Source organism: Pinus tabuliformis, chromosome 9, assembly GCF_031772625.1.
Source record: "Pinus tabuliformis cultivar Carrire ecotype Pingquan chromosome 9, CPIR1, whole genome shotgun sequence".
NCBI classification, from domain to species: domain Eukaryota; kingdom Viridiplantae; phylum Streptophyta; class Pinopsida; order Pinales; family Pinaceae; genus Pinus; species Pinus tabuliformis.
Genome location: NC_142307.1, coordinates 846,184,917 through 846,257,005, shown reverse-complemented (window position 1 = coordinate 846,257,005; position 72,089 = coordinate 846,184,917).

Genomic DNA, 72,089 nt, shown 5'->3' with positions numbered 1-72,089 from the left:
TGGACCCCAATAATTTTTCTTCCATTGAAGATTTTTTGTCCAAGTTCAAGACCCTTAGACTTCTCTTGGAAGATGTTAAGGTTAAGAAAGAAGATGGTAGCCTTATCTATTCCATTCTTACTAAGTTGGGACTAGCCTACTTTGTGTTTGTTTCCACCTTCCATTCTACTAGAGAAGCCTTTATTTCTCAAGGACAAGACTACAAGTCCCCCTGTTTTGATGCCTTTTATGATTCTTTAATAAGAGAACAAGAAAAACTCTTACATCTTGGTCTCGTTAATCTTGGAAACTTTTCTAAGAAAGCCTTAACCACCCAGCAACAACCAAATTCAAAGAATCCTAAGAAGCAATATCCTAAAAGGAATGGTCCTAAACCAAACAAGGGTCCTAAGCAATTTTAGTCTCAAAATGAAAAATCAATTCAACAAAATGATAAGGCAAATAAAAAAAGGGAAGAAGATTGATAGACATAGCAACTTTTGTAATCGAGATGGCCACTTAGAATCCAAATGCTTTAAGAATATGGAAGCCTTGGAAGTAGCAATGAAGAAGCATAACATCCATTTGGAGCACTCTTCAACTTCAACTTCATCTCAAGGAATTGCACTTTCTGCATGTGGTTGTCAAGCATATCGATCTGGTTATGCACTAAATGTATCTTCTTCTTCTCATTCTCGTGAGTGGCTCATTGAATCTAGAGCTTCTTATCACATGGCCAAAAACAAAGCCATGTTTTCTTCTTTAAATGATTGTAACACCAAAAATATATATGTTGGTGATGATAGATCTCTTAGTGTTGTAGGGAGTGGAACTATTCATCTAGACAATGGTAAATTTAATGATGTATTATGTGTTCCAACCTTATCCTACAACCTTATATCTGTATATCAGATAACTCATTCAGGGGAAGGTAAAATAGTTGAATTCTCACCTCATGATGTTGTAATTAAGGACCTAAGAGATCCTAGACAGATTTTAGCTACTAGCAATGTTGATGATTCTACAAGGTTGTATAAGTTTAACAACCTTCGGGCATCAAATCTTCCCTCCGTATTTGTTGCTCATAATGATGAAGTGAGCAAAATTTGGCATGAGCGATTTGGTCACTTAAACTATCGCTCCCTTCAGAATCTATGTAAAGAAAATGTGGTGACAGGTCTTCCAATGGTATCTTGCAGAGATGGCGTTTGTTCCAGATGTGTACTCGGAAAACATCATCAGGATAGTTTTGAAAAACGTGCCTCTTGGCACGCCTCAGCCCCTTTACAGTTTGTGCATAGTTATTTATGTGGTCCACTTCCAGTTGTTTCATTCTCTGGCTACAAGTATTTCTTACTTTCATTGATGATTTCTCCAGACGCACTTGGGTATAATTCTTAAAACTCAAGAGTGAAGTATTTAACATGTTCTTGGCCTTTAAGGCCTTTGTTGAAAAACAATGTGGACACCAAATTCTTAAGCTAAGATCTGATAATGGCAGAGAATATGTTAACAACAAATTCATCAAGTTTTGCACTGAGAATGGAATTCGAATGCAACATACTATTCCATATATTCCACAAAAAAATGGTGTAGTTGAAAAGAAGAATTGCACCTTAAAGGAAATGGCTAATTGTGTGCTTCAATCTAAAGGAATTAGTCTTAATTTTTGGGCAGAAGCAATTAACTGTGCAAATTACATAGTAAATCACACTCCTACTAAGGTTTTAAAGAATATCACTCCAGAAGAAGCATGGAGCTCAATTAAACCATATGTAAGTCACTTTCGTGTTTTTGGAAGTGAAGCATGGGCCCATATTTCAGATGAGAAACATAAAGCTTTAGAACCTAAGAGTGAAAAATGTATTTTTGTTGGATATTCTGAAGATGTCAAAGGATATAGACTTATTCCACTTAAGTCCAAAAATGTTATCATTAGAAGAGATGTAAAGTTTGCTGAAAATATATTGGCCTACGAGCCTAGTTTGGCGAATATGCCACCTCTCTCTATCCCTTCTACTTTTGAAAATATTTCTTCTTCAGATGATGATAGCAAGGATGACAATCCTTCCCCACCTTCTCAAGATCCTCCTTCAGCTCCTTAGCTTCCAAAATGGGTTCGTTCTACTCGGGATGCAGCAGGTGCTCTTGCAGGTGATCCTATAGATCACCGATGTACACGTTCTCAGTTCAATAGAGCCTCTTCTTTAATGGCTCAAGCTTCAGCGAATTATGATCCTGACACCTTTACAGAAGCTTCAAGCCATCCAGTTTGGGACATAGCTATGAATGAAAAATATCGTTCATTATTTGCAAATGATACATGGGATCTTGTTCCTCTTCCAAAGGGACAAAAACTTGTTTGATGCAAATGGGTTTACAGAACCAAGCATGGACCAGATGGAAAATTTGATAAACATAAATTAAAGCTCGTCTTGTTTCTAATGGATTTTCACAAGTTGAAGGCATTGACTATACTGAAACCATCTCCCCTGTTGCCAAAATGAACTCTATCCACCTTGTTCTTTCCCTTGCTGCCTCTTTCAAATGGGAAATCCATATGGATGTTAAATCTGCATTCTTGCATGGGGACTTACATGAAGAAATTTATATGGAACAACCTTCTGGATTTATACAAATAGACTCTAGCCTTGTATATCGGCTTAAGAAATTCCCTTATGGTCTCAAGCAAGCCCCTCGGGCTTGGTATGCCAAAATGGATAACTTTCTTTTAGATACTGCCTTTTCTAGGTGTCATTCTGACAATACTGTCTACACCAAGAAATTTGGTAAGTCCCTTATCATTCTTGTTCTTTATGTTGATGATCTTATCCTTACTATTAGTGATTCCAACCTTATAAACCATGTGAAGTCCAGCTTTAAAAAGAAGTTCAAAATGACAGACTTAGGACACTTGCATTATTTTCTTGGTCTTCAAGTCTTGTAATCCAAGGAAGACATTTTCCTTTCCTAGTTCAAGTATGCCCGTGATTTTCTATGCCACTTTCACATGGAAGATTGTAAGCCAACCCCTTCTCCCTTTTAGTTTGGAGCTAAACTTTCAGTCACTTGTACTTCTCCTGAACTTGATGCTACCTTATACCACCAGCTTGTAGGAAAAATTTTGTATCTAACCCATAAATGTCCTGACCTTTCCTTTGCTATTGGCCTTATTGCTCGAGTTATGCAAAACCCACATGAAATTTATTGGAAAACAACTAAAATAATACTTCGTTATGTTCGAGGTCCAGTTCAGTTTGGGATTCATTACAATGCAGAAGCATCTCCTCTATTGGTTGGTTTCACTGATTTCGATTGGGCTGGTGATCCTGATGATTGGAAGACTACTACAGGTTATGTCTCCACTCTTGGTTCTGGACCTATTACATGGGCTTGCAAGAAACAAAGTGCCATGTCTCTTTCTTCAGCAGAAGCAGAGTATCTTGGTGACGTAGAAGATAGTAAGGAAGCCCCATGGCTTTGTCAGTTCTTGTCAGAGTTTGGCTTTCAGCAGCAGCATCAAACTACACTTTGGTGTGACAACCAAAGTTCCATTCAACTATGCAAAGATCCAGTCCAACGTCAGCGCAACAAACACATTTAACTACACATGCACTTCATCAGAAAGCTCATTCATGACCATGTTCTTGAATTGCAATATTGTTCAACTAATGATCAAGTTGCAGACATCTTTACAAAGGCTCTCATAGAGGAGAAGTTTACTAAACTTCGATTTATGGTTGGAGTTAAAGAAGTTGTCACTAATTGGGGATAGGCTCTAATGCCTCCTTCCTTCTCCTATTGTGTCATATTTGTACATCCTTCAATCCTATCCCAAGTTGTTCTTAAGGGGGGATGTTAGGATATTCTGACATGTAGGAAATAGTTAAGTATAAGTTGGTCTAGTGTAGAGTTAGGTAAAGTGTGTTTCTTTACTATGTACTTTTGTAACTTATAATCTGACGATCACGATATGTTCTAGACATGAAGTGATCCAATGGTTCATTCTGTCCTCAGTATTACCGACACTTGATCTGTGACTTAACACCCAATTGGTCCATGATCACTATTTAAAGAGCATGGAGGGTCATTTGTAGAGTGACCGTTCATGAGAGAAGCTTATGTAAATTTTCTTTCTTTTATTAATAAATTTACTGAAGTGGTTGCGTTGGCTTAGGCCGTGGATAGTTTCCCTCTTTGAGGGTTTTAACCATGTCAAGAATACAGGTGTATTGATCTATGATCTGTTTGTGAGCGGTGTCCTTTAGTGTTCTATCTGATGAACTAACCCTGTAAATTCCTACATGGGATAATGACGACCCAAGCCTACCAGCAAAGGTAACATAAATAGTTATGTTGACCTCCAATCAAAATCCTTTGCTGGTTCAAGTACCCAAGCTTCACAAGGGCACCCTTCAGAAGTAGTAATGAGAGTGATACAACGTCTGCCTCAGGTACCATGGGTGTTCCCCCTCGTAGTCACCTATGTGGCCCCTAGGAAAGGAAACTAAGGTCACCAATTCGTATCGTCATTCAAGCAAAAAAATCTTTGGCCGGGATCCAACAAGTCGAAGAGGGGGTATCTCTCTTTCCTGCCTTCACTCACCCTCATGCTTAACTCCCAGAAGAGAAGAGCTTTCCTGGTCAACTTCATGACACTAGATTTCACTCTTTTAATCAACTTCTATGTTTAAATTTAGAGTGGCCTTGGAGAGTTAACTCTCCACTCACCTATTCCAAGGCCCTAAATGACCTAGACTAGTTGATGTTACTATGACAAATCAAAAAATTCTAGTTCATTTTAATTTTAGCACTTGATTTTAATGGCTTTTCTTAGGTTAGGGGTAAAATGGAAGTGCAACTTTATGATGTTATGGATGCAAAAGAAATCAATAGAAAACTTGGCTACATGCACATGCAACATTTTTCATTGATGAAAAAGATTTCTACAAAGTTCTACGACCGAAATATGAAAGACAAAAATTCTTTTTTCCTTTTCAAAACACATGCTCACACACTCAAAATCTACCAAAAGACTAAAAATGATTACAGTGCAACTATCCTAATGCAAACTAAAATGCTTAATGCAAGATTCTAAGGACTACTCTTAAGACAAGAAAATGTGTTTCTCAAAATGATCAAGAGGCCAAACTTGATGAAAGGAAGAACAAATTCAATTACAAACTCTTCCCAAAATCAAGCGAATTTAACCTAATGAAAAGATTTCACACTTGCTCAAAATGTTAAAAAGGAAAAAAACAAAACCAAAAAGAAAAAGAAAGGCAACAAAAGATGTTTTTATCTTTTTTATTTTTAAGGACCCAAAGAGTTCTTGAGAAAACAAAAGCCACTAAAGACTCCAAGATCAAATTCAAGCATAAAAGACCTCAAATTTCACAAGCCATAAGAATCATAAGCATGATAAGACTTAAAGAGAAAAGAGGATATAAACATAAATAAAATGATTTGAACAATAGCATAAAAAGTCCAACAAACAAGAAAGATTCCAATAAGACCAAGAAAACATATCAAGATTACAAGAAAAACTTTCTCAAAAACCAAGAAAAAATAAAAAATGTCAACTGTCAAGAAAGCAAGGCAAAGCAATGTAAGGGTTGGGTTATAAGTGAATTGAAACCAATTCTCTATTCCAAAGGCTTAGAACAACCAAAAATTCACTGAGAAGTGTTGGTCACTTTAATTGCTTATTAATTCAAACAACCAAGTGCTACATAAATTGTCAACCCAGGGAAGTCTGTTTATTTCAAAGGCAACTATGCACTATATGTACTCAATCTTAAAAGCAATAAAAGTTGTAGTAAAAACTAGTCACACCTTGCTTCAAGCAAACTGAAGTTCCACTCTAAGTTACAACAAAAACAATCTATTGCAGACAGCTACCAAAGAATGCTTAATTTCATTAAAGGAGTAATCTAATGAAAAAGAATCAATCTGCAAAGGAAAGCACTAGTTATGTTGTAACAGAGAACAGGACCCTATTCCCGGAGTGGGAATCTTCAACACCTGTTTCTGATTACCAAGCTTGCCAACTCACTCTGTAAACTCAATTTCCAATGAAACACTCATGAATTAACTGTGGATAAACTAAATAATGCAGCAATCAATTGGAAAGAAAACAGAGTTTCAGCAATAATGTATAAACAATATTTAGTAAACAGTATTGTTAACAAGGCATGGATAAAAGACACACTTAACACACTGCAGAAATATAATGGGTGAATCTTGTGATGAAGGTGGGCCCTGTCCTTCTCACAAGATTCCCTAGGAGACAAGAACTAGAAAGAAATGTTCAAAACAATATTTTATTCATCCATCAATATGTCATGTTACAAAAGGATTCCAATTCTGTTCCTTCAACTAGACCTTTCCCCAGTCTGTTCATTCCCCTTTAATGTATATGTCTCCTCTTTTTAAAGAGGAGACATCTATTACAATAGATTACATTGTAAGTCCTATTTTAACCCAATATACAAAAATAGGGAAATCAATTTTCCCATCAACAAAATGCTGTTACAGTAATGTTGTCTTTGGATCATGGTCGTTACATCCAGTGTAGCAGCTCCTTCGGTGATCTTCTTTTGTTGCTGTCAAATCTAGAATGCAAATCACAACTGTTTCAGCCATGAGATTTGCGCGTCGTTCCTACTGTTTCAGCAACTGTAGAAGTAATCTTGCAATCTCCAGGCAGTTTCAGCAACGTGGACTGCACATCGTTCTTTAACTGTTCAACAACTATCAATTCAATGATTAACTATGAAGATAGCGTAATTATATGTAAAATAATTAAACGTATAGTGATGAGAAGAAATATTGTGTACCTTTGGAACAATTGGGTTAAAACAATAACAAGGACTTTAAATATAGGTTGAAAAGGATGACATCATAGCAAAATGTATGGTCAAAAAGGGACAATATGAGGTCCTAACATCCCCCCCAACTGAAAGGGTTGCATGTCCTCATGCAACTTTTACTCTGAGTCTGAGTCCGAGTACTGGGATGTACAATGCAAATTACTTAGACAGTAAGTATAGAAGGTGCTATCAACCAAATCTCTGAAACCCTGGACATTTTGTAATCTCTACCATGCTACGAGCTCCTCCTTTTTGGTCAACCTAAAGTATGCCTTATATTGCTGTGCTGGCAACCATAGAAGAGGGAAGTGAAAATGATATCCTAACCATTTTTTGGCACATTGTTGAATGCATTTGACATAGTTAGGTAGCGGTGAAATTTCTGTTTGAAGATTAAGAGGGTTAAAGGGATGATATTCCTTTCTCTCCTTAGGGAACTATTCCCAAAATAGGTTGTTTACCTGTAAGACAAGAGCTCCCTTGGATTTGACATAATGTTGGCAATCTTTTAAGACTGCTACCTGTAACTCTCTGATATGCTTGGTCATTCCTGGTTCCCTTAAAAACCAACGATATTCAGCAATGAAAACAGTAGTATTCTGTGGCTCGAATCGAATCCACAGAAGGCGACTATCTTCATTGTGTTTTGCTGAAAGGAAGGAATTTTGCCACGTGAGCTGATTGGCTAGGAAAGAGACAAAGGCTCTAATCTGAATGTCCCCAACCAGAGGGATCAGATTAAAATTTCTATCCTTAGGCATGGCTTCATTATGGAGGTACAGTTCATAGAGTAAATTTTGTTCACTGATTGATGCCTCTGTGAATGTTTTGACAAACTGTTGAGGTGTAGATACCTCATGAGGTCATCCATCTCTGATTGCCTTTACTTGGAAGAACGCTAAGCGTTCTGCGAGAAACACAGAATAATTAAAGGATGGTTTCCTGGTGGCCAGTAGTCTTTGAACCAGATCAAACATGAGAGACAATCTAGTTTTTAACTGTTTATTTTCCTTGTTCTGCGCACGAGACTGTTCCAAAACTTCCCAATTTGCATATATATGATTTTTCCATGATAATTTGTGTTCCTACAAGATCCTTTCTTGTGACATAACATATTCCTTCTTCCATATATCCATTTGTGCTTGAGTGCTTATGGTCTGAGTGAAGACAGTCTTTGAACGCTGAGGTTCAGTCTGAGTAAACACAGTCTTTGTAGGCCTTGGTACAGGACTTTTAGTTTTAACAACCAGAGTAGGCCGAGATATTTGTGGTTTAACCTCTTTTTCAAAAATCTTTGAAGGCCCTGCTGGTTCTTGTGTAATAGCAGGGCATTCCTTTTTAATTGTAACAGAAGTAGATGCAGGAGTGGCTCTAGGCAATGGAACTTCAACTATCTTATAACCAGCTTGATGATAAATATTACCACATTGGCTGCACATGTATTCATTATATCGATCTTTCTCTACACTTTTCTCAGCTGCGGATGCTGCATGAGCTAAAGTATACAAATTAAGCTCTCTTTCATAGGCTTCCCTCGCCATTATTAATTCCTACTTATAAACCTCGAGCTCTGATTTTAGAAACTCATTTTCTTGTAGAAGGGAAGCCAAGGTGACTGGGCTTTGTGTAGCAGTCATAGTCTCAGTAGCTGATTCTAGTGGATGGAAGGGTTGTTGTTCCGTAGCAGCTTCATTATCTGTAGCCTCAGTAGGTGGTTTTTGTGTGACATCTGCTGAATCATCAGCTGGTTCTGTAACAGCTATATCATCCTGAGCATCCAAATTTTGCATATCAGTAGATGGTTCTTGTGTGGCAGCTGTTGACTGAGTAGCTAGTTCTTGTGTAACAGCTACAGTTTGTGCAATATCCTGGTTATCTATATTTTGTTCATCAACAGGTGGTTCTTGTGTACCAACTGTTGAATCAGTAGCTGGTTCTTGTGGGGTAGCTACATCTTGATCATTTGTTTTATGGTCATCAGCAGGTGGTTCTTGTGTAGCAACTACTGAGTCAGTAGCTGGTTCTTGTGGAGTAGCTACATCCTGGTCATCTATTTTATGGTCATCAGCAGGTGGTTCTTGTGTAGCAACTGCTGAGTCAGTAGCTGGTTCTTGTGGAGCAGCTACGTCCTGGTCATCTGTTTTATGGTCATCAGCAGGTGGTTCTTGTGTAGCAACTGCTGAGTCAGTAGCTGGTTCTTGTGGAGCAGCTACATGTTGTACATCATCTTGGGTATCTAAATTTGATGGATCAGTAGCTAGTTCTTGTGTGGTAGCTGCTGAATCAGTAGCTGGTTCTTGTGTGGTAGCTACGTTTTCTGAAAGGAATGATGTCACAAAATCCTGGGCATTTTGCATTTCAGTACCCAAGGGTGAGGTAGGTAAAGATTCAGGGCCTTGGGACTGTGGTGGGGTATGGGGTTTTAGGATAATAGGTGGGGAATTTAGGGTGGTGGTCTCAGTTGCTGCTTCAGAAGACGTCCTCATTCGTCTTCGAGGTAAAAAGGTAGGAAGAACAATGGTTTTTCTTTTATGAGTAGTTTTCTTTAGGGTAGGAGGGTCATCAGGAGTGGTAGCTTCTTTGGTTGAGGCCCTTGTTCGTCTTTTTGGTAGGGGCGCAACCTTTTCTTGCCTTTTTCTTTTTAGCTTAGCAATGGGAAGGTTGTCATCAGAATCATCACTAGGGATATGGATAGTGGGACTAGATGATTCAGCTAAATTATGGGGTGGGGTCAATGCAATGGAGGGGTCAATTGGATTGACTGTTGCGGGTGGTGGAATTTCATTTGATTAAAGGGTGGGTATTGCATTTGTTTGAAGGGTGGGTAGTTTGCTTGATTAAAAGAAGGATAATTATTCCAACGATTAAATGGAATACTAGAGTTCATACCTTGTCCTCGTGGTTGCCGTTGCCTCCTTTGTGTCAGCAGATAAAATGCTTCAACTTCCTCCTCAGTTGGTTGCAACGCTGCTTTTATCCCTGGTAAAGAAGGGCATTGTTGAGTTTCATGGTCCTTCTCACAAATGGTGCAAATTGGTACCTTGTCCAATGGGCATTCCCTTAGTGGATGTTTTTCTCTGCATTTAGGATAGAAGATGGCCAAAGCAGCTTTTGCCTCTGCTTGTTTCTTCTTAACCTGCAAGGTATCAATCTGTGAAGCAAAAGAACTTAGAATTTCAGTTTTGAATTCCTCAAGTAGATTACCTATTTCAGCTCTTGTTGCTCCTCCACTGGGTGATTTTTGGACTCTTGAATAAATATTATCCCTTCTTTTTGATCTATTTACAGCTCCTCTTGAACATCTCTTGCAGAGGTTGATGATTTCATCATATGATTCTTTAGATATGTCCCATTTACCAAGCATATTTAGCATGTCTAAACAATCATCCCTTGCCCCTTTCAATAATATTGTCTTAAGAATATCTTTACTTACATTGGGGTGATTAGATCTCTGCAGATTGTACTGGAGTCTTTCCACAAAGTCCTCTAGATTTTCGTCGTCCTTCTGAACCATCTTAAATAATTCCTCCCTTTTTTCTCTCATTTGGCAATAGTCTTGATATTTGGCCAGAAACTTCTCCTTCATCTGCTCCCATGTTGTGATCACATGACCTCCCAGGCTCATAAACCATCTTAGTGCATTTCCTTTTAATGTTGCTGGAAATAACTTCAACTTTTGAGCATTAGTAACATAATCATAACTTCTATATCAAACTCAAAAAGAAACTCATCAGGGTCTTCAGAGGATAAACCATGGAAGTTAGGTAAGGCTGAGAGTGGGATGTTCTTCATAGGAGTTGCTCCTCTGGGAAGATCCCCAATAGGGAATTCCAAGGTGGAGAGAGAATTCTCGCCTCTTCCTTCTCCTCCTCCATGTCCCCCACCAAAGAGTCCTTCATTGTTTCCATCCATTGGTTGTTCCCCTGTTGCACTTGCCCGGTCTTCAGCGCTTTCCGTTGGACTCTCAATGTCCTGAACTGGTTCCTCAACTTCTATTGGTCCCTCAATATCTTCTATTGGTTCTTCAATGTCCTCTACTAGTTCCTCAATATGTTCTACTATCTCTTCAACCCTTTCAGGTCCCACTACTTCCTCCGTTTCGTAGTTCGTTTGGAGAGAGTGCTGAGTCTGTGGCCTCCGAGAGCTTAGCCTCTGAGAAGTTTCAGCTTTTGAGATAATCTCATCAATAAAAGTTTTTCTTCCTCCTCTTCCTTTGCCCTTGCCACCTGTAGGATTAGTTTTCTTGCATCCTCTCATGCATCCTACACATCTAAAAGAAAATCATTAATGCTTTTAAAATCTATGATTGCCTTCCCTGGCAACGGCGCCAAAATGTTGGTCACTTTAATTGCTTATTAATTCAAACAACCAAGTGCTACATAAATTGTCAACCCAAGGAAGTCTGTTTATTTCAAAGGCAACTACACACTATATGTACTCAATATTAAAAGCAATAAAAGTTGTAGTAAAAACTAGTCACACCTTGCTTCAAGCCAACTGAAGTTCCACTCTAAGTTATAGCAAAAACAATCTATTGCAGACAGCTACCAAATAATGCTTAATTTCATGAAAGGAGTAAGCTAATGAAAAAGAATCAATCTGCAAATAAAAGCACTAGTTATGCTGTAACAGAGAACAGGACCCTATTCCCAGAGTGGGAATCTTCAACACTTGTTTCTGATTACCAAGCTTGCCAACTCACTCTGTAAACTCAATTGCCAATGAAACACTCATGAATTAATTGTGGATAAACTAAATAATGCAGCAATCAATTGGAAAGAAAACAGAGTTTCAGCAATAATGTATAAACAATATTCAGTAAACAGTATTGTTAACAAGGCATGGATAAAAGACACACTTAACACACTGCAGAAATATAATGGGTGAATCTTGTGATGAAGGTGGGCCCTATCCTTCTCACAAGATTCCCTAGGAGACAAGAACTAGAAAGAAATGTTCAAAACAATATTTTATTCATCCATCAATATGTCATGTTACAAAAGGATTCCAGTTCTGTTCCTTCAACTAGACCTTTCCCGCAGTCTGTTCATCCCCCTCTAATGTAGATGTCTCCTCTTTTTAAAGAGGAGACATCTATTACAATAGATTACATTGTAAGTCCTATTTTAACCCAATATACAAAAATAGGGAAATCAGTTTTCCCATCAACAAAATGTTGTTACAATAATGTTGTCTTTGGATCATGGTCGTTACATCCAGTGTAGCAGCTCCTTCGGTGATATTCTTCTATTGCTATCAAATCTAGAATGCAAATCACAATTGTTTCAGCCACGAGATTTGCGCATCATTCCTATTGTTTCAGCAACTATAGAAGTAATCTTGTAATCTCCAGGCAGTTTCAGCAACTTGGACTGCACATCATTCTTTAACTGTTCAGAAACTATCAATTCAATGATTAACTATGAAGAGAGCATAATTATATGTAAAATAATTAAACGTATAGTGATGAGAAGAAATATTGTGTACCTTAGGAACAATTGGGTTAAAACAATAACAAGGACGTTAAATATAGGTTGAAAAGGATGACATCATAGAAAAATGTATGGTCAAAAAGGGACAATATGAGGTCCTAACAAGAAGCCTTGAACCCAAACACAGAAACCAACACTTTACCAAAAAGAAAACCCTAGGTTGACTAGGTCTTTCCACAGAGATAGAGAGGAAACAGAAAATTTGCAAGAAGCAGGACTTTCCCAAACAATCAATGATGAAACAAAAGCAAGAAAAATTAGGTAAAACCCTTTACTGAACTCAGCATTTGAAAAATTCATTCAAAACCAAGCATATGTGACTGTGCACTGATAGACCTGGGTACATACGTGACTATTCTCAAGGAAACACGCATATATGTGTGTTTCTTTGGACAAAACGTGTGTATATGCCACTATGTAAACTAAAACTCGCGTATAGAAAAGTCAGTAAAGAAAAATAAAAAAAAATTAGGTATGATCCAGAAGATCATACTTTTTGCCCAAGTTGCAGATAAGTCAAAGATACTAGAAAAACAAGAAACCAAACAAGAAGGCCCAAATCAAGAGAGAAACAACCAAAACTAGGAAATACTAGAAGTATTCCCCAATTCGGTCACCAATTCTATTATGGAAATAATACACCCTAGGGTATGGGTTGTTCACCCCAACAGAGTGAAGGGAATACACCAACAAGAAGCAAGCAAACAGGCAGTCCTAATACTTAAACTGCTAAAGTAGGAAGAAAAAATAATACCTGAAGGTCCTACATTTGAGGTCATTCCTGTAGGGTCCAAACCCTCTACTTCCTCCAATGCTTCAAAACCTACAACTCATTCAAGAAAAGCATATATACTAGCAGTAGTTCAAAGCATGTTCATGATATAGATGTTAGATCATATAAGCATATAAATATAAAACATGAAATCATACATCATTAGATTATAACATGAATTAAATCATTAATATCATAACATCAAGAACAAGACAAGGCTTCTTTATTGATGTCTGCAAAATATTGTGGATGAATACAACCTGATATGTCCACGACTCCAAGCGAAACCTTCCTCCAGATTTGTCCAATATAATCCCCAACAATCCTCGTTCAAATGCATACACATGGATGCCATATAAATGAGATGGACATCTCTATGAGGAAACAAGGATTTCCTATAGCTAGTAGTGAAGGAGGCACATGGATAAATCAGAGTTGATCAGGGACTAATTGGATATAATGTCAATATCCTATCTTTCTCTCCCCTTAGGCCTTCACCATGAGGTGTATTTATATCACCTCAAAGCAATTTTTCCAGTTGGGATACAGTTAGACCATGAGCTCCTGTAGGTAGGCTTCGGGTGTAACCCATAAACCCTACCTAAAAAAAAATAGGGATTTTATATTTTTTTCATATTTTAAATCATATACGCGGGTTGGGTATAGCTTAATCCACGTGTGAATGCGTTTTTGGAAGGATAGAGTCACGTATGGTATTTAAAATAATGTTTTTAATAATTGGACCAAGTCTGAAGAGAAAGGGCTGACCAAGGCCATGACTCAGAGCATCAAGTATATAAAGGTGATAAATGATGCTATAATAATAGGTTTCGTTATTTTATATTGTACATGATTGTGAGTATAATATTTACAAGATTTTAACTACAATATAAACCATATTTACACTTATTATATATATTTGTTTCCCCTACAATTTATTTATAAACTAATACCTTTATAATATGTATATTTTTACAATGTTTAATACAATTAGAATTCTATTTACAATATATATATAATGATAAGATTACAATGTATTGTTTTTTTTTTTTTTTTGTAAGCTTGGTAGGACCCTTTGATTTTCGAGTTTACATGTCCATTATTCACCCCGCTATGGGGGAGGGTAGCACAAGATTTGAACCCAAGATCTTTGGTTCAGTGAGACTTCATTCCACGACCATCCCCACTTGAGCTACCCTAGGCAGAGACAACGTATTGATTTATTAAAACAATACATAATTCACTATTAATTTAAATATAAATGTTTTATATACAAATATTTTATTATAATGTTTATATTCATGTTTTTTTCCTTGATGCAGTCAGGTGTCAAGCAACGTAAAGCCATGTAGAGGAGTCAAACAACCAATGTGAGTAGATGTGAAATATGAGGTGATGTGGCAACTAAATGTGCCACATTTCCTTGTCGTGACTAGCGTCATTATGAATCATGAAAGGTAGAAAAGAGATGCTAACCATATAAAACAAAAAGACAACCAATCAAAGGACGTGCATAAAGATCAAAAGCCAAGCAATCCACTAAAAGGAATCATTAGTCACTATCATGCCAACAAAGAAGGGAGTTTTCAAACATGTGAAATGGAGGGTAAAATGAAAACCAAAAAACTAAAACCTAATGTAAGCAACGAAATTAAATAAGGGTCCCCATGATTTTGTTGGAAACATTATGGGGGGGGGAGGAGGGGGAGTTGTGACAAACAACAATGGCGACTCATTGGGAAGAAACAATTATCTATGGTTTAAAGATACGAAACTTGTAAAAATGAATGAATTATAGTTAAATGATTCAAAATTCAAAATTCAGATATCAGAGTAGTTTCGTCCATGTCATGCACCATTAACAGGAAAAAATTATATCAATCATTGTTCATGAACTTATAAAAAATTACCCCATGAATCCAATATATTCAGCAAATTCACACGTACAATGGTAAACTTGGTTGGCAATCAATTTTCAAGTAAACAAGGTAATCAAGTAAAACATAATGTTAAATTAACGTCCATACCATAAGCATGGCCACTACTACCAGCATGCGTCTATAGCCTTGATAGGGACGCCTTTTTACCCTTTTAGATGCCAATGTCGCATATATTAGAAATAAATACGTAGTTACAAGATTGTTTTAAAACTATTTGAATGTCGACTAAAGATCATTGTCCTAACTTGGTAACTAGTTGATGACAATACCATTCATGGGATCTAACACAGTGAACAAGTCGACTCATGATGAGACCTCTTGTCCTTCAACCTTGCATTCAAAATCCATTACCTTGGCTTGGTAACCAATAATGATAATGTCAAAATGTTAGAACTTGTGATCATGGTAGGTTGACTCGTGATGAGACCTCCTATCCTTCAATTGACCAATTTTTTTTTTAGGTTTAACAATGGTTATTCCTAATCTCATAGAGATTACTTAATAGACGAGGTGGAAATTGCTCCTTAAGAGCGAGGGATGGCATAATTTTTTTTAAGACAACTAATATTTACTTGATTAGACTTGCTCCCTAAGGACTGAATACCTTAGGTAACTATTGTTAAAAATACTTTGTTTTCATGAAAATGGGGATAAAAATATAGTCCATTAGATAATGCTGGTTGATTTAAACACAAAGAACCAAAACTAGGGACTTCACTAGTTAGGAAAGTTGAAAATGGGCATAACGAAATCATCTTCATTGAAGTATTCCTTAAGGATAAGGTTTCGTTAATAGAAAATAGAGCATAAAACTGCTTTCCTAATGATTATGCCAAGTTGAAAGAAATAAAAATATTCCCCCATTTTATTGAAAAAATGAAATGAAAAGACAATCACCAAATAAAAAGTTTAAGACAAATGCTAGCAAACCACAAAGAAAACCATCAAGAGCATAAGCCATGAGAGAAATCTTACAAGATAAAATAAAAGATTAACATAAAAAATATAAATGAAATGATGATTATGTTAAAACTATAGATTTTATCTTGTAAAGTGATTTGTTAATAAAGCTCCTTATTTTAAAGCATAGTTATTGATTTAAGGATTATATTTGTATGCTTTAGTAGGAATTTCTTTCTTTTGCAAATCATGCTTGAAAACTAATTTGCAAGTCTTTTAAAGATCAAGTTTTAAGAATAAGACCAACAATTAGTTTCAAAAGAATATAAGCAAAATTTGAAAGAGGGAAAAAGAAACTCCCTTAATGCCATATGATGGTTGTTCTTCCTAAACTAATTTTGCTAGCAAAACCAAATCCTCGAACCAATGAAAACTTGCAAAAAGAAGAAAAACAAAAATAAGAGACAAATTATAACTAAAAGAAAGAAAACAAAAGTTGAAACTAAAGGTAGATGAAGATCAACATGTACACATACCTAGAAGAATATGCACACTGATTTACCTTATAGATCTTTGACATCCTTGCATGAAAGTATGTAAAAATAGGCAAGACAAGTTACATTTATCTCCGAGTTTTCATAGGTTGAAGATAATCAAATTATTGGGTTTAAATGCTAACTAATACACTACAAGAATTATCAACGAGAGATGATAAAGCTTGACATATGAATAAATGAATGATAAGATATTGTATGCCAAAATTTGAAGTTTTGTCTCATGAGCTCCTTTTATTAATTAACCTTTTATTTAAAATGTAAATTCTAATCCTATTGCAATTATGTGTGTAAAAAGTAGAAATGAGCACTATATTTGAGTTAACATCTTAGAATATGGGGTTTACCATTGATCAAATGTAAAAATAAATTTACAAATGAAAAACCCAAAATGAGCAAGATGCTAATTGAATGAATGGTAATGTCTCATCCTTATTCATTAAAATACCATAATTGCTTTATTTTAGAAGAAAATAAAATCAAACTAACTAAACTCCTATTCTAATTCTAATAGGGAAAGTATGACTACGTATAGTCATATTTCTAATGCAACCAAGCAATCACTTTATTCCCTGCAGAAATATACATTACATACATTAGTAAAAGTGATGAAGCAAATACTAAACTATGTACAAAAATGCTAAAGTCAACATGTATATTAATTCCTAAGAATAAAGACAAAAAGGAATCTAAAATAAATAAAAAACTATGCTAAAGCAATTCTCTAATTGTAAATAAAATATATCCTAATATGTACAATCTAAAGGGTTAGAGATATTACCTTTAAGGATCCACCAAGGTATTGCTTTTTAAAACTGTATAAGTTGGGAAGTATTAACATCAATTATTTCTAAGAATTTACAAAAACTATATTTTTCCCTTGTGAGACATTGATTATAATAATGAAGAGAAAAAGGAGGAAGATCCTTAAAGGCGTCTATTATATGTACATAAGAATTAAGGCAATTGGCAAACCTATGATTATCTACAAATGTAAGAGGGTCACTAGATGATTGTTCTAAGCCTTTAACATAACAAGTATCATATCTAAGATGTCATGAGTAATATCAAAAACTTGTAGAAGAGACTGATGATCCAAATCAGAATAGAAAGAAGTAGGTTTGTACTTAGAAAATGAAAATGAATCAAATGATCTAAACTCATAAGTATCAGGATAGTTATTAAAGATCACATCATTTTCCCATAGTTTACAAGAATCTTGATAGTCACGAAAAGGATGAATAGATGTTTCTAAATTGATATCAATAAGTAATTGATCATTTAAAAATACCCCTTGAGTTTCATGATATAGTTCATTTTTAAGATTTGAACTAGTAAATATTCCAACAAGTTGACCCATATAATGATTATGTTGTAAATAATGATAACCAAAAAATAAATCATATTTTTGGATTTCAATTGATAATTCATTAAATTATTTATGGCCTACTAATGTGTTATATGTCATCAAAATAGAACATAGTTCATTCTCAGAAGAAGAATTATTATCTTGATTATTGGTTAAATCTTGATGCTCCGTATAATTTAATTTTGTTGAACTTAGCTCATAAACATAAGGAGATACAGTAGAAACACTTTTAGATGTAATATTTTCTCCTGATGTTGATGGTTGAAGAAGATCATTATTTTCATTTGAAGATTCAATAGGATTAATTGTAGAATCAAGATTTACTAATGGAGATTCCTCTTTATGTTCATTATAAGTTCTTACATTATATTCTTGAACAATAGAGGTAAATTTCTCAATTAAAACTTGCTTAGGGGGTAAGTCATCATGACGAAATCTGTAGCAAAATGACATGAATCTATCAGAAAATTCACTAACAGTTTCATCTTCATAGATTGTCAAGTTATCAAATTCTAAGCATAATTTCTCATAACTATAATTGTGATGAGCTAAAAATAATATCTACATGAAGTGATTCCAAGAGTGAATGCACTTAGCTGGTAGCATCTTGTACCATTCCCAAATCCTTCCTTGAAGTGTGAGAGTAAATAACCTGCAAATTTCATTGTCATTAGTGATTTTAAAACATTTGCATTTATGTATAAATTGATCAACATGTTCCAAAGAAGAAATATTGTCACTCTCACCATCATATTGCAATTCAGATATGGATTCAAGTTGCCTCTTTGGTATGCCTCTGGTAGGTTTGTGTGAGCTAAAAGCGTGACCCAAAGTAGGAATGCATATAGGAGCCATAGCTAGTTAAAAATGTTAAAACAAGACTCCACACAGACCAACTAGCTTAGGCCCTCCTTCTAGCGCCAAAAATGTTGATGGGCAAAAATGTCCTCCATCAACATCAAGGGAGACCACCTGGTGAATGCCCCAATTAGGCCCTTTTCCATTGAAGTTGGTGGTTCCCACTAGTTATCGGTCCAATTACCCTGTTACCTAAGAATAACCTAAAGGTTATCTTAGCATACACACTAGCCTATATGATACTAAGTCAAGTTAATGGTAGTTGTTAATTCCCACATAAAACTATGTTAATGTTATCTTAATACTAAAGTTATATTAGTCATTAATCTAAGTTAATATAAATTTCATATATTATATCTATGTTAATTATGTTAGTATTACCTAAATAAAGTTATATCATTGTTACTAATTATATGAATCTAATGTCATCTATAATATTGTGTTAGCTATATTATTATCCTAAGATAAATCTTATATTAAATCTAAGAAACCATGTTAATATTATCTTATAATATTATTAAAAACAAATGTATTACTAAACTAGATTATTTTACTAAACTACTTTATTATCTAAGATATGATTTAATGACACTAAACACCTACTTTAATTCTATAAGGTAAATACAACTATCTACATATTCTAAGTGTATTGTCATAAATGTATTTAATAATACAACTAATTTTAATTCTAATACTACTATATATTCATACTTTTATTATATTTTTATAATTAAACTAGATTAAACTAAGATATATATATATATATATATCTATATATATATATATATATATATATATATATATATATATATATATATATATATATATATATATATATATATATATATTATTTTTTATTTTTCTTTATGGAGGGCGGGTGGGGGGGGGGGTCTTGTTTGGTGAGGTGATTCTTGGGAGAAGTGAGAGTTTCTGAGCAGTAGTAACTAGGGTTTAATGCAGATGGTTCTCAGAGGAGGAGGGAACGGGACTCCCTCCTATCAGAATGTGGTAATGGACAAAGGGAAGGGGTTCAAGACGAGATTTAATGCACAAGCATACATTATGTCAGAAAATGTCCAAGGATCGACAAAAGTAGGTGGGAAAGGACAAAGAATAAATGAAGACAGGGGCCCAAAAGGAAAGAAAACAAACCAAAAACAACAACAAAAGTAAAAAGGCTCCACAAGGACGTGTAAGCCAAAAACAATGATGATCCCGATGACATTGATCATTGATCCTGAGACCGAGGCCTTGAGGGAGCGTATGAGGTCATATGCAAGTTTATGGGTCTTTGGCTCACAGAAAAAGCCTTGTGTGATTGGATCAAGCATCATTGTAATCCGTGAGAAATAGAGTTACACCTAGGGTCTAATGGTTTTTTACGGTGGTATTTGCCAATATGAAAGACAAAGACAAAATCTTTGCTGATAGTCCCTATTTTTTTGCATCAGCTAGTTTATACATGAATCCATGGGTGGAGAATTTCACCCCAGAGAAGGAAACCTTTACATGCATCCCAGTTTAGGTCAGGCTATACTCCCTTCCCCTAGACTATTGGCTCCCTACAACTCTAAAGCTTATAGGAGATGTTAACACTCAGGTTGTTCCCTTTGACTCCAAAGGGAATACGGCTGAGGTAACCACTAACCAATCTTTTAGCCATAGGTCCTAGCCTACCTGCAACCAGAGAGGGCTCTCTCTTTCTGATTTAGCTTTGTTTTGGTGTAATTTTAGGCTAGTTATGGTGCACAGGATTTTGTTTTGAATTTGTTGGGATGATGATTTCAGTCAGAACAGGTATGTTTTTGTAGAATAATCTAGGCCATTGGGCATGGAGTCGATGATGGTGACCTGCTGGAAGTGTCTTTTTGAAGAAAAGGTTATGCTACAGAGCCAGACAAGCATCTATGGCACAATTTTTCAAATCTGTAATATGATGGGATGAAATCAGGGAGTGAAAGGCAACTAAGGATCTTTCACTAAGTTGATAGAGGGAATGGTGGGAACATTATTTAGGAGCATTTAAGAATTCCTGAATAACATTCATAATGATAGAACAAATACAAACGTGAGCAGTTAAGAATTCATGTTTATGATTAATTCTGACGAAAACATTTTTAACAACAGAGACTGAGCATAGGGTGTATTCAAACAATTCCTGTACTATTCTTTTTCTCTATTGCTAAGCTAGTGAAACATATATTTGAGTTAAGCAAACATAGAAAGACAAAACATAGTTTAGGATAACTTATTGCTCCATCAAACAACACAGGAATTCTATAGCAGAACGCAAATCATCACTTTGGCATCAAACAGAGCAGAGATCATGAACTTTCCAGCCATTTGTATTAGATAGTCTGAAAATATACAAAACAGTGTCTCAGAGAGAAAATCACCAACCCCAAATACGTTGAGTGGGGAGGTATATATACAAAAATTAGATACAAAATATCTAGCTGATGAGTTAATGGCTCATAAATTCTGTGCCAACCCCTGAGGAATTACAGCTGAAAGAGTAAATGCTGCAGTAAATATTTAGTGCATTAGCTCTCCATCTTGTCAGAAAGTTTTGACTTTTGTGACCAACTGAGTCAGCTGGAGCTGCGCTGTCCAAAATCTGCGTGTTTCCCTTCTCTAGCTTGTTGTCCCAGTATTTTGCTGAGTCATTACTCTCACCCGCTCTGCCTGTTGTCTTCATGCTGCATTAACTTTTGTTGACCTGAGGCTGATTAGAAGAGACCGAACTGAGATCATTGGGGCAAAATTTGCAGCATTGCTTGCCACCAATCTTCTTTAGGCAGTTGGTGTCTTCGTATTTTTATTAGAGTTTCATCTGCCTCTGTGTACCTGTAAAAATTTGGTGGGACCTCAAACAAGTGATTAATTTCATGCTCAATGTAAAATAAATTTTCTAGCTTGTCATAGAGGCTCTGCCCTGATGGCGGTCCTGCTTCTTCTGAGGTGCTGGTGGATGTTGTGATCTGATTTGCAATGAAATTGGTCATCCTAGTGGCATATTGCTCACGGGTGAGCAGTCTTCCAGCACCGTTCAATAGGCTAGGCAATCCTTTGTCTTGTAATGCACCCATTCTAAGCTTGTAGTCATCAACCTCAACCTGCATTTCCTGACATTTTCTCTCCAAATTCTGAACAAAATTTCTGAGGGTCAGCACCTTTTTGGCTGTTAGAACAGTATCTGTTCTGCTGCTGATGTCTAAGGCTGCCAACTCCTCCTTGGTGTGAGTGTTGAGGAAATGTATCATCCTACTAGCCTGCTCAGGAATATTTCCTAGTGTTGCTCTGGCCTTTTGGCTTTCAATTTGAGCTTGGCCTATTAACTCCATCTGCTCATGCACTGTTTTGATTGATTTCCACTGTTTGGTGATAGAGTGGTCAATCCGGGTCCACAAAATTTTCTTTATCTCAGCCAGAGTCTTCTCTAAATTCAGTTCCTTTTCCAAGGCCTTTATTCTATCTTTCAGGGCCTTAATTTCTCTGGTCTGCTCAGCTACTGTCATTTTGGATTTGTCATATTTTGTTTCTAGCTCAGCCAATTTTTCTTTGGCTTGTTTAATCTCTGTTGCCTGAAGCTCCAGCTCCTTGACAGCTTTTGTCAAATCATCCATGCTTATGCCAGCCTCAGTAGCTGTTGTTGTTGCTGCCGCAGTATCTGAAGTTGTTGTAGCCGTTGGAGGGGTCACTGCTGCTTCTGTAGTTGCTGCAGTAGTTGGGGCAGTTTGAGGAGGCTGGGAGGTTGACTCTCCCTATTTGTCTTGCAGTGCTCTCTCCAACTCCCCTTCCAAATCAATTACTCTTTGGTTCAGTTTCATCATCAAATCCAATTGATCCTCAGCTTCTTTCTCTTTCTGCAATTCTCCTGTTTGAGGGTGCTCAGTAGGAAGCAATCTCAATCTCTTTTTCAATGCAGCAATATCATCATCCTTCTTCTTCATAAGGGCCCTCACACCCTTAGGATCCTTAGGATCATGTCCTAAGTCCACAATAATGTCCTCCAATGTTTTGATTCTGTTGTCTTTGGCTGTGGAGGACATTCTTTCTAAATCAAGCTGAGTATTAGTGTTCCTCAGAGATTCCTTTAACTCATGGGCCATTGTGGCCTTGTCTACCAATGTGGCATAGACCATTTCCCCTGTTTGCTTATGCAGTTCTATTTGATCCATGGGGTGAATGTCTTTTGCCATAACCTCCAACTTCGTCCTAACATAATCTGCAGTCGAGTGAGGCTATTGTACCTTGGGTTTAAAATGGCTGAGGATCATCTTTTCCTCTTTGATGTCATATGCTGCCATCAACCTTTCTTGTTTGGCCGGTGTTGCCTTGAGAAATTGGTCATATAACTGCACTCTTAGCAGCTCATTTTGTGCCTTAATTTCTTTAAAGGTGGCCTTGATGCTAGATGGCTTCTTGCTTTGCTGAGTGGAGGAGGACACCTCCATGCCATGTTGTCTTTCCTGCTCTTGTTGAAAAGAGCTTGTGGTTGTTTGTTGACTGTCTTCTTTATCTTTCCTTGGGCTTCCAAGGATTTCTTCACTGATTTCTTCCACAACTGGAGAATCAACCTTTTGCCTCTTGGCTTCGGGCTGCTGAGTGGACCCACTAGCAGGTGTGGACTCATCTCGGTCTCATTTTCTACCTCTTTCCTCATGGGCAGGAGTCTGCAAGGCAGGCACTGTTGGTGCTTCTGTTTGTTGTGGAGGAGCCTGTACTTGAGGTTGCTCTATTGAAGAGGCAGGCTGTTCTGTGACCACTTCCTTTTCTGCACCCATTATCTCCTTGCCCTTTGTTGTACCTGTTGCTGATGTAGATGGTCCCTGGGCGGCTGGTGTGGATGCAGCAGCGGATGTACCTTCTCCAATTTGATGTGGCAGCTTGAATGTTACCTGCTGCACAGAATCCAAGTCAAGAGTTTTTTCTAAATCCTTGACATTTTTCTCCATTATTTCCTCTTGAGTTAATTCCTCAACTAATGTACCTTGCAACCACTCATCTTGGTTGGCATACTGCTCAATTTGTGGATATTTACAGTGGTCATAACCTAGCAGCCTGTATTTAACTCTTCTGGCACTGATAAAACCTTCCAGGTCATAAGGGACCCACCAGAAGCTCCTCTTTAGTTTATATTTGTCCCTAAGAATTTGATCAACATCTTGCCAACCTTCTTTCTTGTTCATGATGAAGGGGCCTAGATGGTCTTTGAATTTGAGGTGGGCTTTCTTTTTGGCACTATGAAAGTGGGTGAGGTCAGAACTAATGAGTTGCCTATAGTATTCCATTGTGAACAATCTCATTGGTACATACCTTTGAAGCCTGTAAGGACAGAGCTCACAGCCATAAATTCTGATGACAATATGGTTTTGATATAAGTACCAATCACCTATTTTATAGCTCTTGGATAGCTGCAAGGTCTTTTGAATCTCAAATGAAAATCTGGGAGGAGGGGATCTCATTAAGAGGCAAGAGACTGGGTATACAAATTGGTCAACAAACTCACAGTAAGAATATGGAGAGTTTTGGACTTCATGGAAAACTAATGACCAGAAGATGATAGACCTCTTTTCACCCCTAGAATCCAATTTCTTGATGGGGCATTGGAAGCTTTCAGACTGGTAATACATGAAGAAGTGGTAGATATATGATGAATATTTGAATACTCCATCCCTATCCACTTTCAATAGCTGGTCATGTATTTTATTGGCTATAAACTTGGCAAAGTTATACTTGTAAGCAGGGGGTTGGCTTGGACTATATGCAGCTAATAATACCAACATTGTTTCATCAATGTGCTCACTGGTTTTGAAGCCCAGCACATAAGAGATCATATCAACTAGAAGCTTGCCCACCTCATTGAAATGGACACATAAGAAAGGAGGTGGCCCTGTAGGCTGGCGGTCTGCCCTCATGAATGTCTTGGTGATCCTTTCAATGTTAGCACTGGAGAGTTTGGAGCCTGCATCCAGCAAATAGTTCATGGAAAGGGGAATAACAGCTGAGTCTGCTTGAAATTGAGCATTTGGTTGATGGAGTCAGGATTAATGTGGAAAAGTATGCTCCCAGATGGAGACTTAACAGCTCTCTGAGTTGGATCATAGTTCTCAGCACATAAGCGGATGATCTCTGGAAAAATATTAACAGATGGGAGGAATTAATAAGGCAGATTAGACTCCCATATACCATATGTGTCATTGTTGCTTAGATAGCTGTTTCTCAACTGGCAGAAGGTCTGCAAGTGGTTTCTGTCACCAACAAGATCTTGGATAAGGTAATCTCTATCAGCAAGAGGCATGGCTTCAAGCTCCTTGTTTGGTGGATTCATAAGAGTGACACTAAGAGCTGATTGAGTAGCCATTACAAAACTTTCAGGTGTTATCTTTAGAATGAAGTTTTTGAGTATAACAGGCTGAGGATGATAGCTTATGAGGATTTGAAGAGGAGTGGCAGAATGAGTCTAGTTGAAGCCAAAGTCTTCAATATTTTGTTGTTATATTGATAAGACAATTTGCAGAGTTTGATTTGAGCTTTAGTTTCTTTTGGCAAACTCTCTGAATTTAGAGACAGTGAGGGCAAATGCAGAGGAGAAAGGGATTACAGCTTAATGTACTGAGAGCTTGAAGTAAAACACGGCAAAAGGTAACAATGCCGGGCCGGTGTGAAACTATTTTGAAAATTCAAGCCCGAAAATGGATTCTAGTTATGAACAGTCTGTGGTTCTCTTAAACAGGGGGTGCATTAGATAATTTAGGCCAACATTTACAGGACAACACCATTAATTTAGGAGTTTTGTAGGCAATTTAGCGGAAATATTGCAGAGAACGGGAAGAACACGGGCAAACAGGTTGAATTTGGCAAATACCTAGATTAGCTAGCGCCAAGTGTGGTCGAGTTGATTGGAGGGCGAAGACTGACGTCGAATTTTCAGGTGGCGGTGTCCAAAGTGATGAAATTTGAAATCTGGAGGCAGTTGGGAGTGAACAGCAGAACAGCGCAGCCGCAATTTTACAATGAAAATGACCGAAAACGGTCACTTTCGGCATTTTTAACGAAAAATTTGGCACATACGCGCTTTCGGTGCTTTCCCGCGATGACGTCATCAGTGGGCCCCGGGTATAGATGGGTGACGTGGACGCTGACTGGGATGATGATGTGGTAGGACACGGTGACACAGCGTGGGCGCGGGAGGATAGCGTGGCGGGCGACGTGGTGTAGCGGCGGGGAACCAGGCATGACGTCATGGTGACGAGGCTGTTGACGTAATGGGCGGAGGACGGTTTCTGGACGGCGGTTTCTAGTTTCCCCGCACTGCCTTTGAGCAGAAGCAGTTTTGGGTGGGAGGCCTCCGAACACCTCGGGCTGTCGACACGTGGCGGGGGTATGGTGGCAAAACTGCCCATCCCCTGGACGTTAAAGCCCGACATGTTGGTAGCTCAAAACACCCGCCCATCGTTGGATCGGGCGCGGTGGGAGATCAACAGCTGGCGGGGCGTTTAGCGCGATGTGCAAGTTTCGGAGTGGGACCTGCCCATAATTAAATAATATATTGTAGCCGCGGGTTGAAACTTTAGCCCGGGTGGGTTTTCGGGGGTAGGATTAATGCGGGTTATTGCGCCACAACGTTTAATAAAAACATTTAAACCTTTTAACATTTAAACATTGGGGTTTAACTGCGGGGTTAATTTTTGCAAGGGTTTAGGTGGGTGAGGGTTTAGGCATAGGCTATTAGTCTTAACCAGAGGTTAGACTAATTCCGGGGTAAGGACGTAGAAGGGTTGACTATAGCCCCAGATGGACTAATGTCTCCCATAACCATGTTACTTAGCTATAATGCTAGGGGGGGATAGTTATTATATTTTTTTGGGAATTTTATATAGTTTTTGTAAAAAATAGTGGAGGGGATGTACTAGGGAGCTATATAATAGGGTTTGAAATTAATATGGGTATGTGAGGTGGAGTGTGAGGGAGAAATTGAGCTTGAGAACTGAAACTTAGAAACCAGAAATGAATGAAGTATGAAGTGAGGGCTTTGCACAAGAAATGTGGCTTCTTTTTGAGAAAGAAGGTCACAACTTGTCATGACTTTCTCAAGGGAGAAATGTAAGAAGGACTGTTTAGGCAGATCCTAAAGTCCTCAAGGGGATATTAGTAAGAAATCTTTTGAAGGGAATGAGGGAAGTTAGACATGGTTTGATAGTTTTCCATATGGACCATTGTTCTTGCCCTTCTCTTATTGGTGAGATAAGATATGATTCTTCATATATCATATGGTCAGACCTTGCTTCTGCAACCTCCAACTGCCTACCCTGCCTAATAGACCTAACATTTTTTCTTCTTTTGGATGGGTGCACTTAGCCTTGCAAACCCTGATAATCCTCTTTTCTTTTGGCTGCCCTCCTATCTAAATCTACCCTTATGTCTTCCAAGGGCCCAGATTAAGCAGTTGGGCTCCTTCCTTTCTCTATGTAGCTACTCATCTGCCAAGCTTGAACTGTTTGGACATGTATTCATTCTCTAGTCTAGAACAAGCAATTTAAAACATGGCATGGTCCAGTTTGAACTGTTGGGCCATCCATCAAGATAGCAGTGGCATTTTGGTTAGCCACTTTCCTGGTCTTTCTTTGGGGTTCATTTCAATTATTTTTTCTGACCAATTCATTTTCTTGCCTTTTGATTATTCTTTTAAGGCATACCCTCTTTACATTTTTTAACTGTCTGTTTCTTTCACAAAATATGGAACCTTTGTAACATCAAAGATGAACATTTTTGGCACTTCCACTGTCAATCATGAAAAATGAAACCCTATTGGTATAGGAGACTAACAGTGGCTCCACTTGGGGATGGATTTTCCAAATGAAAAGCCAAGAACAGCAGGTCAGATCGCCTTCTTTTTTCCATTCTCGCTGCAGCCTGAATTCTCCTTTTGTTAAAGACCATTCATCTGAATCCTAGAAACTTGTATGAAATACCCATTAAGCTGATTTGTTGTGAAATTACAGCTCTGTTTTTACTTGTTTCTCTGAGTATTCCTCATCACCTTGATAGTTCCCCAGTGCTTTCTCTGGCTTTCCAATGATAGGATCAAAATATATATCAAAAAATGGTGTGGTACCCTGATCTTTCTCAAAATCTGCTCCACTTGGTCCTTTATCTATCTGCTGTAAATGAAAATACTGAAAATACAAATATTTATGTACAATATATAACTGTGCAGTGTTTCATCAAAGGGGGTCAAAATAATGTTTGAGCATCCTCCCATTGACTGGGCCTTCCTCAGTGTTTGAGCCATCCAAACTTTTCAGAAAATAGGTGTTATTACCTTGTACAGCATAAATGACATAAGGTCCCTTCCACAAGAAATCAAACTTGCCATGTTTTCCTTTGTCCTCTCTCCTGGAATCCCATCTCAACACTTTGCTTCCTATGAAGAAGTCTTCAGCTTTGGTTCTTTTGTCAAATATTCTCTTGAGCTTATCTTGCAGTACTTGGGTTCTCTGATAGACTTCCTCTCTTGTTTGTTGTAGGTGAATTGTCTGATTGACCCTTCTTTGAATGTCATTTGGCTCAGCTTGTATCTCTTGCAGCAACTTGATTACAGGGATCCCCAAAGATGAAGGAAATCTTGCTTCCATTCCATAAACTAGTTCATATGGGCTTGTGCCAATGGATCTCTTGGTGGTCAACCTATTTGCCCATAGTGCATTTACCAGCTTATTATGCCAATTCTTTTTGTTCTCCTCCAAGACCTTCTTGATGATGTTGATAAGGCTTTTGTTGGAAGACTCATCTAGGCCATTGCCTTGAGGATAATAGGCAGTGGAATGGCCCAAGGTCATGTGATATTTATGGCAAAAGTTGATCATTTTTTTGGACTTGAAAGCAACAGCATTGTCTGTAATAATTTTATCCGGACAGCCAAACCTAGACAAGATGTTGGTTTCTAGAAATTGAATAATGATGGAGTCATTGGCTTGCCTACAAGGGATGGCTTCTATCCATTTGGTAAAATAGTCTGTAGCAGTCAAAATCCACCTATGTTGACCAGAGGATGACGGGTGGATTTCACCAATGAAGTCTAAACCCCATTGTTGGAATGGTCTCTCAGTTGAAATAGGTTTGAGTGGTAAAGGCAACAGCTTTCTCTTGCCTTCAAAAATTTGGCATTTGTGACAAGACATTACAAATTTTCTCACATCAGTAAACAAGGAAGGCCAATAAAATCCAGCCCTTAGGATTTCATCAGCTGTGGATTTCCAGTATAAGTGTCCTCCACAGTCACCTGCGTGAAATTCCTTGAGAACATTGTTAGTTTCATCCAATGTTAGGCAATTAAGTAAAATTACTTCATGATTTCTCCAAAATAAAACATTGTCTATGATACAAAACTTTGATGCCTTCATTTCCAAGAACCTTTTCTTAGTTCTGGACAACCCTGGAGGAGCTTGCAGGTTTAACAATACAAAACATATATCAGCATACCAGGAATATTGCAAAAAGGCTTGATTGATCTGTGGAGTCGCCATCTCCTCTTCGTTGTCCAGTTCATTAATGTCAAGGGCTTGGAAATTGGTTTCAGTCATTAGCTTGGCTAGACCTTGTCCTTTTATCAATTTGGCAGGCTTGATTTCAATGTCATATTCTAAGATATTGGCAATCCATTTGCCCCTTTTGCCTTCAATTCCTTCTTGGGTTAAAATGTCCTTAACCACTGCATTTGGGACATAGGCAATTACATGAGAGTATAAAATATAGATTCTAAAGTCTTTGATGGCCTTTACCAATGCATAGGCTTGCTTTTCCATAATCTGATATTTTAAGGGGGCATCTCTAAGGGCTTTGCTGAAAAATGCAATGGGTTTTTCACACCCCTGGTCATCTTTTTGTAATAGGACTGCAGCAATTGTATGCTCAGATGCAAAGGAAAAAATGATGAAATCTCTATCAAACCTAGGACTTGTTAGGACTGGTGTGTTTGTCAATGCTCTTTTGATATCCTCAAAGGCCTGTTTAGCTTCCATGGTCCATTTGACCTTAGAATCCTTCTTCAACATATTGTTTAATAGTCTTATGAGCTCAGCCAAATTAGGAATGAATCTTCTCAAGAAGTTGATCTTTCCTAGAAAGCCTTGTAGTTCTTTGATGTTTCTTGGATGAGGCACTTGAAGGATGGCTTGAATTCTGTCCGGATCAATCCTAATACCATCTTTTGAGATTATATGCCCTAGGAGCTTACCTTCCTCTAGGCCAAACAGTGATTTCTTTGGATTCAAAGATATGCCATATTTTCTACAAATTAAGAAAACCTGCCTCAAATGCTCTAAGTGTTCTTGGTCTGATTTTGAAAAGGCAGTAAGATCATCCAGGTAGACCACTAGAAAATCATGGATTTCTTTGGCAAAGGCTATATCCATTGCTCTTTGGAATGTGGCCCCTGCATTCTTAAGCCCAAAAGGCATTTTGACATATTTGAAAGTTCCCCAAGGTGTTGTGAAGGCAGTTTTGTCTTGATCATCCAGGTGTACTAAAATCTGATTGAATCCAGAGAATCCATCTAGTAATGAGATCCTAGAGGCTCCCACTACCCTTTGTAGGATATGATCCATTTTTGGTAAGGGGTAATGGTCTTTGAGAGAGACTTTGTTCAAATTCCTTAGGTCAACACACAGTCTAATCTCTCCCCTCTTCTTCCTAGTAGGCACTAGGTTTGAAATCCACTCTGAGAACTTGATTGGAGCAATGATTCCTACTTCATACATACGTTTAACTTCTTTTTCGATGAGGGGAAGAAGGACCGGATTCACTCTCCTAAGCTTTTGTTTAAAAGGTTTTTGGTTTTCATTCAAAGGTATAGTGTGTTGGATGACTGAGGTATCATAGGACTTGAGGTCCTCATAACTCCAGGCAAAGATATCTTGGAACTCTTTAAATAAATCAATGTATTTCAACTTCTGATCAGCTGGTAGTGCCTTGGATAATTTTACCATTTTGGGATTTTGTGTAGTTCCAATGTTACAGTCTTCAATTTCAGCATTCATCGGTTGCATTTTTGGTTTTCTTGAGATATCATTTGAATCAAACAAATCCTCTAAAGGGGTTAAACCTATGGGCAGAAAATTGTCTTTTAGATCAATTACTTCGGCTTCTGTCTCAGCTATTTCATCTAAATCTGTTTGCTTCAGCTCCTGTACATTTTCGTTATTAAAGGTAGTAGGGCGCAAAACCAGATTTACTGTTTTAGCTGATATATTTTGCTTGATTGTGTATGTCTGTTGTTGATCATCCATAGTGCTAGTATCAATGTTAATGCCAGAAAATTCTTCTTTTAGAGTAAGGAAGTTATTTATCTGTGTGTCACTCTCAAAGACCTGCCAATTCTTGATGTTATCCGGGACTACAGGCCTATGTTTGATTTCAGCATTGAAACTGTGATTGGGTTTGAAAGGTAGCTTGCAAGTGCTGGCGAAGGTTGCCAAGCTATGAGCATGTAAATTGAGCTTTCTGGAAATTTTAGTTAGCTGAGATTCTGAGAAGGTGTCAAGTATTCGAATAGCTGCTCCTTTGTAAGCTTTTAGCCTAAGATCATTTGTGATAAAGTTTCCCTTCATCTGCTGTATGATCAGATCTGAATCCCCTAGAATTGAAATTTTGGTTGCACCTAGATTCTTGATGAGTTTGAGACCTAATAAAAGGGCTTCGTACTTGGCCATATTTTTTGTGCATTGAAAGTTTAACCTATATGCATGGCCTTCAGCCTGGTCATTCTGCATATTCTGCATAAGGTTTCATGGTCAAGGTTTGCATTGAGACTCTTAGAAAGTTGGGTCATGGGTAGATTGGTTTCTTGCAAGTCATTTGATGCATCATTCTCCTTTGTTGTATCAATTATATCAAAAGTCTTTTGGTCTTGAGAGGCAAATTGTTCATTCAATCCCTCTGTCTATGCTGCCACTAATAGTTTGGGATAAGATTTGGTGCACATGTCAGCATTATACAAAATGAATGAATCCATGTCTGAATGTATTGAATAGATGGGGAAGTTTTGGGGTTTTTCTTGACTACTCACCACATATTTCATTAATGTTTCACGGTATAATCTCTTTGGCTGTCCAAAGACTGAAATGGTGGCATAGGACATGTCTAGTTGCAAAGATCCTTGGAGTTTGGCCCCCCAAGATCTGGATAAAAGCATACCGTACTTGGGTGGAATGTCAGCTACCACCACATCCATCAAAATCGTTTTGGTTGGGTATTGGACCAGGGAGACACACAAATCTTTAATTAAGCCTAGGCACCTGACTTGGCTTGAATCAAATGAGAATAGATCTTTGTAAGGTCTTGTGATATCTAGGTCTAGTTTTTCCATTACAGATTTGGGCATTAAGTTGTGTGAGGCCCTGGAATCAAACATTGCATTGTGTAATACCTTGTCATGAATGTTTAAACTGACATAGAAGGGTGGGACCCCTCCATTGGCTGTCTTTCCGTTAACCTCAGGACCAAACAGTAACTCGGGTTGATCATCTAGAACATTCACAGCATCCTTATTGTCTGATATTTGGAGTGACCTATTAATCTGCTGTCTATACACTTGATGTTTGGCCAATTCAGAAAGAGGGACAGCTATCTTTAGCTTACTTATTTCTGTTTCTAAGTTAAAGGGCTTTTCCTTTTGAGTCTTGGCATTAAATGCAGCAAATTTTTCCTTTTCAGTTGGATTTTCAGTAATCCTTTCTTCATGATTGGTATGATTTTGAATGAAATCAGTCCTAGATTTATTTTCAGGGATGCCGTTTGAACTTGCTTTTGAAGGGTGGGATGGGGATGGCTGGTTTCCAGAGGGCTGAACATCTGATATATCCTCAACAGTGACTTCTGTTGGATGCGGATCTGTTTTATCAGAGGATTCTGGAAGAACAGTTTTATCTTTTATCTTTTTTGGCTGCTTACTGTCCTTTGGTTTGAAAGGTTCAGGCACATCTATGGTTCTACTCCTTAGTTTATACTGTTTATGTACCTCATACACCACTGCATCATAGCCTTCCCTAAAGTCAAAAGACTCTCCTGATTTGGTTTGAAATTGATTACAATTATGAGCCTCTTGATCTTCTTGTGTTAGAAAGACCTGATGTTCGCTATCCAAACCCATTAGGTTGATGTGAGGGTCCTCGGTTGGTTCACTAGATGTTGAGGCCTCAGCATAATTTTCTTGAAAAGGAGGTCTAATGTGCTGGTTGGGATCAGCCCTTCCAACATTTGGATTTTGATTCTTTCTAAAATTTGGGTTTCTAGCAGTACTTGGTTGACCTTCCCATGATGATTTTCTTTCTATGGTTTCTACCCTGTCCCCAAGTCTGTCCATGCCTTTGATGATTGCATCTAGCTTTTGTTCGAATGCGAAGGTTCTTCCTTAAAAGTAGTTCTTCTCTCAGCTCTTGCTCTATTCCTTTTAGCAATAAGGTTTGCCTCTACACTGACAGCTATGTTTTGCATGTCTGCCAAGGTTGCAGGGGCTCTTTCCCTCAGTTGATATGCCATGTCAGCATCAAATCCATCAGGGAATTTGATTAAGGCTAAATCAGGTGGAGGTCTAAGGTTTTGAGGGATGGCATTGTACACGTTGTTAAATCTTGCACAATAATCTAGGACAGTTTCTTGTGGGCCTCTTCTTATGGTGTCATACTCAGATAAAATATGTAGTGGGTCTTTTTTCTTTTCCCATCTGTTCAGGAAGGATTGATAAAGAGCACCCGAATCAGCTATGGAATTTGCAGCAAGTGCTCTGAACCAAGTTCTTACTTCACCTGTTAAACTTTGGACAAAAATTTTCATTCTCACATCATCATCATCTATTTCATAATTTTCAAAGTAGTCTTGCATTTTCTTGGTATGCTGTAAGGCAGTATATGTGCCGGTACCATCAAAATAAGTGATCTTACTTTGGTAGTCCTGAGGCATAGCCCCAGGATTACCAGGTAGCTGTAGAGGGGCGTAACGATTTTCCATATTCACCGGGATCAATGGGACAACAGGAAGGAAGGGAACAACTGGAACAACAGGGACAACAACGGCAGTTTGTGCAGTGGATGGAGGTGTGAAGAATATGTTTTGAGAGGTGGATGAGGAAGAAGGAGAAGAAGGAGTTATGTGAGGACGAGCTGATGGTTTAGCAGGGGTTGGGATATAACTTTGCTGAACTGCCTCAGGGCTAGAATCAGCAAGATCTTCTTGTTCCTCTTGCTTCCTAAGAATCTTCAGGATTAAATTAGGATTGTCAAAAACAGCTGGGGGATCTGGGTCAGGATTTGACCTGGTATACCTAGTTTTCTTTTTAGGAGCCAGCTTCCGAATTTGTTTTTTGGTATTTTTGGGAATGTTTTCGGAATTAACAAGGAACTGCTCAAATTTTGGAACAACTATCTAGAGTCTAAAACTAGCATGAAGTTTGACTGAAGCAGCTTTTATTTACTCCTGTAAATGCAAAGCAAGAACAGTTTCAAAGGCTTCCTGGCTGACATTCAGGCTTCATCTGTAGTTTTAAAAAGTAGACAGCAGTGGAAAAATTCATTCTGTTCCCCAGTGGAGTCGCCAATTATGTTAACACTCAGGTTGTTCCCTTTGACTCCAAAGGGAATATGGCCGAGGTAACCACTAACCAATCTTTTAGCCACAGGTCCTAGCCTACCTGCAACCAGAGAGGGCTCTCTCTTTCTGATTTAGCTTTGTTTTGGTGTAATTTTAGGCTAGTTATGGTGCACAGGATTTTGTTTTGAATTTGTTGGGATGATGATTTCAGTCAGAATAGGTATGTTTTTGCAGAATAATCTAGGCCATTGGGCATGGAGTCGATGATGGTGAACTGCTGGAAGTGTCTTTTTGAAGAAAAGGTTATGCTACAGAGCCAGACAAGCATCTATGGAACAATTTTTCAAATCTGTAATATGATGGGATGAAATCAGGGAGTGAAAGGCAACTAAGGATCTTTCACTAAACTGATAGAGGGAATGGTGGGAACATTATTTAGGAGCATTTAAGAATTCCTGAACAACATTCATAATGATAGAACAAATACAAACATGAGCAGTTAAGAATTCATGTTTATGATTAATTTTGAAGAAAACATTTTTAACAACAGAGATTGAGCATAGGGTGTATTCAAACAATTCCTGTACTATTCTTTTTCTCTATTGCTAAGCTAGTGAAACATATATTTGAGTTAAGCAAACATAGAAAGACAAAACATAGTTTAGGATAACTTATTGCTCCATCAAACAACACAGGAATTCTGTAGCAGAACGCAGATCATCACTTTGGCATCAAACAGAGAAGAGATCATGAACTTTCCAGCCATTTGTATTAGATAGTCTGAAAATATACAAAACAGTGTCTCAGAGAGAAAATCACCAACCCCAAATACGTTGAGTGGGGAGGTATATATACAAAAATTAGATACAAAATATCTAGCTGATGAGTTAATGGCTCATAAATTCTGTGCCAACCCCTGAGGAATTACAGCTGAAAGAGTAAATGCTGCAGTAATATTTAGTGCATTAGCTCTCCATCTTGTCAGAAAGTTTTGAATTTTGTGACCAACTGAGTCGGCTGGAGCTGCGCTGTCCAAAATCTGTGTGTTTCCCTTCTCTAGCTTGCTGTCCCAGTATTTTGCTGAGTCATTACTCTCACCCGCTCTACCTGTTGTCTTCATGCTGCATTAACTTTTGTTGACCTGAGGCTGATTAGAAGAGACCGAACTGAGATCAATGGGGCAAAATTTGCAGCATTGCTTGCCACCAATCTTCTTTAGGCAGTTGGTGTCTTCGTATTTTTATTAGAGTTTCATCTGCCTCTATGTACCTATAAAAATTTGGTGGGACCTCAAACAAGTGATTAATTTCATGCTCAATGTAAAATAAATTTTCTAGCTTGTCATAGAGGCTCTGCCCTGATGGCGGTCCTACTTCTTCTGAGGTGCTGGTGGATGCTGTGATCTGATTTGCAATGAAATTGGTCATCCTAGTGGCATATTGCTCACGGGTGAGCAGTCTTCCAGCACCGGTCAATAGGCTGGGCAATCCTTTGTCTTGTAATGCACCCATTCTAAGCTTGTAGTCATCAACCTCAGCCTGCATTTCCTGACATTTTCTCTCCAAATTCTACACAAAATTTCTGAGGGTCAGCACCTTTTTGGCTGTTAGCACAGTATCTGTTCTACTGCTAATGTCTAAGGCTGCCAACTCCTCCTTGGTGTGAGTGTTGAGGAAATGTATCATCCTGCTAGCCTGCTCAGGCATATTTCCTAGTGCTACTCTGGCCTTTTGGCTTTCAATTTGAGCTTGGCCTATTAACTCCATCTGCTCATGAATTGTTTTGATTGATTTCCACTGTTTGGTGATAGAGTGGTCAATCCGGGTCCACAAAATTTTCTTTATCTCAGCGAGAGTCTTCTCTAAATTCAATTCCTTTTCCAAGGCCTTTATTCTGTCTTTCAGGGCCTTAATTTATCTGGTCTGCTCAACTACTGTCATTTTGGATCTGTCATATTTTGTTTCTAGCTCAGCCAATTTTTCTTTGGCTTGTTTAATCTCTGTTGCCTGAAGCTCCAGCTCCTTGACAGCTTTTGTCAAATCATCCATGCTTATGCCAGCCTCAATAGCTGTTGTTGTTGCTGCCGCAGTATCTGAAGTTGTTGTAGCCGTTGGAGGGGTCACTGCTGCTTCTGTAGTTGCTGTAGTGGTTGGGGCAGTTTGAGGAGGCTGGGAGGTTGACTCTCCCTATTTTTCTTGCATTCCTCTCTCCAACTCCCCTTCCAAATCAATTACTCTTTGGTTCAGTTTCATCATCAAATCCAATTGATCCTCAGCTTCTTTCTCTTTCTGCAATTCTCCTGTTCGAGGGTGCTCAGTAGGAAGCAATCTCAATCTCTTTTTCAATGTAGCAATATCATCATCCTTCTTATTCATAAGGGTCCTCACACCCTTAGGATCCTTAGGATCATGTCCTAAGTCCACAATAATGTCCTCCAATGTTTTGATTCTGTTGTCTTTGGCTGTGGAGGACATTCTTTCTAAATCAAGCTGAGTATTAGTGTTCCTCAGAGATTCCTTTAACTCATGGGCCATTGTGGCCTTGTCTACCAATGTGGCATAGACCATTTCCTTTGTTTGCTTATGCAGTTCTATTTGATCCATGGGGTGAATGTCTTTTTCCATAACCTCCAACTTCGTTCTGACATAATCTGCAGCCGAGTGAGGCTGCTGTACCTTGGGTTTAAAATGGCTGAGGATCATCTTTTCCTCTTTGATGTCATATGCTGCCATCAACCTTTCTTGTTTGGCTGGTGTTGCCTTGAGAAATTGGTCATATAACTGCACTCTTAGCAGCTCATTTTGTGCCTTAATTTCTTTAAAGGTGGCCTTGATGCTAGATGGCTTCTTGCTTTGCTGAGTGGAGGAGGACACCTCCATGCCATGCTGTCTTTCTTGCTCTTGTTGAAAAGAGCTTGTGGTTGTTTGTTGACTATCTCCTTTATCTTTCCTTGGGCTTCCAAGGATTTCTTCACTGATTTCTTCCACAACTGGAGAATCAACCTTTTGCCTCTTGGCTTCGGGCTGCTAAGTGGACCCACTAGCAGGTGTGGACTCATCTCGGTCTCGTTTTCTGCCTCTTTCCTCATGGGCAGGAGTCTGCAAGGTAGGCACTGTTGGTGCTTCTATTTGTTGTGGAGGAGCCCGTACTTGAGGTTTCTCTATTGAAGAGGCAGGCTGTTCTGTGACCACTTCCTTTTCTGCACCCATTATCTCCTTGCCCTTTGCTGTACATGTTGTTGATGTAGATGGTCCTTGGGCGGCTTGTGTGGATGCAGCAGCGGATGTACCTTCTCCAATTTGATGTGGCAGCTTGAATGTTACCTGCTGCACAGAATCCAAGTCAAGAGTTTTTTCTAAATCCTTGACATTTTTCTCCATTATTTCCTCTTGAGTTAATTCCTCAACTAATGTACCTTGCAACCACTCATCTTGGTTGGCATACTGCTCAATTTGTGGATATTTACAGTGGTCATAACCTAGCAGCCTGTATTTAACTCTTCTGGCACTGATAAAACCTTCCGGGTCATAAGGGACCCACCAGAAGCTCCTCTTTAGTTTATATTTGTCCCTGAGAATTTGATCAGCATCTTGCCAACCTTCTTTCTTGTTCATGATGAAGGGGCCTAGATGGTCTTTGAATTTGAGGTGGGCTTTCTTTTTGGCACTATGAAAGTGGGTGAGGTCAGAACTAATGAGTTGCCTATAGTATTCCAAGGCGAACAATCTCATTGGTACATACCTTGGAAGCATGTAAGGACAGAGCTCACAACCATAAATTCTGATGACAGTATGGTTTTGATATAAGTACCAATCACCTATTTTATAGCTCTTGGACAGCTGCAAGGTCTTCTGAATCTCAAATGACAATCTGGGAGGAGGGGATCTCATTAAGAGGCAAGAGACTGGGTATACAAATTGGTCAACAAACTCACAGTAAGAATATGGAGAGTTTTGGACTTCATGGAAAACTGATGACCAGAAGATGACAGACCTCTTTTCACCCCTAGAATCCAATTTCTGGATGGGGCATTGGAAGCTTTCAGACTGGTAATACGTGAATAAGTGGTAGATATATGATGAATATTTGAATACTCCCTCCCTATCCACTTTCAATAGCTGGTCATGTATTTTATTGGCTATAAACTTGGCAAAGTTATACTTGTAAGCAAGGGACTGGCCTGGACTATATGCAGCTAATAATACCAACATTGTTTCATCAATGTGCTCACTAGTTTTGAAGCCCAACACATAAGAGATCATATCAACTAGAAGCTTGCCCACCTCATTGAAATGGACACATAAGAAAGGAGGTGGCCCTGTAGGCTAGCAGTCTGCCCTCATGAATGTCTTGGTGATCCTTTCATTGTCAGCACTGGAGAGTTTGGAGCCTTCATCCAGCAAATAGTTCATGGAGAAGGGGAATAACAACTGAGTCTGCTTGAAATTGAGCATTTGGTTGATGGAGTCAGGATTAATGTGTAAAAGTATGCTCCCAGATGGAGACTTAACAGCTCTCTGAGTTGGATCATAGTTCTCAGCACATAAGCGGATGATCTCTGGAAAAATATTAACAGATGGGAGGAATTAATAAGGTAGATTAGACTCCCATATACCATATGTGTCATTGTTTCTTAGATAGCTATTTCTCAACTGGCAGAAGGTCTGCAAGTGGTTTCTGTCACGAACAAGATCTTGGATAAGGTAATCTCTATCAGCAAGAGGCATGGCTTCAAGCTCCTTGTTTGGTGGATTCATAGGAGTGACACTAAGAGCTGATTGAGTAGCCATTACAGAACTTTCAGATGTTATCTTTAGAATGAAGTTTTTGAGTATAACAGGCTGAGGATGATAGCTTGTGAGGATTTGAAGAGGAGTGGCAGAATGAGTCTAGCTGAAGCCAAAGTCTTCAATATTTTGTTGCTGTATTGATAAGACAATTTGCAGAGTTTGATTTGAGCTTTAGTTTCTTTTGGCAAACTCTCTGAATTTAGAGACAGTGAGGGAAAATGTAGAGGAGAAAGGGATTACAGCTTAATGTACTGAGAGCTTGGAATAAAACACGGCAAATGGTAACAATGCCGGGCCAGTGTGAAACTATTTTGAAAATTCAAGCCCGAAAATGGATTCTAGTTATGAACAGTGTGTGGTTCTCTTAAACAGGGGGTGCATTAGATAATTTAGGCCAACATTTACAGGACAACACCATTAATTTAGGAGTTTTGTAGGCAATTTAGCGGAAATATTGCAGAGAACGGGAAGAACACGGGCAAACAGGTTGAATTTGGCAAATACCTGGATTAGCTAGTGCCGAGGGTGGTCGAGTTGATTGGAGGGCGAAGACTGACGTCGAATTTGCAGGTGGCGGTGTCCAAAGTGATGAAATTTGAAATCTGGAGGTAGCTGGGAGTCAACAGCAGAATAGCGCAGCTGCAATTTTACAACGAAAATGACCGAAAATGGTCACTTTCGGCGTTTTTAACGAAAAATTTGGCGCATATGCGCTTTTGGCACTTTCCCGTGATGACGTCAGCATGACATCATCAGCGGGCCCCAGGTACGGACGGGTGACGTGGACGCTGACTAGGATGATGATGTGGTGGGACACGGTGGCACAGCGTGGGCGCGGGAGGACAGCGTGGCGGGCGACGTGGTGCAACGGCGGGGAACGAGGCATGACGTCACGGTGACGGGGCTGCTGACGTAATGGGTGGAGGACAGTTTCTGGACGGCGGTTTCTGGTTTCCCTGCACTGCCTTTAAGCAGAAGCGGTTTGGGGGGGAGGCCTCCGAACACCCCGGGCTGTCGACACGTGGCGGGGGTACGGCGGCAAAACCGCCCATCCCTCGGACGTTAAAGCCCAACATGTTGGCGGCTCAAAACACCCGCCCATCGTTGGATCGGGCGCGGTGGGAGATCGACGGCTGGCAGGGCGTTTGGCGCGGCGTGCAAGTTTCGGAGCGGGACCCGCCCATAATTAAATAATATATTGTAGCTGCGGGTTGAAACTTTAGCCCGGGTGGGTTTTCGGGGGTAGGATTAATGCGGGTTATTGTGCCACAATGTTTAATAAAAAACATTTAAACCTTTTAACATTTAAACATTGGGGTTTAACTACGGGGGTAATTTTTGCAAGGGTTTAGGTGGGTGAGGGTTTAGGCATAGGCTATTAGTCTTAACCAGAGGTTAGACTAATTCCGGGGTAAGGACGCAGAAGGGTTGACTATAGCCCCAGATGGACTAATGTCTCCCATAACCATGTTACTTAGCTATAATGCTAGGGGGGGATAGTTAATATATTTTTGGGAATTTTATATAGTTTTTGTAAAAAATAGGGGTGGGGATGTACTAGGGAGCTATATAATAGGGTTAGAAATTAATATGGGTATGTGAGGTGGAGTGTGAGGGAGAAATTGAGCTTGAGAACTGAAACTTAGAAACCAGAAATGGATGAAGTATGAAGTGAGGGCTTTACACAAGAAATGTGGCTTCTTTTTGAGAAAGAAGGTCACAACTTGTCATGACTTTCTCAAGGGAGAAATGTAAGAAGGACTGTTTAGGCAGATCCTAAAGTCCTCAAGGGGATATTAGTAAGAAATCTTTTGAAGGGAATGAGGGAAGTTAGACATGGTTTGATAGTTTGCCATATGGACCATTGTTCTTTCCCTTCTCTTATTGGTGAGATAAGATATGATTCTCCATATATCATATGGTCAGACCTTGCTTCTGCAACCTCCAACTTCCTACCCTGCCTAATAGACCTAACATTTTTTCTTCTTTTGGATGGGTGCATTTAGCCTTGCAAACCCTGATAATTCTCTTTTCTTTTGGCTGCCCTCCTATCTAAATCTACCCTTATGTCTTCCAAGGGCCCAGATTAAGCAGTTGGGCTCCTTCCTTTCTCTATGTAGCTACTCATCTGCCAAGCTTGAACTGTTTGGACAGGTATTCATTCTCTAGTCTAGAACAAGCAATTTAAAACATGGCATGGTCCAGTTTGAACTGTTGGGCCATCCATCAAGATAGCAGTGGCATTTTGGTTAGCCACTTTCCTGGTCTTTCTTTGGGGTTCATTTCAATTATTTTTTCTGGCCAATTCATTTTCTTGCCTTTTGATTATTCTTTTAAGACATACCCTCTTTACATTTTTTAACTGTCTATTTCTTTCACAAAATATGGAACCTTTGTAACATCAAAGATGAACATTTTTGGCACTTCCACTGTCAATCATGAAAAATGAAACCCTATTGGTATAGGAGACTAACAAGAGATACTCTTTGAAAATTTATTGAAAAGTCAGAAGCAACTTTAAAAGGAAGATATACATTGTATGCAAAAATCTGTGTAGAAATGGACGTCTCTGGGGCATCTCCTAAGGAAGTCAAACTAGAGTTATGAGACAAATTTTGGCTACAACCAGTGGACCATGAGCAAATCCCTTTTATATGCGGGAGATGCCATGCACATGGATACCTAAAAAGGGAATTCCCTTTTATTAAAATATATGAACATAGTAAAGAAATAGACCAAAAATATGCAAACGGTTTTGTGAGACCCACTCCAAGAGGTAGACCAAATAGAAGACAACAACCAAGAAATTAGAGGGGATGAAAAGCTCAAAGGAAAAAATTTGAAGTCCCATCTGAAGAAATCCCAGAGGGTCAAGGGGGGGATGAAGAGGATAGGGAGGAAAAAAGAGAAGGGAAAGAGGAAGAAATTATGCAACCGACTGAGGATATTGGACAGTAAGGGGATATCCCTGATACATCAAAGGATTTTGAGGCACATGCAGAAATGACCCCAAGCAAGGTAGGAACAAAGGACACATAACTGGTGGAAATAATAAAGTGGGAGGGAATCGACCTCAAGGATATGGTGTACCAGTAGAGAAAATAGGGACTTGAAGCTATCAATGCATATCAAATGGATAGAATCCAATATCTATACCTGATGAGAGAAGAGACGAGATTACATAGTCATAAAATATCACATCCAGAAAAAGCAGAGTTAGGAGTAAAAGCAAATCAGAATCTCAGACAATGTTAGTGCCACGACATAGCCATCGGAAAAGAGGGAGGAAGTCTAACAATGTCACCCTCAAGGAGTTGGGAGCTATGCTAATAAACTCAGGTAAAATGAGAGAGTCTAGCTCACCCACTATTAACCACAGTTGAATCATGAAAGTTTTAACTTGGAATATAAGAGGCATTAGTAGCAGCGTTAGGAAACATCATTTTCTTAGGAAAAAGATTCAAATGGAACAACCTGATATCTTTTTTTACAAGAATCAAGGTGCTCTACAGAGAAAATTTAGGAAATAAATAGAAAATCAAGGAGAAGGTATGATATAGTGGAGGTGGAATTGCAGGGCTTGAGAGGGGGTGTGGAAATTTGCTAGAACCCCCAATCCTTGATCTTATTTGAATCGGAAGCAACAAGATCATACTTATTAGTATAAATGCAGGTTATAGGGACCCCAAGTACAACAGTGTTTACAAATGTTTATGGGCCTCAAAGAAATGAGGATAAGATAAAACTCCTTCAAGATCTAAGTAAAATAAAAATAAGGAAATGACATGATCTAATTAAGAATATTAGAATTTTGTGCTAAGATTCTCCTCAGATTAGAAACAAAATGATTTTGATGTGCTTAAGGATTCATGAGTTTTGCAAGTGTAAAATGAGTTTTTATGTTAATTTTATGAGAAATTTTAACATAAATAAGAGACTAAACAACAACATAAAAATGTACAAAGCATCACCAAAAACACATCATAACAGGAACATGATGAAGGAGTTCACCCCTCCCAGGATATGTCTACTTGGTCCAGCTTCCAATGGCTTGGGCCTTTCTATTATGCTCAAACGCATAAAAATATGTGTTTACAATGCTCAAATGCTTTTGAAACCTACTCCAATGAGTCCATAATGTCCAAAAATGGCTACCTAACCTCTTTCTGCATCTAATTTGGTCGAAAACTAGAGAAGCTATGAGCTCTCCTAGTTTTCCGACTATTCACTCTACATTTTCCCCAAAATCCGGCATCATCCTACAATTTCACTTGCCAAGCGCTTTAACTGAGTGACATTTTCGCCGAAAATAAGCGAAATTGTTAGATCATTAAAACATCCTCTAACACTTACGTTATGAAAATTTTGGCCACGTGGGGGGGCCATGTGCCCGCAGGCTAAGGCCAACAACCCGCCCTCACTGGCCGGGCCCCCCACTCCACCTGCTGCATACACGCACACATGATGATTATTGTTATTGGTTATCAGTGGTGGTTAAGGTTTGGGGCTGTGGTTAGCCCCTAACCATGGTTCGTGGACCAAGGTCGGTGGTTAACCACGGTCCCCATCCCCCAAATTGAAAACCATTCAAACTTAAATACGTCTACCTACCCATATGGTTAAGTAGCAAACGCGTGGTGTATTAGTAATGTCGTTGCGTTAGTGTATGGGAGGTTGTGGGGTCGAGCCCGACCTCTACCCTGTCCACCACAACAAATTTTACTATGCCACGAGGACACGTGGCAGCCTCAGGCTTATCCATGTGTCACCTCCTCATTGGCCCCAACCAAAACACGTGGAAAAATAGAGTGATGCCACTAACCCTGAGGAATATTCCAAAGAATATGCCGAAGAAATATACCACAAGAATATACCAAGAATATTCCTTTTGTTGACTGGGCTATACGGATGCTCAGTCAACATCCCTGTTAGCATCTGCAAAATTTTTACCCATTTGACAGAGTGAACAGAATGTGTTTCTGGGAGCATACGGTGTCCGTTTCACGCAAAAAAAATTGCACCAGATTCAGGATGACGAGAACTACGCAGTCATTTAGGTTCCACACCATTCTGATGACTTTTATTTTTTATCATAATTTTGAGCACCTGATCATTCCTCCCCACTGGAAGCCTTTTAGACCCCAAAAGATCACTTTCAGTTGTCCAGCAGGTGAGGGTACAGTTCCCTCACCTTTCCAATCTCTATCCATTTGGATTTTGAAGGATTTGTTCCCTTGAGCCCCACTCGAAGATAATCGACATTTCCCCTTTTCGATGTCCTTATTCTTCTATCAAGTATAGTGTCTTGCTGAAGTTCATCAAGGAATTTTGGAGAAAAGTCTTCAATAGATGGAATTTGAACATTCTCTCCTTGATCTTCAATCAAAGGAGGCTCATACAACCTTAAATTATCAACATTAACAACAACATAAATTTGCATATATGAAGGCAAATCCAACTTGAAGGCTTTGTTACTAATCTTTTCCAAAATTATGAATGGACCATATCTAGTTGGTTTTAACTTTTTACCTTCTCCTTATAGCTTCTATTTTCTAATGTGAAGCCAAACTTCATAACTGACTTGGAACTTCTGATCTACATGATTATTGTCGTGCCTTGCTTTGTACTTGCCTTAGCTCTTTTTAAGCTGTTCTTGAACTTTTTGGTGTACCAATTGGATTTGTTCAATGAACTTTCTTGCTTTTTCTATGTTGCTATGACCATCAATAGCAACATCTTTGCCAAAAATGAAATCCAAACGAGATTTAGGCAAGTATCCCAACACATGCCTCAAATGGCGATGCTTGAGTTGAAGAATGCTTGGCCTGATTGTAAGCATGCTGAATATAGTGCAAATTTTCATGCTACGAATTAGGATGTTTGATGCAATACCCATGAAGAAGATGTATCATTGTTCTATTCACCACCTTTGTTTGACCATTTGTTTGCGGATGGAAAGCTGTACTCTTTTTTAGTTTGGTGTCCATGAATCCCCACAAGCTTGACAAAAAATTCCCAACAAAACGAGAATCTCAATCACTAACAATGGATGTGGGCAATCCAAAATGCACCCATACATTCTGAAAAAATAATTGAGCAATCTGTTCAGCTATAACTTTCTTTTTACATGGCATCAAAATACACATTTTGCTAAACCTATCCATAACTACATACAAATAATCATGACCTCTTTTTGATAATGGAAGACCTGCTACAAAATCCATAGAGACACTCTCACACGGTCGTGAAGGAACCAGAAGTGGTGTGTACAATCCTAACTTCCTATTGCTAGGCTTATCGATTGCACATAATGAACATCCTTTAATAAAACGTGACACACTTTCAAGGATACGAGGCCAATAACAATACCTCTATAGATTTGCCACCGTCTTACTTACACTGAAATGACCAACAATAAGAGAAGTATGTGCCTCTCTTATGATGTTAACTCTTTCTCCCTGTGGAATACAAATCTTGCCAAGATGGTACAAGAAGTTATCATGCAAATGATAATCCAATTCATCTACTTAGTTACCTTAACTCAAGCTTGCATAAACACCTTGAAAGTCATTGTCTAATGCATATTGATCAATATAACTTTCATGCAAAATAGAATTATGCTCGAGTAAAGTAGCTACACTAACAATAGGCCTAGCAAGCATATAAACAACTTTATTGTAGATAGCTTTCTTATACCTGATTACCAAGTGGAATTGTTGAAGAAAACCAATCCATTTGAAGTGCCTTGATTGCTACAAATTTGATTGAGATTGCAAGTATTGAAATGGTTGATGATCAGTGTGAATGATTGTTTCCTTACCCATCAAGTATTGTTTCCACTTTTTCACACTTTGCAATAATGCATACAATTCCTTGTCATATGTAGGATAGTTAATCACTGCACCATTAAAAGTTTCCAAATGAAAACAGATAGGCTTACCATGTTGCATGAGGACTGCACCCATGGCGTAATCACTAGCATCAGTCTGAATCTCAAATGACTGTCTCAAGTCTGGAGGTGCAAGTACTGGAGCTGAACTGATCTTTTCCTTCAATGTATCAAAGACATTTTTTTGTTTTCCTCCCAACTGGAAAACCTTTTTAACACTTTTCAATGCATGCAAAGGAGCTGCTATAAGAGAAAAGCTAGCAATGAATTTCCTCCAATATTGGACTGCTCCCAAAAAACTTCTTACCTCAATAACTATCTTGGGCCTTGGCCAATTCACATCAACCTTGTAGGGATCTATTTTCAACTCACCTCCTCCAACAATATGACCCAAGTAAACTAAAGAAGTTTTTCCAAACTCACACTTTGACATCTTAAGATACAACTGTTCCTTCTTCAAGATATCAAGTACTTTGCTTACATGCATGACATGTTCGTCACAAGATTTACTGAAAGTTAAGATATCATCTAAGTAGAATATAACAAACTCATCAATAAATGGCCTCAACATATCATTCATCACACACATGAATGTAGTAGGAGCATTACATAAACCAAAAGGCATAACTAGCCATTCAAAAAAAAATTGTTTTTTTTTAATGATATCTTCCAAATGTCTCCTTAAACTATTCTAATTTGATGGTAGCCACTCCTTAATTCCAACTTAGTAAAATACTTTGCAACATTCAATTGATCAAGTAAATCTTCTATTCTAGGCAATGGGTAATGGTTCTTTACCGTAATCTTGTTCAATGCATGGAACTCCACACACATGCACCATTTTTCATCCTTCTGTGGCACCAAGACAATAGGTGAACCACATGGCAAGGAAGATAGCTTGCAAATCCATTTGTCCAACAATTCTTGAATTTTCTTCTTAATTTCTACGCTTTCCATCATTGACATCCTATACATGCCAATGTTAGGAAGAGGACAATCTTGATGCAACTTTATCTCATGTTGGATTCCTCTCTTGGGAGGTAATCCCTTTGGTTCCTAAAACATATCATCATATTGGCTAATGACATCAACCAATTCAGATTTCAATTTTGAATCACAACCTTTAAAAGCTTCATTATGAACATCATTGATCCAGGTGGATGTTGGTGGCCACCCACCTATCCCATTTGGACCCCCACAACTGTCTCTTTCAGTTTTTCAGTTTCCTAAATTGTAGCACAGTTTACTATTTTTAGTAGTTTTTCAGGTCCTAAACTTCTGGAGCCATTTTGAGGCGCTAAACAACGTTTTTGGGAAATCTGGGGGCAACATGGGTCCATGGACCGATGTTTCCCTACCCAAAGTTGTAGTGCTCAGATAGATCTTTCTAACGAGTTATTATACACGTCAAATGGAGATCGTAAGCCAAAGTTACGACCCCGGGAAATTGATGTACCAATTTACCCAAACGGGGCCCACAATTTAGTGTTTCATCTTCTAGGGTTAGGTTTTGGGATGTGAAGGGTTTTACATTTTTTCTCAACAATAAATAGGCATTCAAGCCTCATTGTAACACAGTTTAGAGGCATGTAGCCACCACATCTCTTCTCAAAGATAAGCTACCATTGCCCTAGCTGGTTTCTTTCCATTTCTGTTTGTAAGAATATTTTAGTATTTTACAGTAATGAAATGAAGTATTATTTCCATTTCATATCTGTATTTATGGTTATCTCTGTAATTTATTGCATTCCTGTTTAAATCCAGATTAGTGGTATCAGAGTGGTCTGTTTTTTCTCTGTTTTTCTTTGCATGTCTCCAACGAGGTCAGGATATAAGGAGTTAGGGCTTGAACTGGTTGAACCTTTGCAAGACCAGCCTCGCAAATCCCGACGGCTTCCATGGCGGATGAAAAGAAAGACGAGGGGGCAGGAAATCCTATCAAAATCTTGCTTGAAGAAGCCCTCGAGTGGCAAAGGAACACGATGGTGGATAGCTTTGCATAGATCCTTCAGCGGCTACCCAGAGGCAACACATTAGCTTCCAACAGCTACTCTGGAAATTCCACACCGTTTAAGGTACAAGTTAATTTTGAAATCCCCATATTCGAGGGTAAAATAGATGTAGATGCCGTAGATAAATGGTTAAATTTTCTAGATGGGTATTTTTCTGTTCATGAATTTTTAAGTCGGGAAAAGATTGTTTTCGCTCTTCTCAAAGCAGGCCCCCATGTCAAGGACTGGTGGGAAACCTACTGCGAGCAGAAGAATGAAAGAACAGGCTCACTATTTTCAGCCGCACCCACTTGCGATTCATTCTGGGATGCCATCAAGGAGCAGTACTACCCTGTCAAAAGTTATGAGGACAAATACATCAAATGGACCACACTGCAGCAGGGATGGGACCAAGATGTGCTAGAGTTCACAAACATTTTTCATACCCTTCGCACACAGTTGGGTATCAAAGATTCTGAGCTGCATCTAGTACTCAAATACCGTGGCTGCCTACACAGATACATCTAGGAAGAGATGGAGTTCCTGAACATCTCCTCGCTCGGCACGGTGTACCGATACACTGTCAAAATCGAGCAAAAGTTCAAACAAAAGAAGCAAGACTTCGGATCTGCAAATCTGAAGATTAAAGGACAAAGCCAAGGCGGGGTGACCCAAGACAACCCGTCGAAGCTGCAAGAAAAGAACAACACCATGAAGTCGAAGAAGGACACAGGAAAGTGGTGTGAGTTCCACAAGAGTCCCACTCATAACACAAGTGAGTGTCAGACCAAGCAATCGCTGGTGGCCGAGTTGAAGGCTTCATAATTAGATGCATGTTCCAACCCTAAGCTAGAACTCGACAAGGGGAATGGCAAAGTGAAACAGATCATTGATGCGGAGCCCAGCATCACTGTTGCCACCACCAAGATCCAAAAGAATGAACCTGAAGATCCAGAGGAGGGGGAATGTCTTTTCCACTCACAGATGTGGGTGAAGGGTTCGCCGCTGCAATTCATTGTCAACAATGGTAGCCAAAAAAACCTTATTTCAGCAAAGGTCGTGAAGCGGTTGGGTGTACCAACTACACCACACCCATAGCCGTACGGTATCGGGTAGCTTCATGAAGGATGAGATCTCAAAGTTTGCCACCAATGCTGCCTTCCCTATAGCATCAAGCCCTTCACAAATGAGGTATTGTGTGATGTTACACCTGTGGATGTTTGTGATGTGCTATTAGGCCAGCCATACTTGTGGAGGCGACATGCTGTGTATGAGTCAAGGCCTCGTGTTGTCATCATTTCTTTGGGTGATTCATTATACAGGATACTGGAGGTAGCCCCACATATCGCCACCTCTTTGATCACTGCTAAGAAAGGCAGCAAGTTCATCTCCTAGACTAGGAAATTCATCTGTCTAGTTCACTCCCAAAGTAAGGGGAAGATCGTTGCCACATCCATGACCCCCACAAAGGGTTCCTCCACGCAGCAGCAACAACAAAGGAATATGGTCATGACAGAACACAGGAACAACTTCTCGTCACCCACAGGGGTACCACATAAGATTTAGGTGGGAAACAAAGTCTGGTTGCATCTACAGAAAGAACGCCTTACAAGAGCCCATCAAAAGTTCGAACCACGCCGACATGGTCCTTACACCATTACTAAGGCTATGGGAAATAATGCTTTGGAGCACAACATTCCTCCATTCCTTTGCCTGCACCAAGTATTCAATGTGTACTACCCTCGACCATGCTTCCCACCATTAGTGGACACATCCGAGATTGCAGAATAGTTCACTAAGGACCAAGTTTAGCAAATGGAGGAACTCAACGCAATGGGGACCATTGCTTCCTGAGGGGGGAGGAATGATCCAGGTGGATGTTGGTGGCCACCCACCTATCCCATTTGGACCCCCACAACTGTCTCTTTCAGTTTTTCAGTTTCCTAAATTGTAGCACAGTTTACTATTTTTAGCAGTTTTTTGGGTCCTGAACTTCTGGAGCCGTTTTGAGGCCCTAAATGGCGTTTTTTGGGAAATCTGGGGGCAACATGGGTCCATGGACCGATGTTTCCCTTCCGAAAGTTGTAGTGCTCGGATAGATATTTCTAACGAGCTATTATATGCATCAAACAGAGATCGTATGCCAAAGTTACGACCCCGGGAAATTGATGTACCAATTTACCCAAACGGGGCCCACAATTTGGCGTTTCATCTTCTAGGGTTAGGTTTTGGGATGTGAAGGGTTTTACATTGTTTCTCAACAATAAAGAGGCATTCGAGCCTCATTGTAACACAGTTCTGAGGCATGTAGCTGCCACATCTCTTCTTAGAGATAAGCTACCATCGCCCTAGTAGGTTTCTTTCGATTTCTGTTTGTAAGAATATTTCAGTGTTTTACAGTAATGAAATGAAGTATTATTTCCGTTGCATATGTATATTTATGGTTATCTCTGTAATTTATTTCATTCCTGTTTAAATCCGGATCAATCATTCTTGGGTTTGATCATTAGAAGCACAAAATTATTGCTTGAATTCACTAGTCTTTTCATTTGCCCCGCATTAAAAAGTGAAATATTTAGTTTCTTTCTATGAGATCTCACAATATATTCTACTCCATATTTGAAAAAATGGTATTTGTTTTCATGTCTATGAAAGATATCTTTTCTATCATAGAGGTACGGGCTACCCAAAACTATGCCACATATGTCTAACAGCACAACATCAAGCTCCACTTCATCTATGAAATTTGCAGTAATGGCGAATTTCAGTTTACACTTTCTAGTAACCTGCAATTGTGCATTGTCACACACCCATCCAAGTGGATATGGTTTATGATGTGGAATGGTTTCTAGGTTTAAACTTTTGACAATGTTTTCAAAGATAATATTGGCTTGAGAGACACTGTCGAAAAGTGTATCAATCTTGTTATGTTTTGAGGTCACCCTTATGTGAAAAAGTTATATCCTCTTCTTTTCATTTGGAGTTTCATTTTGTGAATTTAAAGAACTAGTGCTAGCAATGGATTCTTTTCCTTTTATACCCATGGTTATAATTTTAGTTTCATCGCCCGAATTGGATCCCAAATCCTGTTGAGTGGTTGCAGTTGTCTTTTTTTTTCTCTTGTTGTTGAATTTTTTTGCTTTCATTTCAAGATGAAGATTCCAACAAAGAGCTTCATCATGACCCTCTTTGGAACAATGTTTGTATGTTAATTTACCTCCTTTTTTGATAGATGCATTTTTCTTTCCCTTCCCTTTGAAACCCTTTTCTTTTCCTTTACTCTTAAATGACTTTTTACTACCTTCTTCTCGAGTGTTTTTCCCTCTTTCCTCAAATAAGTGGCTTGCACACACACATCATCTAGATTATTGGGATTAAAAATTTAGATAGTATGCCTAAGGTAACTGTGTAAAACCCCTATGTATTTCAACAATGTGTATTATGATTGTAAATCTACACCTAACATTAAAGACATTTTTCTGAATTCTTGGGTGTAATATTGCACATTTTGACCTTTAAGCTGTCTAAAGTTCTACCAATTCATGATGGCTTTCTGCATATAAGCTAGTGGGGAGAATTGTATTTTGATTGCAACAATGAAATCAATCCAAGAAATTGAGATCTTATCGTGTTTTTATTATGTCCTCTTGTGTTTTTTATTCCCACCATACTAGTGTTGCACCTTCCATTCTCAGGGAAGCTAACTGAATCTTTATGTCATCCTCTTGTAGGTTTTGAATTCTGAAATAGACCTCCAACTGACGAATCCAATTATCAAGATTCTTTGCATTCACTTCACCATTATACATGGGCAACTCAAATTTAACATCAATTTTTAAAAAAGGGTGATTTACCAGTTCCTTTTAAAGTATGTTGATGAGTATGAGTAAGTGTTGTGTTAGTGGAAGAGGGTGAAGATGCTTGTGAAGAAGAAGATGAAGAATATGGTGGAGAGGGTGGAGGGTTGTCTCCATTTCTATTACCTCCTCCTAAAAAACCTTCTCCTTTGGGAGGTATGGAATTTTCACCTTGCAACCTGGTATTCCTCTCTTCATAGAGGACCTTCACCATCTCTGTCATATCAAAGAAAGCCTTCCTGAATACCTTCTCATCTTCTGTCATGTTTTTAGGTTCTCCTTCATGAGACATTCTCTTTGGAGTCTCAACTGCAACTTGAGGATGAACTGGTGTTGGAGATTGTGGCAACCTTGCCCTCCTTCCCCTTGACCCAACTTCAGGGCTTCCAACCAGCTTCCCTTCTCCTCTTTTGAGTTTTAACCTTGTAAGCATGACATAAACTTGCAAACAGTTAAATCCTTCTTACACAAAGCAAACCTAGTTCTCTAATACCAAAATGATCTAATTAAGAATATTGGATTGTTGTGCTAAGATCCTCCTCATATTAGAAACAAAATGGTTTTCATGTGCTTAAGGATTCATGAGTTTTGCAAGAGTAAAATGATTTTTTTGTGTTAATTTTATGAGAAATTTTAACATAAATAAGAGACTGAACAACAACATAAAAATGTACAGAACATCACCAAAAACACATAACAACAGGAACATGATAAAGGAGTTCACCTCTCCTAGACTACATCTCCTTGGTCCATCTTCTAATGGCTCGGGCCTCTCTATTATGCTCAAAAGTGTAAAAATATGCGTTTACAATGCTCAAATTCTTCTGAAACCTACTCCAATGAGTGAAGAATATCCAAAAATGGCTACCTATCCTCTTTCTGCGTCCAATTTGGTTGAAAACCGGGGAGGTTATGACCTCTCCTAGTTTTCCCACTATTCGCTCTACATTTTTCCAAAAATGTGACATCATCCTACAATTTCACCCACAAGTGCTCTATTTGAGCAACATTTTCACCGAAAATCAGGTGAAATTGTCGAATCATTAAAACGTCTTCTAACACTTATGTTCTGAAAATTCTAGCCACGTGGGGGGGGCCACGTGCCTGGGGTTAAGGCCAATGGCCCGCCCCCGCCAACCAGGCCCTGCACTCCAACGGTTGCATACGCATTCACATGGAGGTTATTTTTATTAGTTATTGGTGGCGGTTAATGTTTGGGGCCATGGTTAGCCCCTAACCATGGTCCGTGGATTGGGGTCGGGGGTTAACCATGGTCCCTGTCCCCCAAATTGAAAACCATTCAAACTTAAATATGTTTGCCTCCCCATATGGTTAAGTTAAAAACATGTGGTGTATTGGCAATGTCATTGCATTAGCATATGGGAGGTCATGGGGTTGAGCTTAACCTCCGCACTATCTGCCATAACAAATTTTACTACACCACGAGGAGGACACGTGGTGGCCTCAGGCTTAGCCATGTGTCACCTCCTCATTGGCCCCAAACAAAACACGTGGACCAATAGAGTGATGCCACCGAGCCTGAAGAATATTCCAAAGAATATGTTGAAGAAATATACCATAAGAATATATCAAGAATATTCCTTTTGCTAACTGGGTTGTACGAATGCCCAGTCAGCATCCCTATCAGCACTTGCAAAATTTTCACCTGTTTGACAAAGTGAACAGAATGCGTTTTTGGGAGCATACAGTGTCTATTCATGTGAAACGAGTTGTGCTAGATTCAGGATGACGAGCACTACACGGTCATTCAAGTTCCACACCATTTTGAAGACTTTGATTTTTTAGCATAATTTTGAGCACCTGATCAGGGCATCTCCCTTGGGTTATGATGGGAGACTTCAATATGATTACCTCTCTATAAGAAAATAAACGAGTCCAAAGATGAGTAGACAGAGATGTTGAAGCATTCAAGGAATTCATTGAGGTGACCAACCTCATTGACGTGGAAACTGTTAATCGATGCTTCACATGGAGTAATAAGCGAGGAGGGAAACATCAAGTTGCATCCAAACTTGATAGATCTTTAATTTCAGATGATTTATTGATGAGAGGGGTAGATGTGGCAACAAATATTCTTCCCTATGGGGGTTTTGACCATTATCCAGTGATATTAATGATGCAGTTGTTAGGTGCCCCCCAAAATAGGCCTTTTATATTTGAAGCCTTTTGGTTGGACTATAACAACCCTAGTGAAAATTCCATGTAATAAAAGTTAATAAAGGCAAAATAATAACCACGGTTATGGGATACTTATTCCAAGCTAAATGTTGGGCAAGACATCCTAGTGTGGGTATTCATTTCGGTTATTATGGCTAAGGAAATTGGTAAAGGCAATGGCAAAGGCTTTGGAATGGCAAAAGGGCATTTTGGTAATTTATTTATGAAAACAATGGAAATTATGAGAAAAGGAAGGTGAAAGGTCATAGGCTGCATGTGAGGAGGAAAATGAAGGAAAATAATGGAAAAATGAAGAAAATAGAGGCCACATTAATAAAAAGGCTTATGAGGATGAGTTGGTACCTTTAGCCAATTCGGTTTTGGAGCTCTCTCTCTATTCTCTTTCTCTCACACTCTTGAAAACTTAGAGTTTACTTGGTGCACTTCATATTTGGATCAAGAAAGGCAAATAGGAAGCATAGATAAAGCAAGGAAGAGTAGGATCAAGCAGCTACAATGGGTTTAGTTGCAGGTATCAATTTTCATGTGTGATTTCCTTGCTAGATTTAGCATGCATGGTTATACATGTGTGTTCTTGGTTCTCTGTCTGTAATGGGCATGATTTTTTCCAGGTGTGATAGTGTTTTTTAGCCTTTCCTTGCCATTTTAGGACAACCATGGTGAGATGGGGTTCTCATGTTTTGGTTGAGCTGGATTGTCAGATGGAATCGAAGTTGAGTGAGGTGGATCTCTTAATGTAAGAACACATGGCCTAGTGATCCCTGAACTGGACTGTGGATTGTGGTAAAGCCACTGACCTAGTGACCCCTGAATAGGACTATGGGTTGTCGTAAATCTAGGTATTGTGTTCCACGGAGGGCCTAGGAATCCTCAACTGGTGAATGGCGGGATATATGGTAAAGCCTAGAGGTAATTTCCCTCATTAGGCCTAGGAATCCTTGCTAGTGAATGATAGGATATACACGGTAAATCTTGGAGGGTGGTGTCTCAATTATGGCCTAGCGACCCATGGATGGAACTATAGGTTGTGATAAAGCCTAGAGACTAGGAGATAGGAAAATTCCTCACAGTGTAGGTGGAGAAATATGGTGGCATCCATGCTTATTTATGGCTTAGTGAGCTGGTGAGGATTGCGGTAAAGCTTGATTCTATTGATGAGGGTGAGGTGGTTTAGCCTCGGGTTTCCTTGGCTTGTTATTTTTGTTTGAGTCCCACATTCATGCTTGGAATATGGCACATGGGTGATTGGCTGAAGAGAGACTTGGCTCAACCAATCTACAGTTGCGTGGAACGTGGTAGTCCCATACTGGGTTAGTTTTTGCATTCATTAATAAGAGTTTCTTTCCTTGGTATTTTATGAGCATATGTATTGGATTATATATGGTCTTTATGGATGTTGTATCCTCATTATTTCTGTTGTCTATATGTTGGTTATGAATATGTTTTATGATAGTGAAAACGTATGGTTCTCATCATGTTTTGATTTGTAAATGAATGAGCAATGAATATATGACCTAATAGATGATAATGCAACTAATGTGATAAAGCACCAGTGCTTCTTAGCGATTCTTAGATTAGTATAAGACCCCTATGCTTAGAAATGTTATTATGGCCTGGTAGGATGCATATTTGTGGCATGTTTGACTAAATGCCTGTCATGGCTAGTAGGGTTCCAAATAATTCCTTGTTTAAGAATTTTCATTGGCATTATTGTCTGTATGTTTCTTTTAATTTCTGTGAATTCCGTGAAGTTCTGGGCAATGACTAGGTCCTAGCCCTGGAATTTTGCCTTAAATCATGAAACCACTAGCATAACACTAGCAGAAACAGGATACAATCACACTTAGGCAGGCTCATGGGAGTGACTAGGACCCTTAGTCACTTAGAGGGCTTGGTGAAGGAGCAACTAGGGCTCTAGGTCCTTGAAATGTTGAGTTTCCTTAGGGGTTGGTCACCTGGAAAGGTGGGGTAGCTCCAGGAGGTTTTGTAGGATTTGTGGATGGTTAGTTTGGTTGTGCTTTGTCAATTCCTCTTCTTTAAGGTGACCTAGGAGGTTGAACTAGATCATAGTGTCCTCTCGTCACATGTTTACCTTGGTTGGTCAGTTACTTGGGTAGATGTGGGTAGAGGGTGTTACAAAGTGGTATCAGAGCATGGTTCACCCCTTGGACTAGATGGACAGTGTGTTGGTCATGCATTCATGTTAGATGCACATGTGTTATCATGTTTGTGGCCTATGTATTAACTGTGTATGCATGGTATTAGTTATGGTTGCAGTGGTGTTGCCATGTGAAAAGTTAATGGTGTTGTTGTTGGATGTGTTTATCATGAGTTTATGTCAGTTATGCACTGGATATTCATGTCAGTGTTTGCATGTAAGGTGTATGTGTGCATGTCATACATATATTGTTATGCATACATTGATATGGGTGTAGTTGTCATGCATGAGGTCATGACGTTTGGTTAATGTGGTCATGCATTGATGATTGGACTATGGTTAGGATGATATCTACATGCTGCTATGATTATGTCTACACATGTATTTCTCTAATATGGTGGATCATGTAGATGAGATATCCTCCCTGAGCTACATTAAGATATGTTGATTATGTTTATATTTTGGTTTAGCTGACATGGTATGTTTGGGAGGAAAGAGATCAAGATGACTAACAATATGGTAGGCTACAAAGATTCTCCCTATGAATCAGATGAGAAACATGGTGTTGGGCACTCTTCTGACTTAGCAAACACATTGAGGAGTTTGAAGGAATAAATAAGGAGTTGTAATGCAAATAATGAAAGAATCATGCAAGCACAAGAGTAACAAGCAGAAGTCAATGCAGTAATCCTTCAGAGTTTGTTAGAGTTGTAGAGACAGGGACCACTCCGGATCAGCTATGGACAAGAGAATGGGACTAATGGGGCATATGGAAGTAGGTCTTAGGGTGGTCACAAGTTATATAGAGATGACACAATCAAAGAGGGTAGATTCTTAGATACTCTAGATAGGAGAGGTGATGGACACATGTACTATGATAGTTCTAGTTTTGAGAGGTGTCATGATCGTCATCGTTATCACCCTTACAAGAGGTGTGATAGGGGATACTTGCGGGGTGAATTTAAGAAATTGAAGCCATCGACTTTTGATGGAGATTTTAAGAATCCCAAGGATGCAGATGCATGGTTACTTGATATGAATAACTTCTTTGAGCTGCATGAGTATACAAAGAATATGAAGGCCAAAGTAGCTATCTTCAGCCTCAAAGGGAAAGTAGATATTTTGTGGGAAGATGTAAAACGAGTCAGAGACAAGGAGTTGAGTTGGCATGAATTCAAGAGACTGTTGAGAAAGAGGTACTTGTCAGAAAGGTACTACGATAGCAAAGCCATCTAATTCTATGAGCTCAAAATGGGATTGATGACAGATGAGGAGTATACGACCAAGTTCTTTGAGCTATTGAGGTATGTACCGTATCTTAAAGATGAAAGGGCTAAAGTTCAAAGAATTGTCAGTAGATTTCCATTAGCATTTAGAGATGAAACTGAGTATGATGATCTTTGATCACTTGAGGAATTTATTGGGAAACTAAAGCATTGCTATGAGTAGTCAAAGCATCAGACAAAATCTCAGCAAGGATGAAAGTGAAAGATACAAGTAAAGTTAAATGGAAATTGAAAAGAACAACGCCTTAGAATGCAGAAGAGAAAGAGAATGTTGAACTGCATAAGAATTTCAATGCAGCTAGACAGGGACATGGGTCACAACAGCAGAATAGAAGTGGTGGTGCATGCAAGTCGGAGTGTTGGACATGTGGTAAGGAGAATCTTAAGAGGGATTTCCTACAAAATCAAGGTGGTATGCCTAAGATCTATAGTGCACAAGAAGCACAAATTGTTTGGAATGTGGGGCAGAGCATTCCTTGTATCTATGCTGTTGGAGAGGTAAATCCCCTCTACGGATAGAGGCGATCCCTACTAGCCCAGCAGGGGTCTAGCAACAATCACACAATGCTGCCACGCATGTTCCTAGTTACAATTAAACAAGAGGTAAAGAGCACCTACTTGGATTCCTGCGCTGTTGTTTGACGAAGAGATGTTGCCTTCGCTCCTTCGCTTCAGCTGGTCACAATCCTCCGCGATCTCCGCGAATAGATACCTGCACACACGAAGAGAAAACAAACGCAAGCGTGAAATCTAGTAAAAGCAACCATACATCAGTCAGAAAAGATGTAATTCACATTTAACCATTGCATAGACAAATGAGAATGGAACAATAATAGCAGTCATCTATTATTAATCAGAATAGAGAAGAGTACAACCAAATGTTCTGACGTCGGTAACCTTCTCAGGAGGGATCAGTCAGCATGTATCTCAAGCATTCACCTTTGAGGATGGTTCTCCCAAGACAAACAACTCTCTCTCTCACACAAATGTCACAAACAACCTTCCCTAAGCAATCAATCACTTCCACACCTAACACACCAAACCTATAGCAGCAATCTGAGCACTACAAGCTCTGTACAATCCAAGCTATTCCAAGCTAAGTCTAACTAGCTGCTCATGGTAATGGTGAGAGCTTATATAGGAGAAGGAGTCTCCTAAAAAGGTGGAAGGATGAGCTTATCTTCAAGGGGAGTTGTTGGAAAGGGTCGAACAGACATGCCATAGAAGGGAGTCGACATTCACAAAGCTAACAACCAAGCCTGGAGAGATCTGGAAGGCAGGTTGTTTGAACAAATTCGCCCAAACTGGATCAGCGCGGATTATAGGGAAACTGCCGCGCTGCCAGCGCATATCAATAACTGAAGAAGCCACGTCAGCGCGGAAGAACACGGGAAAGGCGCGCTGTGGGCCATCGCGGAAAAGTGATGTTCTTCCGCGCTGGCAGCGCACAGCATACACTGGAAGGCGCCTGTCATCGCGGTTATTTTAGGAATAGACGCGCTGATGAACAAAACTTTAGAAAAATGGGTTTTTAAGCCAGTTCAGGGATCAAGCACTTAGTGATTGTGAATTCTGGGCATAGCAGGGTGACTGACAGGAAGGCAGTGATAAATTACTGTGTAACAGATGCCCCCTAAAGCATGAAGACCGAGAGAGTGGGAGGGGTGAAATGCTTTACAACACACGCCGAACTGGAACACCACCAAGAAGTACCGAAAATCTCTGACAATCAAGTACATGCAGTCTAGGCATGGGCGCAGCCATCCAAAAGACATGCGAAAATGGTATGTGGTATGGACGCAGCCACCCAGCTAAAGAGACCATAATAATGATAAGGTATGGTCGCAGCCATCCATGAAGACTCAGGTATGGGCGCAGCCATCCATCAATGAGTCATGTAATGATTATCCACAAAATCGCAACCTGGACCATAGTGAGCAAAGATCCAGGGTCTTGCGCTCCATCTCGACCCGAATAGAGTACAAGTCCAAGCATGTGAATACATGGGTTGACGTCGAACATGCATGAACATCGTCTGATTACCAGTCAATGATGAAAACTGTTAACAGACGCGAGAGGTACCACCAATAATGACAATGGCCCTCAAGGTACTATAGGTACAATCCGTGGCGTGTGAATCAATGAGTTGGTGTCGAACACCCACGGAATCATTCGATCGAAGGTCAATGATGTAAAACCTTGCGTCGAACACGAAGAACCTGCCATTGAGGCATGCAGGCTCCAAGGCACCTGGAAGGAGTCTCTAAGTCACTTTCTCGGATAATGAGTTGGAGTCGACGAGAAAGGACCTTGATCGAAGGTGGGCCATGATGATTCCCACATCATCGACACGAGACAGAGGTATAATAGTTTGTGATGAGATAGCGAACGAGGTTGCATTGTGGCAGAGGACAACTTCTCTTGAACATATAACGGCACTGTAACGGGTTTGGCAGTACTTGACATCAAATGAGCAGCGGATAAGATGGTAACGGCAATGAACAGATGAGAGGTCAAATAGGATATCCCGAACCCATGGAGGCTAGTGAAAACGAGATGAGATGACCCCACCCAGACACGAAACAGCGGAGTGCCATGTTCAAGAGCGACGTACTGCCGAGACGACTGTAATCATAGTTCCATTTTCCCCACCTTTGCAGGCAGGTGCCCCGATTATTTTTGGATGACAAGCTTGACGGGGATAACATATGCTTGATGCGCGTCATGTCGACAATATCCGATGTCATTGAGTGTTTAACGAGCCTGACAAAGGAGAAACTCGGCTTCTTTTCTTGTTTCAAGAGTCTGAAAAGAATGCAGAAAAGGAGACTCCAGGGGGGTCCTTTTTCGTACAGTTGTGTCTCTCGAGCCCGAAAAAGTATAAAACTATGCTCGAAAGAACCACCCGATCATTACGATCGAGGAGTACTTTTCATGAGTAGTGATATCGATCTGAAAAAGTAAAAAAGTAATCGGTATCACGTCGTTTCGTAACCATTAACGAACCGAAAACGACAAGGGTCCGACAATCTTTTCGTTTTTACACGGTCGGAAAAGGGTTTAAAGACGACCGCCTCTTTTTACTTTTAACGAGTCAAGAGGGATAACTCGGCAATCTTTCCATCTTTAAACGGTCAGAAAAGAGCTGAAAGCAGACCTCCATTTTTATTCTCTTTAACGAGTCAAAAAGGGAAAAATACTCGGCAATCTTTTCATATTTTACGAGTCAGAAAAGAGCTTAAAGGTGACTCGTCCTAGAGGAACGAGTGGTATCAAAGGTAGCAACTGGTTCCGGCAATGGTGGAACTGCTAAAAACATGTAATGGTCAAGAGGCTGGCTATCAAAACCACTCATAACTGCGGTCCCTCAGGAAAGGTAAACAACCAAGTGAAAGCATATGATCGGCCAAAGAGATGGTGGCGACGGAATGAAAACAACCAAGGCTCATCTAGCGGAATTCAGTGGATAAAAATGGCAATCACGAGATGTAAATCGGGTATGGGTTCATTTTTACACAAGCTTGAACCATGGAGAACTCTGCTTGGATTCGGTTTCATGTGTACACAAGCTTGAAACGAAAAACTATGCTTGTTGTAAGCTCGCATGCCCCCAGCATAATGACGCAAATCAAGGTACATGCCCCCCAAGCTTCATTGCATTCAACAAAGTGGATGGAATGAAGGTTCACTCTCGAGATCTATGAAAGACTCGACTTGTATTTTACGAGATCTTAATCAAAAGACTCGATCTGGAAAGGGAGGTGTTTCATTTTTTAATGAGGTTGACACAGTAAAAGAACTATCCTCATAACCCTTATTTCATTTTTTAACGAGCTTGACACAAGATCAGGAACTATGCTCCGACACCTAGTTGCATTTTTTTAAGGAGCTTGACACAGGAAAGCGAACTATGCTCCGACCAGACCCAGTTTCATTTTTTAAGGAGCTTGACACCGGAAAAGAACTATGCTCCATCCAGACCTAATTTCATTTTTTAGGGAGCTTGACATAGGAAAGTGAACTATGCTCCGCCCAGACCCAGTTTCATTTTTTAAGGAGCTTGACACCGGAAAAGAACTATGCTCCATCCAGACCTAATTTCATTTTTTAGGGAGCTTGACATAGGAAAGTGAACTATGCTCCGCCCTAATTTCATTTTTTAGGGAGCTTGACATAGGAAAGTGAACTATGCTCCAATCCAGACTTCATCATAATGAATGGGAAGTGGAGGCCCCCAAGAAAGTGGCTCCGAAGGGAAGGCCGACATCTTGGAAATCAGGACCTAATGCCCCTAGGACACTATGCACGATGGTGTCATCACTGGGTAAGGGCACGGGGTAGGTGGCCACGTAGTTGATTTGCGGTGAGGCAGATGCAACTTGTGGATGAAAACCAGGAGGGAAGGATGAGTGCGCCGGAGGGGCTTGTGGACGAACGAACGATAATTGATCGAACGTCACTATTCGTCCATCGTGTTGAAAGCAAACCACACGGAAAAGTGAAGAAACAAGGGCTCCCATGGCATACACATAATCACGACCAAGGAGAAGACTGAAGTCTAAAGAACCTTGGGTAACTGAGACATCTATATAGACAGTCTTGCCTCCCAAAGTAATAGGAAACTTTGGAAGGATCCCTAATGGCTGACTTGTTCCTCCATCAAACGCAGTGAGATGCGGCGCGACAGGTACAAGCGATGGGGAACCCAAAGCTCGCCAAGTAGTAACGGGCATGAGACTAACCGATGCTCCTTCGTCTAACACAGTGCCGGGCAGCGCCTTATTGCAAGCATAGGCGGTGACCCAGAAAGGCACATGGGACGGAAGGGGAGGGGCAGTCAAATGACTCCAATCAAAGGAGATGACCGAACTACTTGGTGGGGGAACCATATGGTTGCCCCCCTGCTCGGAAAGAACCGAATCTAAATTCTCCGGAGAGGTTTCAGGAGAACCTTTATCAAGCTCAGGAGAATCCGAGGAGACGAGAAGAACATGAGAATTTTGCTCTTCCGAAACAGAGTGGTTGAGAGGAGGTGAACTCGAATCAACACCCTTTCCGACCAATGGCGGGTCTGGAACAGGCTGGGAACAGCCAAGTTCGGGAAGAGGGGCCTGGACAAAAGGGGAATCTGAAGCGATCTCTTTGTGAACAGGGGCGCGATCTACAGCTGTAGAAAGACGTTGATAACCAGCGGGAAATGGATTCGGAGGAGCAGCAAGACTTTCCAACACAGCAGAGGCTTTATCCATGAGTGGACAAAGGTGAAGGGGATGTTTGCCTTCACAAAGTCGACAGGGGATTTGAAGCTTCCCTTTCTCCTTACCATTCCCAGCTGATGAGGTAGCATCGCCATGATCATCAGTGGACGATGGAGGGTGGGCCGGATCGTGAGACCAAACTTCTAATACCCTGGGAATGCCAGGGCAATCACGAAGGAGATGGTCCTCCTTGCATAATCGACAAGGAAACTTAACCTTCCGCAGAGGAGCAGAAGGTGACCCGACTTCATGTGTACTGGAGTGGATAGCTGGACTTGAGGGAGGGACTGTGTGTGTAGGCTCTCCCTTAGGGGACTTCTTCTTCTTGGTCTTCCTCTTCTTTTTCTTAGCCACCTGGTTATGCGAATCAAGACTTTCACCAGGCGAAGTAGAAGATGAGGACGTAGAAGTAGGTGTCGAAGGGGAGAGATCCACCTTTGTATCAACATGACGTTGTTCAGGTGGAGGGACTGACGGACTGACAGCCGATACGGTAGGGACCAAAGAGGTTGAAAACAACCACACAGGCAACCCGACAGTCAACCCTGGTAGGGACAATGTCGCCATGTAAGGAGCACCAACATTCCCAAGAGGAGGGAATTGTCCTGGATTCCCATCAGAGGGGGAACCTGGGTTAGTGAATACCGGAAAAGTTGCCATAGCAGACGAAAACGAAGCCTACTCAAGCTAACGCACACAAGATCTAACTGGGTGATGTTATCGTGGCCAAATTAATTTTAAGACACAAGAACCAAACTTGACCTTTTCATGTTTCAGGAGTCGAGAAAAGGACGAAAAAGGTGACTCCAGTCTCCTTCGAATGTTTAATGAGCACGAAGTGACAAGACGCTCACAGGCACCTTTTCGTTTAGGGAGTCCGAAAAGGATCAAAAGTGACTGCTCTGGAACTCTAGGTAGAGGGTGTGCCAAACTTTTCGCAAAACCACAGAATACTTTTTAGGATACGGGTGGTCAATCTTCGTGAATGCTGTGTTCACTGCATGGCGAATCGTAGGGCGGCCGACTCGGCTTCCTATGGATAAAGGATAAAAGCCTAGTGGGGTCTCCCTATATACGCGACGGTACGTGGGAGCGCAGTCCGTGTTAGACCACTATCGAGTCACAGAAGGAGGAATCACCCAACCTAATGTGAAACAACAGTGACTATGTTTAAAGACGCCGGAACACGTCTCTAACCTAGACCTCTAGATATTTGCGTTTAGTTCCAATGCGTTTTTAGATTCATTTGGTTCATTTTACAGTTGATCTTGAGATTAAGTTTCGATTTCAAGCTCTATCGTATGTTCGCTCACAATTACTTAGATGCAATCTATATGCCAAAGAATTTCGTTTTGTTCGATGAATTCTAGCTACGAGAGGGCAAAGAATTTTTAATCAAACCAAACAAATACAAGCAAACAAGCAACTTAATGCAACTAAAGCGAGGAAAGGAAACTTTTCTTTTGAAGATGCAAATTAACGAAATGTTCTTTTCCTTTTCAATTTTTAAAAGCAAAGCTACTAGTTTGATTTCTTTTCAATGACATAAAGCACCTAAAGGAATTTGGAGGAACCGGAACACCAAGTAAACTACTTAATGAAAGCACACAGAGTTCCCGAAACACTCAACCAAAGTTTCCAAATCAAAGGAAAACAAAGTGCTGCATGAGCTATGTGATCTAAGCTCTGCAAGACAAGCCAGGATTGCAAGCAAGGAGGAAGTGAATGTGAACTGATCGATCCAAACAATCGTAATCTATGCTTGGTAGTGAAGAAATCGAATCAACATAAAAAAGGTGGTTCAATAATCGACACTAAAAATCAACCAGCAACAAGCAGTGAAAAAGCCTCAAGCAAATCAATAAGAGGGTTGTGGATGAATGTTGAATAGACAAGTAACCCAAGCAAACGGTTTCTCGATGAAACTTCTAAAGGGCTAGGTCACATGGTCTAAAAACACAAGAGTCACTCGAATGAAATCAAAGAGAGAGAATCCCTTAACCAAAAAGCAATCAAAACAAGCTAATGAGGGACAAGAAACCACAGGGGATAAAAAAGATTGATGAATTCAGGAGATAAAGTTATAAAAACAACTTTTCAGGAGTCAGCGCAAGTTTTACACTAAAAACCCATGTCAGCGCAACTTTTACACAGACCACCCGAGCTGTCAGCGCGACTTTTGCCCAAAAAACCGAGCTGATCTCAGAAAAACACAGTCGTCGCGGAATTAAGCCAGAAACCCAAGGTCAGCGCGGGTAGAAAGCTAGCAAGTGGCACTGACATCGCGACTATACACGTCTTTTCCGCGCTGATCCAATTTTCCAGGATCGTCGCGACTGTTAGGCGTATTTACGCGATGAACAGGATGTTGCAAAAGGGTGAGCGCGATGTCAGCGCGACTGTTAAAATTAAATCCGCGATGGAGCTCAAAAATAGTGACAGGCAAATCAAAACTCCCAAATCAAAACAGCCAATCTTTCAATCAAACAGGGGCATCTCCCAGATCAACCCAGGAAACGCAAAAGACTGATAATTAATCCCCAATTTCAAAAAGAGAGCAATCAAATTCAAACAAAAAGATGGACTCAAGAGACAAAAAGGCTGATCCCCAGCGGAGTCGCCAAATTGTTGGAGAGGTAAATCCCCTCTACGGATAGAGGCGATCCCTACTAGCCCAGCAGGGGTCTAGCAACAATCACACAATGCTGCCACGCATGTTCCTAGTTACAATTAAACAAGAGGTAAAGAGCACCTACTTGGATTCCTGCGCTGTCGTTTGACGAAGAGATGTTGCCTTCGCTCCTTCGCTTCAGCTGGTCACAATCCTCCGCGATCTCCGCGAATAGATACCTGCACACACGAAGAGAAAACAAACGCAAGCGTGAAATCTAGTAAAAGCAACCATACATCAGTCAGAAAAGATGTAATTCACATTTAACCATTGCATAGACAAATGAGAATGGAACAATAATAGCAGTCATCTATTATTAATCAGAATAGAGAAGAGTACAACCAAATGTTCTGACGTCGGTAACCTTCTCAGGAGGGATCAGTCAGCATGTATCTCAAGCATTCACCTTTGAGGATGGTTCTCCCAAGACAAACAACTCTCTCTCTCACACAAATGTCACAAACAACCTTCCCTAAGCAATCAATCACTTCCACACCTAACACACCAAACCTATAGCAGCAATCTGAGCACTACAAGCTCTGTACAATCCAAGCTATTCCAAGCTAAGTCTAACTAGCTGCTCATGGTAATGGTGAGAGCTTATATAGGAGAAGGAGTCTCCTAAAAAGGTGGAAGGATGAGCTTATCTTCAAGGGGAGTTGTTGGAAAGGGTCGAACAGACATGCCATAGAAGGGAGTCGACATTCACAAAGCTAACAACCAAGCCTGGAGAGATCTGGAAGGCAGGTTGTTTGAACAAATTCGCCCAAACTGGATCAGCGTGGATTATAGGGAAACTGCCGCGCTGCCAGCGCATATCAATAACTGAAGAAGCCACGTCAGCGCGGAAGAACACGGGAAAGGCGCACTGTGGGCCATCGCGGAAAAGTGATGTTCTTCCGCGCTGGCAGCGCACAACATACACTGGAAGGCGCCTGTCATCGCGGTTATTTTAGGAATAGACGCGCTGATGAACAAAACTTTAGAAAAATGGGTTTTTAAGCCAGTTCAGGGATCAAGCACTTAGTGATTGTGAATTCTGGGCATAGCAGGGTGACTGACAGGAAGGCAGTGATAAATTACTGTGTAACATATGCTATGCTAGATAATATGCAGGAAGATCATCAAGCATTTATCATTGAGATGGACAGTAAGATTTGTGATCAAGTTGTTTCTATTTTTATTAGCCCTGGATCTAATTATAGTTATGTTAACCCTGACTTGGTGGATAAGTGTGGTTTGAATAAAGAAGTGCATGCAGAATCTTGGTTAGTACAGTTGGATATATGTACAAAGAAGAGAGTTCATCATTGGGTAAGAGCTTATGCATTTGAGTTGAATGGTATGCCTACTTCAACACATTTGAACGTATTACCATTGGGGTCATATAGTATGCTTTTGGGTATGGACTAGATATATCTTCATAGGACCAAAGTGGATTGTTATGACAAAGACATTGAGTGCTTGGATGACAATGGGGAGCAAATAATCTTGCGGGGTAAGAATAAAGAAACATCAATTAGGATGGTGAGAACTATGCAAGCAAAACACAATCATAGAAAAGGGCGTGTGTTATTTGTAGTACACATTTCTAGTGATAAGGTAAGGAGGATGAGGATGCAGAGGTATTGAGAAGGTACCCTATCTTGCAGCAGTTTCAGGATATGCTTCCAACAGAGATCTCAGAATTTCCACCTCACAGAGAAGTGGACTTCTCCATTGAGTTGGTACTAGGGGCAACACCAACATCAAAGGCGTCATACAGGATGAGCACTCCCGAGTTAGTAGAGTTGAAGTTACAATTGTAGGAAATGCTTGGAAAGGGATACATTAGGCCAAGTGTATCACCATGGGGTGCACCAGTCTTGTTTGTGAAGAAGAAAGATGGTATTCTTAGGTTATGCATTGATTACAACCAGTTGAACAAGGTGGCCATCAAGAAAAAGTATTTGTTACCAATGATTTATCACTTGTTCAATCATTTGAAGGGAGAAACAATATTCTCAAAGATTGATTTGAGATCTAGATATCATCAGGTACACATCAAGGAAGAGGCCATTTACAAGACAAATTTGCAGACCAGGTATGGGCACTATGAGTTTGTTGTAGTTCCATTTGGTTTGACTAATGCTTCAACTAATTTTATGTGTTTGATGAATAGTGTGTTGCGTCCTTATCTCGATAAGTTTGTTATTGTATTCATTGATGACATTTTGATATATTCTAAGAATGAGGAAGAGTATGCCAATAATTTAGCAGCAATATTGAGATTGTTGAGAGAGAATTAGTTGTATGCTAAGCTTAATAGATGCAGTTTATTTCAGACATAGGTGCATTACTTGGGACATGTTTCCAAGGAAGACATAATAGTGGATGCAGAGAAGATAAGAGCTATCATGGAGTGGGAAGATGATCTGAAATGGAGCAAATTAGTAATGCTGTGCTAATTCCCCATTCAAAATAAAACCCAAGATCGATATCATTTTCTTATCAAGTGCTTAAGGATTCACTATTTTTGCTTAATTAACTGATTCCCATGAGAGGTTCTTATGTAAATGTTATAAACAATTTAAATAAAACATATGTTGAACAGTGGAAAAATAAAAGCAAAGAACATCAAAATACAACACACAACACAGAGATTTGAAGAGGAGTTCACCCCTCATGGGCTACGTCTCCTTGGTCCAACTTTCAATGCTTGGGCCTCTCTATTATGCTCAAAATTACGACAAAAGTGTGTTTACAATGCTCAAATGCCTATGAAATATGTCTCAATGAGTTCAGAATACTAAAAAATGGCTATCTAGCCTCTTTTTGCATCCCATTTGGATAAGAACTGAAGAAGTTATGACTTCTCCTAGTTCTCCCACTATTTATTTCACAAATTGCTTCAAAACTAGCAAAAACCCCCATTTCCACTCCAAAATCCGCTAACCGGGCGAATATTTCGCCATGCCGCAGGCCATAACTTGTCGGTCGTATTGTAAATCACAATAAAAAAGTGTTGTGGGCTTATAGTCTATGAATAGAAATAGGTGATTTGCAATTGTGATATTGCTGACCTGACAGGATACTAAATCGCAATTTATAGTGGCATCACATCTGAGGAATTTATCGCATTTCTTAATTCGATGGATAACCAGGGTTTTATACATATGCGGGACCTACCGACCAATTATGATTTGTGATAGCGATTGATCACATCACAACCCAAACCTCACCGGGGGCTGATTCTATCGCACTTCACTCCCTTCACCAATTACGATTGCGATTTGCAATTTCATTATTGCATCGCAACCCTGGCTGTTCTGGGGATGATTTGAAACACCTTTCCACCTGTGACTACATTTTGCAAAATCTGGGGCAATGGAAGCCTGCCACTTGGTGCCTCCTCAATCGCTAAAGGGCTTTGCCACGTCATCCTATCCTGCCATGTAGACATGTCAAACTTGAACTTTGACTTGCTCTAACTTCTGCATACGAGCTCAGATTTGAGTGTTGTTCACACCGTTGGAATAAAAATGAAGATCTCTTCAATCTAAAATTGAGTTTAACAGAATTTCGACACTTTGATTTTTGAGCATAAATTTGAGCACCTAATCACTCCTCCCCACTAGAATCTTTTGGACCCCAAAATATTACATTCAGTTATTGAATAGATGAGGGTACTATTCCCTCACCTTCCCCTCTTCAATCCATTTGGCCTTTGATGGATTTGTACATTTGAGACCCACTCGAAGATAATAAACAATTCCCCTCTTTGATGATCTTGTTCTTCTGTTAAGTATGGTGTCTTACTGAAGCTCATCAAGAAATTCTGGAGAAAAATATTTAATTGATGGAATCTATACGCTTTCTCATTGATCTTCAATCAAAGGAGGCTCATACAATCTCAAATTTTCAACATTAACAGTGGAATAAATTTTCATTTATGAAGGCAAATCAAGCTTGAAAGCATTATTACCAATCTTTTCCAAAATTTTAAATGGACCATAACAGATTGGTTTCAGCTTTTTACCTTCACCTTGAAGCCTTTCCTTGCTAATGTAAATCCAAACTTTATCACCTACTTGAAACTCATGATCCACACGATGCTTATCATGCCTTGCCTTATACTTGCCTTGACTCTTTTCTAGTTGTTCTTGAACTGTTTGGTGAATCCAGTTGATTCACCAAATATGAAATCCAAAGGTGATTTAGGCAAGTAACCAAAGCATGCCTCAAAAGGCGAAGTTAGAGTAGAAGAGTGTTTTTCTTGGATGTAAGCATGCTGAATATAATGCAACTGTTCATCCCACAACTTAGGATGTTTGCTACAATATCCTCTTAGCAAATGAATAACTGTCTTGTTAACCACTTCAGTTTGACCATCTATTTGTGGATGGAAGGTTGTACTTTTCTTCAACTTGGTGTCCAAAATGGTAATCCAAAATGAACCCATACACTTTGAAAGAAAAGTTGAGTTGTTTGTTTAGCTGTAGTTTGTTTTTTACAAGGCATTAATATGCACATTTTGCTGAACCTATCCACAACTACGTACAAATAATCATGACCTTTTCTTGATAAAGGAAGACCTCCTACAAAATCCATAGAAACACTCTCCCATGGACGTGAAGGCGCTAGAAGTGGTGTGTACAATCCTAGTTTCCTATTACTAGGCTTACTGACTAAACACAATGAAAAAACTCTGCTAAAACGTCACACACTTTCAAGCATACGAGGCTAGTAAAAATACCTCTGAAGATTTTCCACTGCTTCACTTACACCAAAATGTCTAGCAATAGAAGAAGTGTGTGCTTCCCTTGAGACATTTACTCTCTCTCCCTATGGAACACAAAGTTTTCCCAAATGATACAATGAATTATCATGTACATGGTAGTATAATTCCTCAACTTGGTGGCCTTGACTCAGGTTTGAATGTACCTCTTGAAAGTCAGCATCATGTGCATATTGTTCAACATAACTTTTAGGCAAAACATAATTATTCTTGAGTAAAATGGCTACATTAACAACTGGTCTAGAAAGCATATCAACAATTCTGTTATAAATACCTTTCTTGTACCTGATTACTAAATAGAATTGCTGTAAGAATCCCATCCAATGAAAGTGCCTTGATTGCAGCAATTTTGTCTGAGATTGTAGATATTGTAAAGGTTGATGATCAACGTGAATAATGGTTTCTTTTCCCATTAGGTAATGCTTCCATTTCTTCACACTTTGCACTAATGTGTAAAGCTCTTAATAACATCACTATTAAAAATCTCAGAATTAAATGAAATGGGCTTACAATGCTGTAAAAGAACTACACCCATGGCTTAGTCACTTGCATCTATTTGTATGTCAAATGGTTGTTTCAAATCTGACAATGCTAAAATGAGGGCTGAATTGATCTTTTGTTTTAAAGCATCAAATGCTTTTTGTTGTTTTCCTCCCCACTGGAAGACAACCTTCACGCTGGTCAAAGCATGTAGTGGAGCTGCTATGGAAGAGAAATTGGCAATGAACTTCCTCCAGCACTGCGCTGCTCCTTGAAAACTCCTTACCTCTGTGACTTATTCGGGTATTGGACAATTCACAATGACCGAAACTTTAGAGTAGTCAATCTTCATCTCACCTCCTCCAACTATGTGGCCCAAATACACTAAGGAATTTTTCCCAAATTCACATTTAGACATCTTCAAAAATAAATGTTCTTTTTTTAAGACATCCAACACTTTCCTCACATGCTTGACATGCTCTTTTCGTGATTTGCTAAATATCAAAATATCATCTAAATATACAATTACAAACTCATCAATAGAGGATCTTAAACATCATTAATAACTCTCATGAATGTAGCTAGAGCTTTGCAAAGACCGAAAGGCATAACCAGCCACCCAAACCATCCCTATTTGGTTTTAAAAGCATTCTTCCAAATATCCTCCTCAACTATTCTAACTTGATGATATCCACTCCCCAAGTCTAATTTAGTGAAATATTTTGCATTCTTCAACTGATCTAGCAAATCATCGGGTAATGGGTATCGATTCTTTATGGTAATTTTATTCAAAGCACGATAATCTACACACATGGGCCAGGTTCCATATTTCTTGGGTACCAAAAAAATTGGTGAACCACAAGGAGAAGTAGAGGGACAAATTACACCTTTATCTAACAATTCCTAGATTTGTTTCTTAATTTCTAAACTTTCTAAAATTGACATTCGATACATACAGATATCTGTGAGTGGAAAATCTTGCTGTAGCTGAATTTCATGATGAATTCCCATTTTTGGTGGCATCAACCAATTCAACTTTCAACTTCACTTCATAGCCTGCAAAGGATTCATTCTCTGTGTCTTTCTTTTGCTTGATTATAAGGAGCACAAGACTTTTGTTGGAATTGACCAGTCGTTTGATTATAATGGGCTCTCACAATATACTCCACTCCATCTTTTAAAAAATGATATTTGTTCTCAAATCTATGGAAAACAACTTTCCGATCATACATATACGATCTTCCCAACACAACTCCAGAAATATCCAGTGGCACTACATCTAATTTGACTTCATCAATGAAATTGGCAGTAATAGCAAACTGGAAACAAATTTCCATGTGACCTAAATATTTTCATCCTTGGTTATCCAACCAACAGATACGGTTTATGATGAGGCATAGTTTCCA